Source organism: Oryza glaberrima, chromosome 2, assembly GCF_000147395.1.
Source record: "Oryza glaberrima chromosome 2, OglaRS2, whole genome shotgun sequence".
Classification (NCBI taxonomy): Eukaryota; Viridiplantae; Streptophyta; class Magnoliopsida; order Poales; family Poaceae; genus Oryza; species Oryza glaberrima.
In genome coordinates this window covers 21,320,387-21,392,475 of record NC_068327.1, presented here as the reverse complement: position 1 = coordinate 21,392,475, position 72,089 = coordinate 21,320,387, and the positions used below count along the sequence as shown (strand labels likewise).

General features: G+C 45.8%; 3 protein-coding genes and 2 pseudogenes across 3 annotated transcripts; 1 reads left to right on the top strand and 4 right to left on the bottom strand.

Moving 5' to 3' along the window:
• Nucleotides 1-16,013: 16,013 nt before the first annotated feature.
• Nucleotides 16,014-17,810, bottom strand: LOC127763670 (oryzalexin D synthase). The gene has a single exon (XM_052288445.1). The coding sequence runs from the start codon at nt 17,718-17,720 to the stop codon at nt 16,218-16,220; it is 1,503 nt and encodes a 500-aa protein (XP_052144405.1). The 5' UTR covers nt 17,721-17,810; the 3' UTR covers nt 16,014-16,217.
• Nucleotides 17,811-32,223: 14,413 nt separating this feature from the next.
• Nucleotides 32,224-33,123, bottom strand: LOC127764417 (cytochrome P450 76M5-like; annotated as a pseudogene).
• A 1,054-nt stretch (nt 33,124-34,177) lies between these two features.
• On the bottom strand, nt 34,178-34,660 carry LOC127762585 (protein DETOXIFICATION 42-like; annotated as a pseudogene).
• Nucleotides 34,661-55,617: 20,957 nt separating this feature from the next.
• On the bottom strand, nt 55,618-56,421 carry LOC127764300 (uncharacterized). The gene is made up of 2 exons (XM_052289159.1): nt 56,280-56,421; nt 55,618-56,192 (listed from the first exon to the last, which is right to left on the bottom strand). Exons 1-2 carry the CDS (start codon nt 56,384-56,386, stop codon nt 55,751-55,753), a joined length of 549 nt encoding a protein of 182 aa, XP_052145119.1. The 5' UTR covers nt 56,387-56,421; the 3' UTR covers nt 55,618-55,750.
• A 9,935-nt stretch (nt 56,422-66,356) lies between these two features.
• On the top strand, nt 66,357-71,474 carry LOC127761556 (coleoptile phototropism protein 1). Its single transcript, XM_052285870.1, has 6 exons — nt 66,357-66,691; nt 66,764-66,950; nt 67,051-67,120; nt 67,395-68,073; nt 69,815-70,605; nt 70,676-71,474. The coding sequence occupies exons 2-6, from the start codon at nt 66,823-66,825 to the stop codon at nt 71,294-71,296; spliced, it is 2,289 nt and encodes a 762-aa protein (XP_052141830.1). The 5' UTR covers nt 66,357-66,691; nt 66,764-66,822; the 3' UTR covers nt 71,297-71,474.
• The last annotated feature ends 615 nt before the right edge of the window (nt 71,475-72,089 follow it).

Sequence of the window (72,089 nt, the reverse complement as noted above, 5' to 3'; positions counted from 1 at the left end):
CCATCTGTCCTAAAATAAATACAATTTTACACTGTTTATATCTAATGTTCGATCGTTTGTTTTATTTTAAAAAAAATGTGATTAGTATTTATATTGTTATTAGATGATAAAACATAAATAATACTTTACGTGTGACTATTTTTAAATACTTTTATAATTTTTTAAATAAGACGAACGGTCAAATGTTGGACACGGATTCTCACGGCTGCACTTATTTTGGAACAGAGTCGGTATATATACTTGCATGATGCAAAGAAGAAGCAGCACAAGGACAACTTTTATAAATTTTTCGAATAAGATCGACGGTCAAATGTGAACACGGATTCTCAAGGCTGCACTTATTCTAGAACAGAATCAGTATATATACTTGCATGTAGGGGTGAAAACGGGGCGGGTATTTCCCGCCCGCCCATCTGGCCACATAATTTCGGGACAAAGTCGGGTACCCGGCACTTTTCACGGATATCGGGTCTTTTTTGGCGGATATGAGATCGGGTTCAGAAACGTAGTATCCGATAAAAAAATCCGGGTATACCTGGATAATTAATTATCCGGATATTACACGTATTATATTTTTGTGAGGCACTTTTTGGTACCATGGATTAGTTCTACTATGATGTATTGTTCCCTATTTATTTCTTAAGGTCCTAATAGCCTAATATAATCGTATTATGGATATATAGAATTGTTAAATGGTTATTGACTATGTGATATATAAAATTGTTGCTTCGACTTGATATCCGAATAAATATTCGTAACCGATAGTGTTCATATCTATTTTGGTACGTATTCGTTTCATATTTTTGTCCGATATTATCTGAGTTTATATCCGTGTTCGGCGCTATGCGTGTTCGACCCGATTCCGATTTTAAAATATGGGTTAGCATATGGGAATGGTGAAATCCAACTGAACCCGACCCGTTTTCACCCCTACTTGCATGATGCAAAGAAGAAGCAGTACAAGACAAAATGATCGAGGATGACAGTTGAAAATGACCTTTTTAAAAAACTTATTCCAGCGAGAGATTGTAGCGAACTGCTTTTTTTGCGATGGCACAAGAGGACAAAATTTTCTTTTTGTTGAGAAACTATATACAAATTTCTCGAAGTCAACTATGTTAGCACGATGGAAGGACGCTCATCACACAAAATTACACTTTTATTTTTATCTATTTGGACTGTTCCTCCTATGTATTTAATAGATTTTCTGGCTTTGCACTGATAAGGAAAATGAAGTGATACGGACGGTTATCAAATACCAAACCTGAATAACTTTCAAGGAAATATTTATGTGCATGTTTGGAGGAGATGTTTATACTAGGAGAGCATCTTTAAAAAATCTACCATAAGTTTTTTGAGTGAAAAATTTTCAGATCTAACCATAGTATAATTGAAATGTAATTACGTCACTGGTGGAGAAGTGGTCTTCAGTCTTGGTTTGTAACCCCTCCTCTAATCCGGGACTAAAAATGCCTTTAGTCCTGGTTGCTGTTATCAACCGATAAATGTTTTTTTCTTTTTTTATTGTTTTTTTCTACTTGCATATTGATTTCGAGCCATGCCAGTTGCTCCCAACATCCCAAATCCCCATATCGAATTGACATCCACAAATTCACCAAATCATACTTAACAACAAAATCATCCACAAATTCACAAAAACATCTTAAAAAAAACCTACAAACCATAGATCTACAACTCCATCACAAGAAAATCATCCATTATTCTGCAACAGCGCCGTCCAGCCCACCACCACTACCGCCGGTGGCGGAAGCCGAGCCGAGCTCCGCCCTGGTAGGATGGCGACGCCGGCACCTAGGTTGGTTTTCATATATCAAAATCATGAAAAAAATATAAAATTATTTTATGCACACAAACTTTACGTGCACACCAACTAACAAATACCGCGAAAAATTCTAAAAAAACTGGACATTTGCTCCTACACATATCCGCAAATTCTCATATTCAAATTCATTATATTTTAGCCGTGACAAAAAAGTGAAAAATCTGACAGTTTTAAGGGTAAAAATATGTCAAAATTATGTCTTTTTTTGTTATGGCTAAAATATAATGAATTTGAAAATAAGATTTCACACGTAGGTGTAATGTTATTGAAAGTATGTGTCCAAATTTTTTATAGAATTTTCTATGATATTAGCTAGTTGGTGTGCACAGAAAGATTAGGTACATAGAATGCGTTCCCGCAAAAATATAAGTATTTTTTAATAAAAAAACACTTTATAGGTTACGTATGTGAATGATATTAAAAAGTTCAGAAGTTAGATGTATGGTTTTAATGTTTAAGGTGCTAGAGAATAAGTTACATGCAAAATATAAGTAAATATGGACATTTTTCATAAACTCAAAAATATTCAAAATTTAAATAAATTCTGCATGCACCGCGTGCATGCCGCTCGCTGTCGTAGTGTCCCGCCCAAAAACCAGCGCGCACGACATTTCTTCTCTCCCAGTCTCTGCTATCTAGATAAGCTAGTTGATCTCTATTTTTTTGGCGAGTAGTGCACGAGTAATGACCATTGAATCAACATATATAGGGCGATCATCCTAATTTCCTGCGGGAAAAACACGAGGGAGGACAATGGACTTCATCGTATATAGTACTCCCTCCGTATTTTAATGTATGACGCCGTTACTTTTCGATCAACGTTGACCATTTGTTTTATTCAAATTTTTTGTGCAAATATGAAATATTTATGTCATGCTTAAAGAACATTTGATGATGAATCAAATCACAATAAAATAAATAATAATTACATAAATTTTTTGAATAAGACGAATAGTCAAACGTTGAATAAAAAGTCAACGACGTCATACATTAATATAGAGATATTACCTAACTAATAATTTCCTAGGTGAACAAACGAGCGATGCATGCATGGCCACTTTTGTTCTTTTTATATTGAACTAGAAATCCCAGCTACTTTGTCTTTTTAGATATGGTCATTTCGTGTGTGCTATGACTTCGATATACACTGCTGAAGCTGGATAAATATTTCCACACATTGAAGGGATTGTCCCAACGAACACAGTACAAAAATTTGACAATAATTAATGATCCAATAAGCATATATATATATATAGCGCTTTACAAAAATTTGATATCGAACTCGATCTACACACTAAAGAAGAAAATTTCAAATATGGCGGTGAATTTTGTGGTGTAAATTAAATTAAGGACTTAGGATTTTTTTTTAGAGGCACATGCAAACACAGATGGTCAGATACACGCAGGCATACTCCCCCTATTCAAACACCGACACACGTACACCTTATACTATAAACACCTCTAAAACCATGCTGATATATCACATCTGAAAAAATAATTAGTCATAAGTACGAGCACCAGTGTCAAGGCTAGACTTAAATCCGAGTGTGGACTGGTTCTACTGAAGAAACATAACCAGTTGAATTGAACAGTAACAGCTTATGTCATGATTCCCACCAAGGCCGGCCCTGTGGCAAGGCGAGCACTGCAATCACACGGCATCACGACCTCAGGGGCCCCCGGCCGTGTAGACAATACATCTGCCTAGCCTGCACGGTCATTACACGTAAAGCTCTGATTACGTACGTACAAGCGCATTAACGTTAGCAAAAACCAGGAAACCGGTACATCAGTACTTGCGCAGTTGCGCCGCTGCTCAGGAAATTAATATAATCGCCCGGCGTTGAAACCATCTCGTTCCTCTCGAAGGCCTGACCTCTCCTCTCAATTGGCAATCCTAAGCAATTGGTCTCTATAAGATGCCATTAATTAATTAAACTCATCCTGAAGCCTATGTTCTATTCTTAATAGTATCTTGAACACAAAATTCAGATAGAACTTCTTCACTAATTTCCTTTTTTTTTCTATAGCTACTATAGTTGACTGGTTGAGATAGGAGCTCTGAGTGAATAGGTTTGGAATTTATTACTTCTCAGTTGTCACGGTATGTTCATAGTTAATTAATATCTCTGCATCACAATCTTCTTGGATGGTTGAGTTATTCCTCTGGTAGCTTTGAATAGTTTGAATATTTGATGAATTTCTTTTATAGCGTTTCTGCTATTCAATTATCACCTAACATTAGTTTGTGCTTAATGATGTCTGAAAGTTCAACATTTTTTCCTATTTAAAATAAAAAAATATTTTACATATATACTCCCCCCGTTTCAAAATGTTTGACACCGTTGACTTTCTAGTATATGTTTGACCATTCATCTTATTCAAAAATTTAATTAATTAATTATTTTTTTATATCATTTGATTTATTGTTAAATGTACTTTCATGTACACATATAGTTTTACATATTTCACAATTTTTTTTAATAAGACGAACGGTCAAACATGTGCTAAAAGCAGCGCGGCAGGGCGCGGGGCGCGAGGCAACGACGCGACGGGCGAGCGACGTGCGGGTGCGGGGCGCGAGGCGGCGACGCGACGGGCAAGCGACGCGCGGGCGCGGGGCGCGAGGCGGCGAGAGGGCGGCGCGCGGCGACGGGACGGCGACGCGACGGCGACGGGACGGGCGCGGCGACGGGACGGGCGCGCGGCGCGGCGACGGGACGGTCGCGGCGACAGGATGGGGCGCAGCACAGCGACGGGATGGTCGCGCGGCGGCAGGCGGGCGCGCGGCGCGGCGACAGCGCGGCAGCGGCGGCGACGGGCGACGGCGCGTGGCAGCACGAGGCTCGGGGCGGCCGGGCGCGTGCGGCAGAAGAGGGTTAGGGCTAGAGACCGCAATCGAACACCTAGGGTGCAATGAAGTGTATTTTCCTATTTATCCCGATTTTAGTTTATTTCCCATATAAATTTGATTCTATAATTTCTAAATCTTGCATAAATGAAGTTTACTCAATATATGTATTATCCCAACCAATGGATCCACTCTAGATTAATTGTACCCATATTTTATTTTTATATAATTTACTTGATTTTAATTAGAGTTAATTCTCATTCCGCCGTATTTAGATTTAATTGATACAAATATGATCGCGATAATATTTTATTCATTTGTATCCTGACCTCAACCTTTATTTTAAATTTAATTATTTCTTTAACCACTCTAATTTTAGGGTTTATTCCTAATTAATTCTTTATTCGCGATCTACAAACTCCGAAATCAAAATGGAATGGGTGAATAAAATCGGCATGATGCAATTTATTTAAAAAGTTTTTGAAGGCCCATATTTTTAGAGTTTAGATTTTTGTCGGTCGAATTTTCAGGGTGTTACAAACGGATGCAATATATGGATGCTGAGAAGACAAAGCAATCTATCGGATATCTGGATCCAACAAGGATATGTCAAGCACAACATACTGTGACGCTATCACCAAAATCCAACCAGCTCAAGGGTAAGACACATGAAGAGATAGTGGAATATAAGTAGGTCTTGCACAAGCAAAAGCTGATTACTGTGGCACAGTACATTGGACGAGCCTTCTTACATTTCCAAAATAAAAGAGTCATCCTAGCCGCGTACTAAGTGCAGTAGGTTTTTTGTACAACTTTAAGTAAGTGCAGTAGGTTTTTTTATCATATCTGTGTTTTGTCATCCGTTACTAACTGCATCTTCCTTACCTTGTAGCGATTATTACATATGTTTCATTATCTACCCGAAGCATGGATCTGAGACAGTCCTCGACCCCCTTGATTATAATCATAGGACGTACAAACAATTTTTAACAATCTTACAATAGTAAGTGATTATGATACTCTTGCATGTATTTTATTAATGTGTTACAATTAAATCTCCTCCTTAATACGAAACGGTAAATAATCCAAACAGTGTGTACAACTACTACAAGAAGAATGGTGGAGAGCAGATTCAAACAAGAGAGAAGCTGCTAATACATACATATTGGCCGGTAATAGTCCACAAAGTTATTGTATTCCAATTTTTTTACAAATTACAAATTTTAACTTTTCCTTCTTTGATATGTCATCAAGTGTCACAAGCAACCACGGTCCTCTGTGGGTATTACACATGCGAATTCCTTAGAGTTATTGGGAGATATAGGGTTAACGCAGAGGATGTAAGTCTCTCGACTCAATTACGTATAAGTGCATTGGAGAACTGCATATCTAAAATGTACTAATATATTTTTTGTGCTTCTTTCATGTATACAGCTGCCTAGAATAAAACATCGAACAAGCTTCAACGATACAGGCATCACAAATGTACAAAAGCCATGGTCCTCTGTGGGTATTACACATGTGAATTCCTTAGAGTTATTGGGAGATATAGGGTTAACGCAGAGGATGTAAGTCTCTCGACTCAATTACATATAAGTGCATTGGAGAACTGCATATCTAAAATGTACTAATATATTTTTTGTGCTTCTTTCATGCATGCAGCTGCCTAGAATAGAACATCGAACAAGCTTCGACGATACAGGCATCACAAATGTGCAGCACGATCTTTGTCACTTCATCCACTGTGAGTGTTGTCATTTCAAAAGACGGTTCTTCGACCCAGAGAGCATCCTGGCTACAAGTGAAAAATACAAACATCTTTGGGAGTGGAACAACATGATGCCATAGTGTAATTAGATAATGTATTCGAAGTGACAATATAACATTTTGATGATACTTTCCACTTATGCAATATATATACATTTCTCAGTATCAAATGTTCTTTAGTTAATAATATTTTTATGCATCAAGTAATTAATTAATTAATTGGAACATTATATATCACAAAATATTATTGTAATTTTTTTTCATATTTTTTACCTATTTTCTGAGGCGGCTCGGGATCTTTTTCCCAAGCGCACTGGTTCTATCTTCGCAGGCGGTCGTCTCCATCTCTAGTCCGCCTGCGATAATGATATTTTCAGGCGGACCAGCCGTCCGCCTGCGAAGATCGTTGATCTTCATAGGCGTTGGGGTGCAGGCGGACCATATCTCCGCCTGGGAAGACCTTTTCCCCCGCCTGCGAAAATGGTTTTTCTAGTAGTGAGAGATAAGGGGTTTACGATCGAACAGAGAATTGCTTACTCTGGTTGTCCTCCGATCCAGTCCACAGCACGCCGTGCGTGTCTCTATGCACCAATGGTGGCCGATTATTTTCGTTTCTCCGGGCATCTTATGGATATATAGTTTTTCTCGGTCATTAATAAACCCTCTTTTAAAACTTTAAAACAAAGCATTATGAAGAAATTTTATAGGATTTTTATCCGATAAAAGGTTGTACTAAATGATCCTTCAAAACGAAGGGTTGTAGGTTTCTAAAACCTACTAAATTCCTTAGGAATAGCTTAATATAGGGAGATTTTGAAAAGAAATTAGAAAATGCTCCAACCTCTTGAAAACTCCTCTCATATGTGTTTTTCTTGTAGTCCATCCAAATGGTTATTTGTATGTTTTTTTTCTGTATTTTGTAATCAACGTTTCTATAAAAATATTGTGAGTTTTCTCTATTCCTATGTACGTATTAGCATTCATATGGGTTTGAATATTTGGTTATACGGCTGGCGCGGGATCTTGTCTTAATAATTCCTTTAAACAAACAAATCATTTCCGTTAATTTTGCATGAGTAACTTATGTTTGTTCGTTCTTAAAAAATTAGACCGTGTTACCCATTAAATTAGCGACACGTCTCACAACACCGATCAGGTGGGAGCACTGCTTCTCTATAATAAACGGAGAAAGAAAAACTTACGGCTTGCGGTCTCGGCTCCAAAATTGGCAATCGATGCATCTTCCATTATTAGTTGTCTGTCCTGATTAAAATTTGCTGCGTTGTGTGAGCTTTGACTAGCTAGCTTGTCCTGATGGCATGGCACCTGATCATGCAACCTCGTTCTATCCAGGGTAGCGCGCGTGCGCGCCGATCCACCCCGGCCGGCCGCGACAGCAGCCTGGTCTCGTACGTGTCTTCTCCAACATGTCGCTGTTTGCGCCGGTCTACGACAGTCGACAGCACGAGTAGCTGACTACTCCCACAGTCAAAAAAAAAAAATTGATAAGGTTTCCGTATTCGACGTTTAACCGTCTATCTTATTTAAAAAAATAATAAAAAAAAATTAAAAAATAAGTCACGCATAAAATATTAATCATGTTTTATCATCTAACAACAATGAAAATACTAATTATAAAAAAATTTCATATAAAACGGACAATCAAACGTTAAAAAAAATCGAGAGTTTATCTTTTTTTTTTTTTTAAGACTGAGGGAGTACTCCGTTGAAAGCACCCCGGCCACTTGGTTTGGCCATATTTGCTCCCTGCCTCCCTTTGTTCGCCTGAACTGGAGGGAATCACATGGCCCGGCGGTCACACACATGTGGTTTTGCCGATCGCGCCGGGCTTGTAACGCGGAAAGACGTGTAATATAAAAGTCTCACCAGGTTAAAGCTTAACAAACTCACAAATAACATCTCACGTAACAAACTTGTAGATATCATAGTTTAATGCGACAAACTTTTACCATCCAACAATATATTGTCCATAGATATACAGCAAAATTTGCTACAGGACACTTAAAAAACGTGTAATTAGCTGTGAGACACTGTAAAAACGAGACACGGCTAATGGACACTAAAAAAATATGTAATTGGCTATAGGACACCGGAGACAATATTTTATAATATCCGGATCAAAAGAGGCAAGAATTTTTTCGAAATGGCAAGATTGCCCCTGGCTCTATCTTCCTCTACCTGAAATCACACACACAAAAAAATAGCAGGGAGCAGACGCCGCCGAGGTTGTCGACGGCGAGGTTGGCGACCGCGCGCCAAGAGCGGCCGACGGCACGGAGGCGGACGCGGTCGGGGAGGGAACGCGAGGCCGGCGGCGTGGAGCGCGAGCAGGAGGTGGCCACTATCGTCCCCGTGGTTTGAGCCGCCGTCGCCGCAGTCCAAAGCGTCGATGCCTTGCCGTGCCATTCCTCCTCCGCCGCCCAACCATACCACGGCCACCACGTGTGAGCGCCGCCGTCATCGACCAATCCATGGACAGAGCTCCACTTTTCTCCACACAAAACCAAGCTCTCTCTCTCTCTCTTCTCATGCCGTGTCAAGCCAGCCACTGGTCGATCTCATTCCTCGGAGCCCCGCTGGCCATAACCTCTCACCATTTGCCTTGCCTCGCCGAGGAGAACCCATTTCATCCATTTCCCCTTTCACTTTTCCACCACTTTGAACCATCCCCCAACCTCTCTCTCCTCCCGGTTAACGGCCTTGCACTCGCCGTTCCGGCCATTTCCCTCACTCCCTCGACCTACTACCACCCTCCCTTGTTGCGCCGCACTCGGGAACATACTCCGCCGCCGGCGTCGTCGTCTCCCAGCCACCGGAGCACCGGCGCCATTCTCTACCTCCTCTCGGTTCCCTGGAAAGAGGAAGAGAAGTAGATGACAGGAGGAAGAAGAAGAGAAAGAAAAATAAAAAGGAGTAGAGAAGGATTGAGAAAAACAAAAAGAAAAAAAATCGAAGGGTAGAACCGTACTTACACAGGTGTTTCTCTCTCCAATTTCTTCGGATATAATAAAATAATCTCACGGGTGTCCAGCAGCTAATTATCAGTTTTTTGTGGTGTCCTATAGCAAATACACGTTTTTGTGGTGTCTCACAGCTAATTACACGTTTTTTGAGTGTCCTGTAGCAAATTTTGCCTAAATATATATACTCGCTCTGTCCTAAAATATACTAACATAGGATCGGATTGGACGTATCCTAGTATTACAAGTCTATATCTAGATTCATAGTATTAATATGATACGGACCATCGGTATTATCAACACACTGATATCTCTCCGTATGCACATAAAGAATTCTGGTGGAAAGACATGTTCAAGTTAATCCCTTTATTCAGGACCTTCACAATGGTGATTATTGGTTCAGCAGATACTACTCTGGTCTGGAAAGACAGTTGGATTGACAGCCTTTTGGAATCAAAATGGAGTACCTTGATATGGATCCGGTAAGGCCATGGACACCGCTCCATCGTTGCGCATATACCCCAGTGCTTCCATGTAGGAGTCGGGCCGAAATGCGTTAAGGAGCGCGCGCCTGCAGGGACGAGCGACTCTTCTGCAAGTGTCACGAACCCTTGCACGAGGGCGAGGCGTGGCATCACGTAGGGGAGGGCGCGTGATCTCCAAGGTAGAGAGCGATCCCCGCGCGTGCGACACAAGGGTAGAATGCAAGTTTGCCCCCTCGCCCATCTCGCCCCATTCACCTAAATCAACCAAAACAACCATCTCGGAGAAGATCAGTGCTCCTAGCTGGTGGTGACTGGTAAGGATGCAGCTCGAGATGGTGGTGGTGTACGAAGAAGAGGAACTTCTTGTTGACAACTTATTTTTTTTATGTCATGCCACACGATTTAGCACCTAACTCTTTGCAGTGATATGGAGTCATCAACCATATCGATCTAAATAAATCCAAACCAAGATAGATTTTGAAGATCAAAACCGGCTAGCAGAACCGATTCAGACAAAATAAAGATAAACACTCGTCGCGTGGGTGGAACGGAAGGTTTTGGGACAAACCTACAAAGGGAATTCGTACTCTCAAGGTGAACGATTTACGGTGCAAATTGATAAAGATAAATAAAATAGGCTAGAAACTAGAAAAAAAGTAGACGCGATATTAAAAGAAAACGATTTAATTGAAAGTGTTGGAAGTAGATTGATCCCTCAATTAAATAAGCCATGGACCTTATAAAAGGTTTGGTCTTGCCTACTACATGACCCTCTTCATGTCTTACTAGGTACAAAAACCAATTAGGACAAAAAAAAACCCTCAGCCTAAGCAAGAAAACCTGGGACTCAATGAAATTGGACTAGGAGTCAAACTCAGCCGGTCTGATCAGCCACATATCGTCGGTCAAACCAGTCCCACACCACCAATCTGACCAGTCCTACGGTGGTGGTTAGACCAGTCTCACGCTGCTAAGCCGGGTCCTTTTCAAATTCGACCATATTTCTCTTTCGTATCTAGTTGTCAAATTTAAGTGATAACACTCCCTTCGGTATTGGAGCATGACAGATGGATGGAGTTCCGTCAAGCAACACAAGGATATTGCATGGCTGCATATATTCGGTTGGATATATAGAGACCGAGTGAAAAAATACCCTTATGAAGAAAAAAGAAACACGACGATGTTGTGCCTTGGAACGGTGTACTTGATCATAGATGAGAGAGTCTTCACTACCCGCTGGTGCGGACGAAGACCTCACCGGCGCGATCGCCCGCGGCGCCGCTGCTACTGCGGATGGCCGCCGGCCTGGGAGGTGGAGCACTCGAGTGGTGTTCCTCGACCAGGTGGCTGATCGAGAGAGGAGGTCCATATCACGCCATCGCCAAGAGGCCAGCCCATGCGGGATAGCCAAGCCGGCGCGCGGCGCGACGCAGCTCAGGCGCAAGACAAGGGTGGTCGCGCGCGTACGGGCGCTCCCGTGCTGGGCGATGGGCCGTTATTTGCTATCCCAGCCCATGTACAGCAGTGCCGTTCGAGTGGGAGGACGAATAGTTGCACAACCGTACATACAAGAGTCAAAGCAGCTTATGCTGTTGTGCTACCATTAACTTCGAAAAACAAAGCATCTATTGATGACTCACACCTGGGGCATTAACTTACAACTAGTACTATACACGCCGATAGGGGTGTTCGGCTCCTTCGGTTTGTGGATGCACAGCCAAAGCGCTACAGCCACGTACATCAGCTTACATCAATCAACCCTGAACACAGAACACCTCTATATATATATGCATATTTAAACTGTGGTTTAACCGGCGGGCCACCAGTCTAAGGCTGTGTTTGCTGGGGGAGGTTGGGAACAAATCTTCTTCGCACAGAAAACGGAGCGGTCCATTAACACGTGATTAATTAGAAATTAGCTAATTTTTTTTTAAAAAATGAATCAATATGATTTTTTTAAGCAATTTTTGTATAGAAACTTTTTAAAAAAAACATACCGTTTAGTAGTTTGAAAAGCATGTACGCGGAAAACAATGGAGAGGTGTTGGGAACCCTTGGGTCCGAACACACCCTAACCGGTGAACCAAGCCACTGACCGGTTTGATGATCGGTTCGACTTTTCATACTATGCACTTTCGTTGTCCGTCTGCAAGATGACTAATCAACGACATCGCACAGCCGCAACTGCAAAGGCCAACTAAGCTCAAATAGAGCTGAAAGAAAAAAACGCTGGGTTACTCGGTTCAAAATTATTCTGAGTGATTTGGTATTTTTCTTTTAACTAGAAAAAATACCGGTGCGTTGCAACAGGTGAAGATTATTTTAATCTTATTATTATTATATGGTTTAGTTAAGATGATATTCACCGTGGGAATTCGCTTGAAAAATCATAAGCTACAATTAGGAGTCCGATCATCTAGATCAAGTTAGCATGCAAGATTTTTAAAGAAATATCTTATACGACACCTTCCGTATTTCCAAAAGTAATTGAACTTAAAACTCGACTCAAATACAAATTTGTATTTCCAAAATCAAACAAACTTAAAAACCGACTCATACATATATGACGTACCAAAGTACTGGCAAAAACATCTCTAATTTTTATAATAGTCGAGAAATGAAAATTATTCAATTTCAGACGAAATTTGTTTTCACTCTGACTTAGCTTGGCTTGTTGGCTAGTTAATAATAACCAGATAGCCTAACTAGTCACACAGGTATGTGTCGTAGGTTATGTTTGAGATATTAGTGTGGAATATAAATCAAAGAATATTTGTCACCCTTCAAAAGTATGATTTCTCCAATTTTTTTCGTCAGCATTGCATATTTAATTAGTCCCCATAAACAATCATTTATAATCTTGTTCATCATCTAAAAATGAGGTATACTTATTTTATATCGTAAGCATGCCTACCAAATTAAGTTTCAGGTAAAAGTAAAGTGTTTTCTTCTTTTAATTGGATAAAAGTATAGGTTGTCAATTTTTACTTATGGATTGGATGGGACATTAGGCTATACGTAATCTAGTGTGAATATGATTGGACGCCTAAAATATAGTTGGACAATATTTTTTTGAAATGTGATGTATTATAACGCTTGAATAAGATACATATGAGAAGAAGGTAGAGGTAGAGGTAGAGGCAGAGGCGGAGGGGGCTTTTCTATTATATATAAGATAGATTTAACGGTTAAAAATAATGGGTCCATAGGTTTAAGTGACGAGGGACGACGAGATATTTTGTTTTGTCTCGAAATCTTTAGGATTTTCACTAATTAATTTGATTGTCACGTAGATCTAGAAGTATTTGTAAGGATAATACATAGTGGCTTTATACTAAAAAAGGAAGAACCATTATCTGACCGAAAATAATAATACATTTCGAGAATAAGAGCAGTACTGCTCGAGCAGCCGTGGGTCTATCTTCCTAGCTAGTTCTACTAAATCCAAGTACTGAATTTTACCGATTAGATAAATCCGAGAGGCGTCTCGCGCAGGTCGAAATTAAAACGCGATTTTTTCTTCCACGCATTTGCATATCCTCGGTGGTTGCAATCTTGCCGTTCTTCCTTGTGGTCTGACTGTCGACACTGGCCAACAAATCTGTGGAAATCGCGTGGCCGGGGAGCATGGCATGCGGTTCAAGGAAGCCCAGCGCGTCACTTACTGGCATGGACAAAACATGATAGGAAATTAAGACCGCTTTAGCCCACGTGAAGACATGAACAAAAGGGAAAAAAATGAAACGAACACAAAGAATATTACTACTCCAATACTATTCTCAACGGGTCGGCCCTCAAATTGGGGATATTTTGTTGTTTTTGAACATTTTAATTTTTTTATTTTACAAATAAACAATTCTAAAACTTATTCCAAAATTAAACCTTTTGGTTACACCAACTCGTCTGGTATAACAAAATAACGTTGTCATGCCATCCGCAATGGGCGTGACCGGTTTTGTCTTACTACACTATTTAGGGTGACATGACAGACAACGTTGTCACGCTAGTCAGACCAACTTGGGCAAACCAGCGTGACAATATTGTTTTGCTAAGCCAACCACGACGTGATAGTGTTGTTTTTGCCACATCAGCCAGAAATATCCAGATCTCGGAAATAAATGTTAGAAAGTTTGTATTTAAAATTAAAAATTTCAAACAAAATAGAAAAATCATGTTCAGAACAATTAAATACATGTTGTGACACTGTAGCTATGCGGCAGGAGCAGATATAGTGGCTGCAAGCAGCCAAGTCCCTAGTGGTACAATTATACATGACCATAAGGCCCAAGGCCCGACGGTCGGCCCAAGCACGGTACGGCCTGACAGTTGGGTCGTGCCTGGGCTAATGCCTTGGCATGGTGGGCCGGCCTGGCACGGCACGGTCGAAGAAAAATGGTAGAGAGGTCCAAAATAGACTTAGTCAATCATATAAGACAAGGCCAAAAAGATGAGGAATACAAATAGACTTATTTCCAGCCATATAAGACGCGGCCCAAAGAGTTTGGAATCTTACTCAAAAAGTGCAGCCCACTACGAGATCGGATCAGATCACTTAGAAGCTCACAAACCACGGTGAATACACGACAGCATCAGCTTAAAAAGCGTGAATGTTTGGTTCAACACCTACAAACTACAAAGTGATCATTTAGAAGCCTTGGGCACTTAAAAAAAACAAAATCTTCGACTGGCTAGTGGTGCAAAATAGAGTGTGGACATCCGATTGGCTAGCATCGTACAGATGTCCGAACCACACATACTCCCCACTCAGCATGCATACCTCGAAGATAGCCTTTCACCTCAGGGGCGAAGCCAGGATAAATTAATGATCGTCAGGGTCTACTAACCAGTGATACTGACAATAGACTATAGCTTGTAGTAATCTAAGACTATGCATAAGATGGAACAAAATCAACAATGGTATATTATGATAAAATAAAGTCTTGTTGCAGTAGTGGTTACCTATTACATGTTACAAATCTTGTGTATGGCTCCGATCCATAACAATTTTCTTGGTCACCAACGGGGGTTTATTTCTTTTCAAGAATTGCTGCATTGTAATTTGCTTTCCTATTAAATAATTATTGAACAAGATTGATCAGTAACACAATTTCACAAATTAGACAACAAATGAACAAGCACCCACTATTATCAAAATCAATAATTTCTTACAATCTATTATACTGGAAGAATAAAATTATGATTCCATCCTCCTCCTTGTTCATGACCATTACTTCATCAGACCTTGTAAAAGAAGTCAGAATAAGTTAAAAGGAATGCATATTTCAGAACCCTAGTTTTTTAATGTTTCAGACATGAGTAACCAAACCAAGGCACTCTAGCCATTTTGTGATGATAATTAAGAAATTGGGAAAGGGTTACCTGATCAAAACCTTACAGCTCGGCTACTTGTGCTCATCTTCGCTGATACTAGTCTTTGCATGTTCCACTGCCCATCCGGTCCGTGCCTATCCTTAGATGCTCGACTCGAGAAGACCTGAAGACGAGAAGTCAAGACTGAGAGACACTATAGTTATTTGTGGAGATTAGTGGGCTGCCAGCCTTGTGGACTCACATCCAAACGTTATCTCATTACGTGGGTTAGGCTGACACATAATGCATACGACCTAGCTTAGCTATTTTTCTATTTTGTTGTGTCATTCTTAGTTGTTAATCACAATTGAGCTTTAACTAATCAAATCCACTAGGGTCTTATGGTTTTCTTCAGTGGGGTCATGGCTGTAAGATAGACGGGGTATACGAAGGTTGTGGAAAATCGTTGGGGTCTACTAACCCCAACGTCTTGCTCTAGCGTCGCCCTTGTTTCACCTCCTAGTGGAATATAGGTATACCGAGAGAATTTGGAGAATGTTGTGCGCTTGGAAAAAATCAAACTGAAAAGTTGGGCCCAGCTGCGACAGCCCACGAATGGTGGACAAGGCTTGCCACCACCAAAGGAGTGAAAAAAAAAAAAAGATTGCGCATACTAATCCTCCTAATGGCTTGGCAAGTTTGAAAGGAATGGAACTATAGAGTCTTTAGGCACAAATAACTTACGGCGGCAAACTTGGCCACCAAGATCAAGGAAGTGGCAAAGAGGCTCAGGCGGAGCAAAAAGATTATATGACATTTTACAATAGCATAGAATTTTTTTTTCTTTCTCCTGTGTAGGCTTATACTTGTATAGTTTTGCTTCTTCTCTATTCAATGTGCACTAGTACAAATTCGTTAAAAATAATATAATTCTGGTGCTGAGTATGGTAATTGATCTGGCCAATAATATAGTCGTCCAACTATTTGATCAGGACAGGCACAGCCTTGAGAGGCACAGCAAGGACATTGGCAGTCTTGAACTTCTCGGACACGTCCAACTCCTCCGCCGTCATGCCGCCGGGGAGCTCCCACTCGAACGTGTGCAGCATCGACGCCAGAATGAACGGCACGACACGCTCGGCCAACGGCAGCCCAGGGCACAGCCGCCTCCCGGACCCGAACGGCATGAACTCCACGTCCTTCCCTCTGAAGTCCAGCTGCGGCGTCCTCTCCACGAACCGCTCCGGCACGAACTCGTCGGGCCTCTCCCACGCCGCCGCGTCGCGCATGATCGCCCACGCGTTGAAGAGCACCGTGGAGCCCTTGGGCACCGCGTAGCCGCCGACCTCCACGCCGTCCTCCATGGCGAAGTGCGGCAGCAGCAGCGCGCCCACCGGGTGCAGTCTCATGGCCTCCTTCAGCACGGCCTGCAGGTAGGGCAGCCTCGCCGCGTCGGCCTCCTCCACGATCTCCTTGTCGCCGAGCACATCCCTCAACTCGGCGCGCGCCTTGGCCATCACGCTCGGGTTTTTGAGCAGCTCGGCCATTACCCACTCCAAGGTAAGAGCCATGGTGTCAGCCCCGGCAACGAAAGCCTCGAACAACATGTTGAGCACGTTGACACGATCGATCTTGCCGGCAGCCATGAGCTCGAGGATTGAGTCGAGGAAGTCGTCGTGCCTCGGCTTGTTGTCGCGGATGTGAGCCAAACGGCGGTCGATGATGTCGCCCATGATGGAGAACACCCTGTTGAACCGCTTCGTCGTCCAGCGGCGCAGGCCCTGCAGGTCCAGCGGCCGGAGGAACGGGTAGAAGTCGGACACGTTGGGCTTCCCGACCACCAAGATGATGTCGTCCACCACCTCCCGCAGCTCGCGGGCCATCTGCGAGCCCATGTCGACGATGTCGACGGAGAAGTAGGAGAAGGACACCATGTTGAGGATGCCCGTGTACATGGCGTGGCCGACGAGCACCTCCTCCCCGGCGTGCGCGCGGAGGTAGGCGATGAGATCGCCCACCTTCCGCTCGCGGATGGGGCGCACCGCGGCGAGCACCCGCGGGGTGAAGACGTGCGAAGCGTGGATCCCCCGCAGGGCCTTCCACTGCGGGTCGGAGCTCGGGATGAACACCATGGAGCGGTCGGCGAAGCCGCAGGCGCGGAAGGTGTCCGGGGTGGCGCGCGCGGCGAGGTGGCGGTCGTACTTGGTGTACGCCTCGATGGCGGCCTCCCGGGAGGAGATGACCACGTTGGTGGCGAGTCCGAGCTTGAGCGTCATGACGGGGCCGTGGACGCGCGCCAGGTCCCTGAGCTTGTGGTGGAACGTGCCGCCGCCGACCAAGTGTAGGTTGCCGATGAGCGGCAGCGGCGTCGGGCCCGGGGGGAGGGGCTTGCCGCCGGCGTAGCGTCGTCGCAGGGTGGAGAAGTAGAAGAAGAGCGCCACGGAGAGGGCTCCCCACAGAAGCCACATCTGGCTATTCTCCATTGTTTGCGACGAACCGTGCAGTAGTAACACACTATCTACTGTTATTGTTACTATCGTTGTATCAGTTTTTTCTCTGGACCTAGCTAGGTAAGCTCGTGCTCTTGTTGCTGCGGACGCAGCTCGTATATATTTATAGATCAGCAGAGCCGATGCCTACTCATTTAATTTAGTGCATGGAATTTATTCAGGCTTCTCGTCTAACGTCAAAGGTAGATATCGTTTTCTGAAACGATCAAAGTCTATCTCCACATGAAAATATACGATGCCATTATCTTGGGAAAACACTCTCTATTGCTGACTTCAACTACAGTTGCATGACAAGGACGCTCGCCACACAATATCGTAATGTTACACTATTTTCCTGTTATCAATTTTGATTGTTCCTCCTCCGTGCTCAAATATATTCGTGGCTCTGTCACTGTCAAGGAAAATGAAGGGATGGGGACAGTTTCAGCACACCTGACGACGAACCTTCATGGCAACATTTTCTATGCATGTGAGCTGCGTACTGACATTTTGACATTTTAACCTTTTGCAAAAATCTATTTTACAAATACACCCTAGAAAAAACTATAACTAAAAGCAGGATCAAAATTCAAAACTCAGCGCCAAAGCGTGTCGGCGAATTGAACCGAAGTCATTAGAGTAGTAAATGCAAGCGCTCACCACCAAGCTAAGGCTTTATTGTTCTATAGGATTAATAGGGATAGCAATTTTGCCTATGGATCTAAGTATCCACGGATACTAGGTCTGATGGGTATGTGTGTGGGTATAATTTGTTATTGAGTGAAGTGCACGGGCGGTCCCTAAATTTATATGGGTGTATCATCTAAATGGTTAAACTCTGAAATTGTATTTCTTTTTGTTTTTCCTCAAACTTATCCAAACGAACTCTAACGCTCTATGAGCTGACGTGGCATGCCACGGTGGCATCTAAATATCAAAGGATCCATATGTCAGTCATATATAGAAAAAGTAAAATTTAAAATGACACGAAAGAGATGAGAAAAAGATGTTTTTAATTTTAAAGATATAAATTAAAAAATAGAGGAGAAAAAATATGTTGTTAATTTTTTTCAATATATGACTGATATGTGAGTAGATACATAATCATACATAGGCACCAACATGGCAAGCCACATCAACACACAAAGTGGGTTGGAATCCATTTGGACCTGAATAACATCCAATACAAGTTTAGGGATCAAAAATGCATTTTGAGAATTTAGGTACCTAGATGACACACATGCATAAGTTTAGGGACCTCTCGTGCACTTTACTCTTATTTTTACCATATGCATGCCTGCTCCAAACCCAGACGATGTAGTTGGCAGCATGTGGATTTTATTTTTTCCCCGTTAGTAACTCATGCCTGACCTAGTATATAGCTATTAGTTGTTTTTGACCCATCTCTCACTGAGTGTTGGTTGATGCAAGCATTGTAGTAATACTTTATACTGAATATTTTGCCTGGATGATTGTACTTGTACCTTTAACTGTTGAATGCTTGTGTTGAATACCGTTAATTTGAATTGTTGGAGTGTTGGTGAATGCCCAAATTAATGGAGATTATTTGTGATGCTAGCTAGTGATAACTTGTGATAAAATTTGAATTATTGTTGATAATCGATAATTTGGTTGACTATTGATTTGTTGTTCTTGTGTAAATGACCAATCTAATGATATACTATTCATGCCAGACTCACCGGATTCCTGCCGGTCATAGGTACGGACACAGAATTTTGACGGCTAACCCTACCGGGTAAGGTTTGGGGTGGGTGATACCAGGTGGTAGGTCGGGCATGGTTTTGTTTCGCCTGTACCTGAACCAACCCATTTCCAACCCTATATAAGGATCTACAAGCCATTTTATCCAAATAAGTGGACCAACGCAAAGAATATGGGTGCTAAGATGTATGGGCCATAGCAATGAGCTTTGTCCATTGGTAGTTATAGTTTTTGCAAGGGTCCACTTATAAATTAGGTTTTATGAAAAGGTAAATTTTTCAAATTCTCAGGAGCTACGTATATGAGTTTTTTTAAACATAATACGTACACATGCACTCCTATAATCACGCGTGCACTCACTCTTAATTACAAAGGCACACATGTACACATATACCTTCGAATATTGGATCGACATGTCTCAAGATTTAAGAATCACCACATGCGTCTTACTGTCGATAAGTATGTCACCTACCTATTGATTATACTGTTTCAGTGCATATATATTATTACTCATAATATATATGCACTGAAACAGTATAACTAATAAATCAAGAGAAATGATAAATCTATGCCATCGAAACCTATATTAATTAACTTATGGTTTTAATGTGTAGGGTAGCTAGATGGACAAGTTTGATGTGTAAAGCTTATTGAGTATATGGACTTCTTCATAAACTTGCGTGGCGCGCGCGCTGTACGTAGTTTCCAGCAACCACAACGTGCACGGCATTTCTTCTCTCCCAGTCTCTGCTGCCGGCTATTGCTTGTTTGCTGGTGACTGCAGGAGCAATGACCATTGAATCAAGGAGTCATATGTAAAGCGATCATCCTAATTTCCTGCGGGAAAGAACACGAGGGAGGACAATGGAATCCATCGTATCATCCAAATTTCCTTGGTGAAGAATCGAGTGATGGGCACTTTTGTTCTTAATGTTTATAACGAACAAGAAATCTCAGCAGGTCCCTATCGATTGGCCATATGCTGATTATGATCAGTACAACTTATAAGCAAAAGATAAATAATTTATAGGTAACACCTTTACAAATATATATGTCCTTAACAATTTGAAAGTCAATGCTCGAAAATAAACTGTGATGAGAAAACTTTGAATTTTAGTTTTAAAATTCAAATTTTGCAGCGGCTTATAAGATTATCTTTTACTTGTCATTTCTGTGCTATATATGACTTTGATATACCATGTAGGCACTGTGCCAACACGTTTCACACTGCTTAAATGATTTTCAACTGCTTATGCAAAAAGTTGATAGTAATGGTCTAATAATCATATAGCGTTTTACAAAATTTAAAGTCCAAACTAGACCTACACACTAAGAGAAAAATATCAAATATGTATATTTTGTGGTGTAGATGGACTTTCGATTTTGTATTGAGTTCAACAATGATTGCAAACTTTCATATATCGTGCTTCTTTCTCTAAACCACAACCTGCAAAGTAAGTATGATATATCCCGATCGAAGCGGAGGCCACTGATTCATCTATTTGTCCACAACTACATGTAGTCAAACTATATATCAAAGCACATGTTTGAAAGGGCAATAAAAACTACATCTAGTTGAGTCGTTGTCACTAGCCAGCAGAATTGGTGCCCATGGGTCTAGAGAGAGGGAGCTGCAGGGTGCACTTCTATGTTTGAAACCCTCTGTCTCATTTACATATGGCCGGGTCACTAAGTCAAAGTGCATCATTTATCAACAATACTTGTACTTAGTTCAATTTTTTAAAAAAAAACTTAAAGAGTGCTCTAAAGTGAAACTATAATATATATAGTCGAAAGTATTATATTTACTCATATTTATCAATGATCGTTGCACATGAATGGACCACGTAGCAAAAATGCATGCAGTTCTACTTTCCGGCGAAGACTATTCAACACGTGATGCAGACAAATTAAATTTCATGTCCATGCTACGGGACCCCTAATAAGATATGTAGGGATAATATTTTTTTTTTGTCTCACGGAGAAGAAAATCTGTAAATGTATGCATGTATTGAAATTTAATTCACTACAGGAGAACTAAAAAGATTTTTAGTCCCGGTTAAAAAGCCCACTGGAACTTTTTAATCTTTAGTCCAGGTTGATAATATCAGCCGGCGGGACTAAAGATCCTTTTTAAGTCCCGGTTCAAAAACATGGCAGACTCCTATTTATTTTTAGTCCCGGTTGGTAACACCACTCGGAACAAAAAAAATTGCGCAGCAACCCCGAGCCGGCCACGTGCCTCGACCTTATCTCCTAAAGACCATCGATCTCCTCGTCAATATTTTTAATCAATCCCCTTCCTCCTCCCCTCTGCCATCCATCTCCTCCTCCCCTCCGGCCCCTCTCCTTCCCCTTCCTCCGATCCACTTCCCCTCTCCTCTCCCTACCCTCCCCACTCCTCCGGCGACGGTGGGCGGCGGCCTCCCCTCTGCCAGATCTAGCGGGAGGGGAGGCCGGGCGGTGGCCAGGCGAGGCGGTTGCAGACGGGTCGGGCCGTTGCAGGCAGGCGGTGGCGGCTGGGCCGCGGCAGGTGGGCAGCAGCGGCCGGGCGGCATGAAAGCGACTGTGTTAATTTTTTTTTTACATTTTGTGAATGATTTGTAGATTGTAGAGTTTTTTTAGATTGGGATGAATTTGTGGATGATCTGTGAATGATTTGGATTGTGGATGATTTTATTGTGCATGTTTTTTTATGATTTGTTGGATTTGGTCGAAATTAAAAGGTGCAAACTATAAAAACAATGAAAAAAAAGGGAAAAATACTCTAGCCAGGACTACTATCTTTAGTCCCGTTGGTAAACACCAATCGGGACTTAAGGAGGATTTTTAATCCCGGTTATTTCACCCAGGACTAAAGATGCATCTTTAGTCCTGGATTCGTGGTTTCGGTTGCATAACCGGGACTATAGGGGTTATCAACCGGGACTGAAGCCCCTTTCTCCAGCAGTGATTTGGGTGTCTTTATTTTACCCACATTGTTTTGGGTATGTCTTTTTTTTTTTTGTATGTAATGTGTAGGCATAGGCCGAGACTATAAGGGGTTATCAACCGGGACTGAAGCCCCTTTCTCCAGCAGTGATTTGGGTATGTCTTAATTTTACCCATATTGATTTGGTTATGTCTTTTTTTTATTTAATGTGTAGCCATAGGTTGATCAGACCTGGAATTTTTACAGCTAGGTGCACTGCACATAATTATTTGCATATCATTTAAATAATCATAAAATATTTAAAAAAAATCTGGTTAGATTGATTATGATGCGAGAAATATATGTACCAACATGCATGCATAGCTAATTATGATTATACTTTAAGAAAAAATAATAATAAAAGTTGACACTGCAAAATGTAGAGCAAATTTGTTATTTTTATTTCTTCAAGCATAGATCGAACGTGGTCGTTGTATGTTTGTATACTAACTTATATTATCAAAATATATGTTACCAAATTATTTTCAAAAAATTTATTTGATTATTTATACCATATGTATACACTAGGTATAATTGGATCTAGGTGTAACAAATACTTTCTCTAGAGTGATCTCTCACTTTTGTTTCTTCTGAGGAAAATGTTCGCTAGGTTTGACTTGTGATAGAGACAGAAGACCCTGTAACAAGTGGAAATAATGAAACTCTGAATTTACGAGGCTTAGATCTGGAGGGTTTTCGATTTCAGTTCGATATTTCCAAAATTTCAGTAATTTCGCTCTCCACTGGCAACCAAATATCTCAGACAAAAATTCTGGTTTTTTTTTATTTTTTTAATTTGACTAGTAAAAGTGCTCATATTTTGCAACGGGTGAAGGCAATTGCGTAAAGAAGACGACAGCGTATGTGGTTTCAATCTCCCTCTCAATGAGGGTTGTTGTTGAGCAATGTCCATGTGAATCTCTGGCAACCCCCATGCTGATTGCGATGTTGGAGAATCGATCTTTGTTGGGTCGGCCTAAAACCACAATACTCCTGGTTCCTATTGGATCCGGGATTAAAAATCATCTATTGTCCTGGTTAAAAAGCCCACCGCACTTTTATGTTCTTTAGTCCTGGTTGGTGTTATCAACCGGCGCGGCTCCTCACGGCGGGGCGGCGGCGGCCTGCACAGCGGTGGAGGGAGGAGTGCGCGCGGGAGTGGTGTTGTAAAAACACGAGGCCTGGAAGATCTACTTAACTTCAGTGTAGGTCCAAAAATCTTGCCTTTAGGTTCGTGAGCGTGCCAGTTGATTTGATCCTGCAATCAACAAGAAATAAAGACAAAGAAACCGCGGTTAAATTCATAAACGATAGCCGATCGGCTAGTTGCCGATGGCATATCATTTATCTCTGAGCCGATGTCATGTTTGAATCGATCGGCAGATATAAATAAGTAAGAAAGGACTAAATCTACTCGATCGGCTGTAGATATTAACAATATGTAATCCTTATGTCGATATATACTTAAATCAAGTGATTGGGATAGATCGGTCGCTATGCCGAGATAGTATAAATCACTTAGATCGAAATATATATTAACAATATGATTATAAATGTTTATAGCATAGCCGATCAGATAGATCTAGCATGTATCGGCTAATACTCCGATACCACTCTATATTAAGATATTAAAGCAAGTAAAATATATCAAACAAAAGCCTAGTATATCTAAATGCGACAAGATATTAACATAAAGGGCAGATTTAACATGTCAATTAAGCATATAAGATATAAAGTAGTTAAATCGGGTAAGATCGGCTGAAACCCCGATACTACTCTAATCGGCAACCAAAAAGCAGGCTAGAGATTGAGATTCTAATCATGACTTATAAGATCAAACTCAACTGATGCAGCTATTATACAAGTATGAAAAGAAGAACAATATCTAGACAATCAGGCCGCTGATTGTTTCACAGAGTGGTGAATATCCTATATAATCTAAGTCAACGTTGGTATTTTAACCTGATCGTCTGTCTTCCAGCAACAGATGTTGGCTGATTGAAGGTTAGATAACAATATCGCCTAAGATTATATAGAATATATCATAACTCAACGAATTACATAAACAAGATTAGAAACAAGATTAGAGTATCATAAAGATGGAAGCACTAATCCCGAGAACGCAAGCTGCCATAACAAGTTTTACCTCTAGTTGAAGATCGAAACCGATGCAGCTCAACCCGAAAGCAAGAACTCGTTGAAACAAAACGAAAGTAAAGGGTGGCGATGCGCCGAGATTGCATTGAACGTGTGTTATCGTATTACATGGGGCTCAGGTTCTATTTATACCCGAGATTACAAAATATATCCGTGTCGGACACAACTCTCATCTCTAACAAACTCTAAGATACCATAAGTCTTTGCGGCAGACTTTTGCCCAAACATATCTCTAAGGAAATTACATGAAATATCATAATTAATAGATACAATTGTCTTCTCAGGACTCAATCCGTGCACGGCAATCCTCATGAAGCACATCAACTCAACCCGACAACGTGTACCACGTCATATTGTCGGTATCGGCTGAATCGGCTAACCTAGTCTGCCGACCTTAGTCATAGCCGATTCGGACTCCAGCCGATCCTCATTCTGTTTCCGAAATGATTTCCATCTTGAATTCCGCTTCGATCCTATCTTCATCTCCGATACTTAGATTACCAAATTTGGTTGTTAACAAGTGGGCGGCGGTAGAGGGCGGCGGTGGCTTCGCGCGGCAGCTGAGGGAGTAGTGCATGCGGGAGCAGGCGGCGGCGGCCTGTGCGGCGGTGGAGGGAGGCGGCGGCGGCCCCACGCGGCGACAGCACAGCGGTGGAGGCGGCCGGCGGATGGAGGGCGATGACTTTGTGATGATTCTAGGATAATTTTGGGATGTAAATTTGTGGGTGATTTTTAGATGTTTTTGTGAATTTGTGGATAATTTTGTGATGTAAATTTGTGGATGATTTTTAGATGTTTCTATGAAGTTGCAAATGAATATGTGATATCAATTTGTGAATAATTTTGTATGCGTGGATGATTTTGTTGTTGAGTTCGGTGTGAAATCAATATAGTGCAAGCTCAAGCGATGTGGGAGAAATTTTTTTGTTATAACATATAGCCCAAGTTATACATTCTATATATTTACTGTCTCATCGACCCTATTCTCCACATTAAGTTCATGTGAGTTAGCATGTTAATACCAGTGCATTAGTCTAAACGGGACTAAATGTTATTGCCAAAAGATTGTACTTCAAATTTAGTAACCTTCTTTTACTATATTATCATGCATATCATCCTTCCAAACCTCTAGGGAGCTGCAGACAGTACGTGGTAACCTCGTCTAATTTCAGTAGAGTCAATCATTCCAATTAGGAGACAGTTAAGTATGCATCATCAGTTTTGTCCTATTTTTTATCTTTTATCTGTTGTAACGTCTAAAATGTGTACGGCGTAGGGTCAGTACTGGAGAAGTGATCTTTACCGGGTGTCCAAAAACCACAATAGTCCTGGTTCATCCAAAAACCGGGAGTAAAAATTATTTTTAGTCCCGGTTTATAAGTAAAACGATCTTTAGCCCTGGTTGATAACACCAACCGGGACTAAAAATGATTTTTACTCCCTGTTTTAAAAATTATCGGACCAAGTCAGGACCTAACCATCTTTAGTACCGGTTGATGTTACCAAACGGAACTAAATATAGATATTTAGTCCCAGTTGGTAACACCAACCGGGAGCCGACCGACAGGAGAGAGATCGACGATCAAGGAGAGCCGCGTGCGTGATACTTATCTCTCCTCGACAACTGCTACCTCCTTCAATCCTCCACACTTAACCATTTCTCCACCTCCCCACCTCTCCTCCCATCCTCTCTCCTCCCATCCTCCTCCTCCCGGTCTGCGCGTGGCGGCGGTGGCCCGTGAGGCGGCACGCCAGGCCGTGGCGGGGGTAGGCGGCAGCGGGCGGCCGGCAAAGGGCGGCGCTGGCGCCCTCCCCTCTGCCGGAGGGGAGGCCGGAGCCGGCAGCGCGTGGCATCATTGTTTTTTCTTTTTTTTAAGATAAGAATTTGTGATTTAGATCTGAGATGGATATTTGTGATTCAGTTCTGAGATGGATATGGTATTTTTTTTAGAATTTGTGATGTATTTTTTGTGAGAATTTGTGATTTGAATCTCTGATTTGTTTGTGATGTATTTTTTTGTGAGAATTTATGATGTGAGTATATGATATGATTTGTGACGTTAATTTGATTTGGAGCAACTCGCAGCAGAGAAACAATGTAAAAATAAAAAAGAAAAAAAGGTGACAACCCTACACTGTCGCTACCGATCTTTAGTCCCGGTTGGTATATTACCATCGGGACTAAAAGATCTATTTTTAGTCTAAGATCAGATTGCAGTCTAAGATGAAGCAAGCACTTGCAGTATCGGATGAGAAAGAAGCATGAGGCGGACGGTCACCACTCACCAGCGCGTCCGGGCAGGTCAAGCTGCCGCACGAGCGACGTACGGCTTGGCGACATCAACCGCCTCCGACGACGGGCCGTCACCGCGCTCGCGGCCTGCGGCTCGCATCAAACGCGATCTAAACACGTACTCTCTCCGTTTCGTTTTATTTGTCGTTTCTGACAAGCTTCGGCGAAATTAAGGTTCACGTGCATTTACCCTTTTATCATTCCTCTTCCCCGATTTGTTCCCCTTCTACGCGTGACGACGGCGGCGGCCCATCCCAATCCCGAGCGCCGCGGCAGGGCCAACGGCAGGGATGGCGGCACTCTTCCCCACCTCCCTTGCCGCGGCTTCCCCGTTCCGATCTTCTCCCTCGACTGATCCCCATCACCGGCCTCCCCTGCCGCTCTCGCTGCAATACCTTCCCCACCGCCGGCCTCCCCTGCACCTCGTCCCTGGCGACCGCCTTGCCAACCGCTCCAGCATGACCTCCCCTACCACAAGAGCGGCCGACAACACCGCTGCCGCCGGTGGCGACATCTGTGAGGATAACAAGCTGCCCACTGCCACCACCTGCTGCTATCATTGCCGTTGCGCGTGGGTCAAGAACATCGACGGCTTTGCGTATTTGCTTAGGTAATCAGCAATACTCCCTCCATTCCTAAATGTTTAACGCTGTTGACTTTTTTAAACATATTTGACCATTCGTCTTATTCAAAAAATTTAAGTAATTATTAATTCTTTTTCTAACATCTGATTTATTGTTAAATATACTTTTATGTATACATATAGTTTTACATATTTCATAAAATATTTTGAATAAGACGAATAGTCAAACATGTTTAAAAAAGTCAATGGCGTCAAATATTTAGGGAAGGAGGGAAGTATTTGCTTAGGTTCTTTGCTGCAGGAATACACTGGCATTAAGTAAATCAACTGCATATCTGAAAGTATTAAAAAGGCAAAGACAAAAATTTGTACAATTATGTGATTAGAATCCTCAAAAGGTCTGCCAATTTCACAAGGTAAACATTGCATTATGAGTGGATAAACATTATATGCCAAGTCTGAAGCATCTTAGCTTATTCCATAGCACAGGGGACTGGCCAGAAGTAACACAGATTTGTTGTACTCCAGCACAACTGGGAAAAGTTTAAACTCTGGTTCAAAGAATGGACTCAAGAACTGGGAAAAGTTTAAACTCGGTGTGTTTAGTTCACGCTAAAATTAGAAGTTTGGTTGAAATTAGAACGATGTGACAGAAAAGTTAGAAGTTTATGTGTGTAGGAAAGTTTTGATGTGATGAAAAAGTTAAAAGTTTGAAGAAAAAGTTTGGAACTAAACTCGGCTAGATTGATTTCAGCAGGGTCGATTGACATCATGCCCAAATGATTGAGCAAATCAGACAACTGTAGGTTGGGATTATTGTGACTTCATAGCACTGAATTGCAGTTGCAGTTATCCATGTGACCTAAAATGAACTGCAATCAGAAATCAAGAACATGTTCTTGGAAAAAGAAGAGAAAAGAATGGGTTAATTAGATCTTGCCACTGCAAATATGGCATATTAGAAAAATATCACTACTATTCGAGATATTGGCTACGTGTGCCACTGAAATTTAGGGAAATCGGAACCATGCCACTCCCGTCCATTTTCTGTTAACCTCCGTCTAATCCACCTGTGAAATGTCACTTTTGCCCCTTCCCCTTCAATCTCTCTTGTTCCTCTCTTCCACCGGCACTCTTCCTGTCTTCTACCGCCGTCGTCGTCATACCCTGGCTCCGGAGGAGATCTTCGACCACGGTTCACTGGCGAGGTCGATTTGCTTGCAAAGAATGGCGGTGAAGATGGCGTTCTCCGACTCGGCCCAGAATGGCGGCATGCCGGTGAGGAAGATGAGTTGTAGAGCATGACGCGCAGATGCTCCAGATGTCAGCCTCGGGGCCATACTTCCCCTTGAGCACCTCCAGCGCGATGTGCGACGGAATCAGCTCTTGCAGGTTCCTGAAGACCGGCGCCAAGCAGGAGCCGGATTTGCGGTAAATTGTGCACGGCGACGACGCGGTCGCCGCTCCTCGCCGCCTGGTTGAGCGCCCACTGGAGCAGCTCCTTGCCGACGCCGTCCATGTGAAGCCCCACCAGGATGCGCCGGCCGACGCTGTCCCCGTGCTCCGCTGCCATCCCTCCTCCCGCAAACCAAATCAGCTGCATGCCGGCGACACCCAGCTCGCCGCGGCAGCGGCGGCTCACGGTGAATCACCAGGTGACGCGCTTGCCCAATGCCCATACGGTGACGACCTCACGCTGGCCTCAGTTAGCTCAACCACTACTACTCTGCCATGGACTTTCCCCTGCACACGCCGTGGCAGTTTCCGGCACTGCTGTTGTCGTTCGGGCTCAAGCAAAGTTTGCAGAGCACGGTGCTGCCTATTTAACTCGCTCTTACTAGAGAGAGGGCCGCGCGCCGCCGCGGAGCCGGGAGCGTTTAAGTCGACGCCGCCGGTTGCCGTGCTCTCCGCCAAGGTGGAGGAGAAGCGAAGAAAGGATGAGGGGGAGAGCTAACAGAGGTTTTGACAGAAAACTAGACGGCAGTGACATGGATCCAATTTTCACAAATTCCAATGGTACGTAGCCGATATCATTAATAGTAGTGATATTTTTCTAATATATTATATTTATAGTGGCATGGATCCCATTAACAAAAAAAATTGTCTGAAAAGTATTTGGGTGAAGTTGACAATTTGTTGACGAACAACAAAGAACAGAAATCCGCGTTAGCACGGGTGCGCGCAGACAGGCAAGCAGCGCCTGCAGCATCCGCATCAGCACGACCTCCTCGGCGGCGGCCTCGGCCCAAGCCTCGAACCTGCAGCTGGCGATGGCGTCCGTGACCTCCCGCAGCGCGGCGCCCGTGAGGGACAGGCCCATGAGCGCCATCACCTCATGGAGCGCGTCCAGCGATGCCGAGGTGATCGCGGCGCTGGCGTCCTCGGAGCGGACCGCGTCGAGGAAGGGCTGCAACACGGCTACGGGGAGCACCGCCGCGGGCGCGGCAGCAGTGGCGGCAGGGGAGAAGACGAGGCGGCGCAGCGCCTCGAGGGAGGAGACGAGCGGGTGGTCTGCCGCGGCGTCGTCGGCTGTGGCGCGCGGGTGGCAGAGGCTGCGGCACATGACGGCCAGCACGGCGCTGGCCTCGGCGAAGATCGTGCAGGTGAGACCGGCATCCCTCACGGCGGCGGCGGCGGCGGGGGAGGGGGGGTGAGGAATGAGGGCGAGGAGGAGGGCAAAGATGGAAACCAATAATATGACTAAACTACAGCGTCAAATAAAAAGGACGATTCGAGATTAACTTGCGATGTCAAATAAAATGAAACGGAGGGAGTACTTTCTTGTCACGCCGTGCAAATAGCTAGAACGATGGCCGAATGGGCCGCCCAGCCCGACACGGTCCGGGACCAAGATCAGTTGGGCTAGTATAGCCCTACCTACACACTGGACCAGGCTGTATCCGCCCACTTGGTGCAACGACGGCCCAGGCATGGCCGAATAAAATTCGAGCCCCGAAGACATGAAAGCCCACGGTGGTCTTCCTTGGAGAAAAAAAATCTATTCTGTGTCTCTCGTCTCTTTGGGCCGTCTGCTATAGGAATAAGTCTATGTTACCTCCTTTAACTCTTGCTCTTGTTAGAATCGTCTCCCTCAATTATAATATCGGTTATAACGACTCCTTTAACTATTGAAACTGGTGCAAAATAAATCTATAGGTGGTTCGGGTGGTCGAACGTCGGCTGCAAGCGTCGCGGCACGCAGTCGATGACATCGCCGTGGGGGCTCTGCATGCACAACACGACAGCCAACCATCAGCTTAGCTCCGGCGAGACCTCGAGTTTTTCTTCTTCTCACGACTGCAAGAGGACAAGCAGCTAGGTACTCCTAGCGCTGATGGTGTTGGAGTAAGTGAGAGAAAAGAAGAAAAATAATTGCATGGACAGAAGCCTTCCTCAACCTGGCCACCTACGCCATGATCTTTCTGTACCTCCGCAGCTCATCCTTGCCATGGAACAGCAGCGTCATTGACGGACCTGTGCTTCGCGGATGCCAAGCAACAAGAAGTCAGCAGCAGCTAGAAGAACTTTGTTAAGTTCTGTCAAAACTCAAAAATTGTTAAATTATCAAATAGTTTCGAGCAAAAAAATTCTAAAATTCCTGAAAATATGGTGAAAACGAAATTGGAACTGCCTATCTATTTGTCGGGTGATTTCTAACAAAAAAAAAAAAACCTAGATTTTTTCTACCCTTATATTTACATCCAACGAACTACAAAAGAAAATAACAAATACATATTTACTTACCCAATATTTTTATCAAAATTACAGTGCACTTACATATCATATCAACTGAATTTACAAATATAATTTTAGTTATATAATACTGTACTTTTATATTTTTTTAAATAAAATAACTAATACATATTTTACTTACACAACATTTTTATCAACATTATAGTACACTTACATGTCATATCAATAAATAAAAGGATAGAAATTCTCACGGTGATTCGAAAAACATTTTTAGTTTGTTAATGAGGAGATGGATTTTCACCCTACGAGTGGATGTCCTCACGTTTTCTACATGCATGACACCTATATAATCATAATTTTTTAATATATATATATATATACACGATAAATAAATATAGGGCATGTTCGGCTGCTTGTCTGCGGTGGTGGCGGCTCCAGCTACGCCATGTGTGTGTGGCACTGTTGGTGCCGGCTACGCCGCAGCCGTAGCACAGACAGCCGAAAAGGCCAATAAGATATACCACTACATAATAATGCAAGGTCAAATCCAATTTCTATAATTATAGAAAAGAATAAATTAAGCTTTAACTAGCATATATACATTCACGATTATATACGTTATTTTTTTACAACTTATAGAAATCGAATTTGAACTTTCAATTTTTTCATTTTTTAAAGTGATATATAATGTATTAATTTATGTTGTTTCGAAGATTAAAAAATATAGTTAGGTAAAATATGTAAGAAATGAGGAGACATCGCCTCGACGGAAATAAACATTTTCCCTCATAACGATCCTTAATGTAAATACATGCATGAGAGGGAAAGGAGAGGTGGACGCATATGCATACATGTGAGCACATGTGCCACCTGTTTACTCCCTCCGATTCCATAAGTCTTTATGTTTTGGACATTGACACGGTATCTAAATATACTTTGACTATATTTTTTTATTATAATATATACAATAAATAATATTTTTTTACTTTTATTAACAAATGTTTTAATTAAATATGTTGTTTTAGTGTCTATATTTTTAAAGTTATTGATAATCAAAGTTATAAAAGTTTGACTCCAATCATATACAAAACATCAAGAATTACATCTCTTGCGTTTTCTCCTAAAGCACTCTCTTGAACAGGAGTGTTTCAAAATTATTTTGATACTATATGGAAGGTGTGACTAGTTGACGTTCACAGGCAGTGGCACGACCTTGAGAGGCACAGCGAGCACATTGGCGGTGTTAAACCTCTCGCTGACGTCCAGCTCGTCGGCGGACACGCCATCGGGGAGGCGCCACTCGAACGCGCGCAGCAGCGAGGCCAGCACGAACGGCACGACGCGCTCCGCCAGCGGCAGCCCCGGGCACAGCCTCCTCCCGGACCCGAGCGGCAGGTACTCGTACTCCTTCCCGCGGAAATCGATCGTCGTCTCCATGAAGCGCTCCGGCACGAACTCGTCGGGCCTCTCCCGCGCCGCCGCGTCGCGCATGATCGCCCACGCGTTGAAGATCACCATGGCGCCCCTGGGCACCGCGTAGCCGCCGATCTCCACGCCGTCCTCCACGGCGCGGTGGGGGAGCAGGATCGGGCCCACGGGGTGCAGCCGCATGGCCTCCTTCACCACGGCCTGGAGGTAAGGGAGCCTCGCCGCGTCGGCCTCCTAGACGACGGCGGCGGCGGCGTCCTCCAGCTCCGCGCGCGCCTTGCGCATGGCGCGCGGGTTGCGGAGCAGCTCGGCCATCGCCCACTCCAGGCTGACGGACATGGTGTCGCTGCCGGCGCCGAAGACCTCGAAGAGCATGATCGTGACGTAGTGCCGGGCCATCTTGTCCTCGGAGACGAGGTCGAGGAGCGCGTCGAGGAAGTCGCCGTGCCGGTCGCCGTGAGTGCGGTTCGCCGAACGGCGATCGATTATGCCGTCTATGTTGGATTAAGTCTTGTGCTCAGCATTTTATTTTCTGTTAGCTTTTATGTGAGTCACGGTGGTGGAGTTAGTACATGGCAACAGCAGGAAGTTATTCATTCCTGATCAAAAGCAAGGATGTGATTTCCTGCCGCGAGAATAGGTCCTGAGGAGTGGAATCTTGCATGGCATCTACACGTTGTGCATGCTGCGAGAAGTGGCGGCAGACTCGCTTGCCGTGGCTGTTAGTTAAGCATGTGATTAGTTTACTTGCATGGTAATTAACTTGAGTTTCGGCCTAGTGATTGGCTGGGTGTAATTCCTTGCATGTATCTGATCTCTATATATAAATGAAAACCTGGCAGCAGCCGGAGTGTGGCTTGTGTCAACCAAAACTATCTGCTGTTGTATTCTTGCGTGTGTGCGTGCGCGGCACTAGCTAGAGAATTTCAGTGTTTGTGATAAACACCTAGAGAGTGAGAGGAGAGATTCCCACCTTATCCAATCCTCCTTGGTATCTTGGGTAAAGTACCGAGGTGGTACCTGATACACTGGTACCGCGTCCACCGCTCCCTGACCGTAGGAGGCGCCAGCGCCGCCGAGGAGGAGGAGGGCGGCAGCGGCGAGGAAGCTACCGACAAGAACGACAAAGAGGAGGGGCGCCTTGAGGAGCTTGATGGGGAGGCTTCTCGACGGCGGCCATCGCCCGTGGTGGTCGGGAGCTCTGCCGGCTGTCGTCCAGGTCGTCCGCGGGGGCTGGTGGTGACGCCACCGCCGTCGTTGTCGTCGCCGTCGTTGCCGCCACCGTCGTCGCCGTCGCCGTCGTTGCCGCCACCGTCGTCGCCGTCGCCGTCGTCCTCGCCGCCGTCGTCGTTGCAGCCTCCGTGCTCATGGGTGGTAGTCACAGAGAGAGGGATCGAGTGGAGGGGGAGAGAGAGAGAGAGTGAGTGAGTGGAGGGGAAGAGACACAGAAAGAGGGGAAGAGGAGATAAGGCAGTAGTACTATTCCGTCTCCACGGAATACCGTAGGATAGATTTTCTTTTGTCCAGAGATAATAATTCGTTTAGGGGTATTATTGTAATCTGTCATTATCTAACTGTTCACCCTCTCCCTATCCTATCCTAATCTACGCCATTCCCCTCCATTCGCCGTCGAAGATGAAGGCCAGCGTGTTTATCGTCTGCGTGCCAGTGATGAACTGATCGATTTGGAGACAATCATAATCTCTAAAGATTAATCTGTTCTTGCTTATGATGACCATCGTACCGGAACGCCTCTGTGGATGGTGCTGATGACGACAGCGTCGCTGGTGAAAACGCCGCCGCCGAACCACATGTCCGACGCCAAGGACGACGGCAAGCTGCAGCACGCGGGCGGTGGTCACCGCCACCTTGTAGTGATCCTTCTTTGCAAACGCGCTGGCAAGCAAGGCCTGAGGTTGATTGATCAATTTAAGCAAAGTTAATTAAGCAGCCATATATCATCGGAATGTATAGGCTAAGCTAGTTAGGTAGGTAGGTAGCTAGCTCAGCTGGCCGGCGACGGTGAGGCCGTCGGCGAGGAGCGACGTGGTGAGCCAGACCTGGGCGCAGATCTGAAACGCCGCCATGGCCATCGCGCCGTGGCGCGCCGCCAGCGTCACGCAAAACGTCACGGCCAGCACTCTCATCGGGCTATTAGGAGATTACTTACCTGCCTTTTAAAATAAACGGTCCAGATTAATTCTACTTGGAGTAGAATACTTCAAGTATATTGCACCGGAGCATCTCTGAAAAATAAACTTCGATGAAAAAACCTCAAAATCAACATAAACAGAAGCGGAATTATAAGGCCGGAATCATTTCACTCATGCCGTTCGTACGGTGTGTTCTTCGAACCCTAGAATGAAACGGAATAAAAATAAGCACGCTTCCCGATGATTTAATTTTCAAAAACAAATTGTGAATGTCTTAGGAAACTGTTTTAATTAAATTTGTCTTTTAGCTCCCCAATATTCAATTAATTCGTCGGTATTCTTAATAGTAATTAAGAAAAAGAATGCATAAGCATACGTCAAAAGCTACTCCCTCCATTTTATCGTGTGTATAGGTTTATTAACATCTATATGAATATAAGCAATGCTAGAAAATCTTATACAATATTAAGAAACAGAGGGAGTAATAGTTAGTGTCTTTTTTTTTATTTCAGAAAACAACTTCTAAATCCCGATTTAATATCTTGCTTGCGAGCCAAATAGTTCTATGAAGAAATGTTGTGTTTCAAATCCCCTAGCTCCATGTAGAAGTTCAAATTCAAGTTACACATTGATTAAAAAAATTACACTACGGAATCTACGGTTGGATTTTCTTTTCTGTGTATAGATCGATTTGATCTTGCAAATTCGCGGAGGTTTTTAAAGTAAATAATCTATATTTTGTAAACTTATAAAAAATAATTAGTATCTAATAACATGTACAATAATATGTTGAGGGTATATTAGTTGCCACCATAGATATGATTTGTGCTAAGTTGAAAAAGAGAGAAGAGGAGATAGAGAATGGAAGTGGGCTGTAAGGGGTTGTTTGGTTGATGTCTAAGCTTGCCATAACTAAGCTTAGGCAAGTTGTGGCATGTGGCAAAAGTACGGCCAAGAAATAGTTAGCCACAAGTGTGGCAATGTTAGCTTTAGTTATCTGAGTACGACATGTGGGACCTGAGGGTAGAAAAGTGTGGCATGACACAACTGTGGCATTGAAACAAACACATGACTAAAAACTGTGGTATGACTGAAGTGTGGCGTGGCAAAATGAAGCAATCAACCAAACACCCCCTAAATCTGTAATCGGCTATGGCACTAACTCTAACAAGTTTTGTGAGAGAATAAGGTGGACCAAAGTACTAGGAGAATACTCAGGGTCGCCAGCCCGATTTGAAGAAAAAAAACGGGCCTATGCTACTACCGTATACTTGCGAGATGAGTACTAGCTAGTTTATTCTTCTTCCTCCCTCTCACTTTGGATAAATTTTCTCCTAAACTACTTGTCCGATTTACGATACGATTATACCGTTGTATTTGTTGTAATTAAATCTTTACAACAAGATTTTGCATGATTATATTATTCTGATAAAAGAAAAAATATATATTTCAAACTATTAAAACTCAATGTTTCCTACATGGTACTGGCCGTGTTTGGTTGCATGTCTAAATTTTTTTAAGTATACGGACACACATTTAAAGTATTAAATATAGACTAATAACAAAACAAATTACAGATTTGGACTGTAAACTGTGAGACAAATCTTTAGAGCCTAATTAATCCGTCATTAGCACATGTGGGCTACTGTAGCACTTATGGCTAATCATGACGTAATTAGGCCCAAAAGATTCGTTTCGCGATCTACAGTCAGACTGTGCAATTAGTTTTTCTTTTTGTCCACATTTGATACTCTATACAAGTGTCGAAATATTTGATGTGACGGAAAAGTTGAGAGTTTGAAGAAAAAAGTTGGAATCGAAACACAGCCACTGATATGTTTCGATATGTGCTTCACTGCGTTTTACAAAATTCATTTAACTACTTGTCCCTACTCTCTCTTCACTCCTTGTATGCATGCATTTAGCGATCTTCTAAATGATTTTTGTCCTAAACTACTTATCTGATCTATGATTCGATCACACATATTCGTTGTAATTAAATCTTTAAAACAAGGTATCACATGATTATTTTCTGATGAAAGAAAAAACATATGTCTCAATCCACTGATACTCAATGTTTCAACGTATGTTTTCACCGTCATTTACAAAATTTTTAAATGTTTTATTGGCTGATATATTTTTTCATTATGTATAACTTAATGTTTCACTTGTGGTCAACTAAAAAATTTGACTGTCCGGTTCTTTTAGAGATCGGGCGCCAAATTTGAAGTTTCTTCCAAAGTATTAATGATGTAAATAGTATTTATAGCTAACTGTTGTCTCATGTTGTTGTCAAGGAAAATAAAGGGAAGCCTACAAATCACTAGGATAATGGATTAGTTGCACATTTTTGTATACATAATTGTTTCCATATATTTCATAATTTCTAATATGTGTTAAATAGAAATAAGGTATTTGATAGATTTTAGGGGCCTAAATATTTGTAAATTTTCAATCACATAAAATTACGCATTGCTAAGCTTAAATTTGTGGTGCTGTGCATTGTGCAAATGTAGTTTGTTTTAACTTCAATTTTGTTGTTATACTTGTTTTTGAATGGTAAGTTTATCTCGTGTGTATGTTAGAATATTTATTGTTAAACAGAAAAGAAGGGACTTTGTTTAAATAGCTGATGAGGATGGTGAGGAAATCCGTGGAGGCGCACGGATGAGGCAGCTTGCCAAGGCGGTGACAAATCCACTCTCACGATGATCATGCAACAGCTCCGGCATCTTAGGCAGTCGAAGGTTGTCGCTAGACATGGGAAGGTGGCATTGGCGAGGTCATGCTAACGCAGGAGAGGTGATATGAGCAAGCGCGCTTTTCCCTTCATCCTGTTGGTAGAGGGAGTGGTGAGTCATGGAGGTGGCAGTGGGCGCTATTGGAACTGGGCTCCGGCATGCGGCAGCAGGCCATGGGCAGCGGTGGTGTAGGCAACAACAAAGAGAAGTGGCATAGGTGACTGCGCCTCTCACGTCCACCATCTGCCCCCACCGCGCGCCTCACGGTGGCAATGCTAGCTCCAGCAAGTGCCTCACTCCCCCCTCCCCCTTCCGTCCACACAAACTCTCTCCAGCGACAACATAGTTCCATCTATAGGTGGAACAAATCAGGGACCACGATGTCTATGGGCACCACATACCTTATTTGTACCTCGAGATTAATTTTTACGGTGAAAATCTAGTTCTGTATATCAAGAATAACGATGACGACATCCTTGATGTCACGACCTTTTTGGCGTCTCGTTGAAGGATTCCCATTGGTGTGGCATATAGCTACCGGATCAACTTCAATGGTTATGGCCATGGCTTGATCTCGGTGGACGAGTGATCTCCGACATTATTTTTCACATTTGTTCGACATTAGTTGGCAGTGGTGAAGTGAACAAAATTTGATCAGTGTAATGATGAGACTTGTTTTTAGATATTCTGGTTTCTAATTTGATGAAGATAAGAACTACATGCAACTCATAAATCACTAAAGAAACAACGGTTATGCAGTTTCTCGTCAACTATAAATGATGTTTTAATAATATGTGTTATCTCTGTCTTTAGGTCAGTATTTTAAATAATTTCCTTGTTTTTAATCATGCTTTCAATTTTTTTTAATTCACAGTCGTTTAATTTGCAATGTTTCTACGGTCAAAATAAATTTGATTATTAAAAAATCGCTCTTGTACTTGTATATGTAATATATCTTTAATTTTTGCCTACAAACTAATCAGACGATGTTGTGTACGAAATCAATTGGCACCAAAAAGCCCATTGGTCATCCCACGTGTGTTCAGCTAGTATGTGTTTTCCACACTGACGAGGGAAAAACCCACCTCGTGCAAAACTTTCATGTCCCCAGGAAAAAGAAAACCGCATGGCGGCATAAGTTACAGCTTCCTGTGAAGTCACAACGTGCAAAATTATCCTGGCAGAAGCCTTCTCGTCAGATACTTCACGCGAACATTAACGTTACAGAGACTAGTCAACCGCGCACAGCTGCAAATTAACGGAATGACGGCATGTTCCGAGATTTTAACAAAATGACAAAGGAGAGGCCTATACGTACTAAAATTTTCTTACAGAATGCAAAATGCTTGCAAATTCTGATGTGGCATACTGTGAGTAATTGATAATTATTAGACATATTTGAAGAATAAATATTTTGCTCAGCACCAATCTCAATGATATTGGGCTATATAACGTCTCAACACCAAAAATATTACAGCTGACAGCTGACCTCTTCAAAGGTCAGCGGTGTAGTTGTCGATGAAGGATCCAGGGTTGATTCCCCATTCCTCCTCGTACTATTTCAGTAATTTTTTTATTTTAATTCTGTTTTTTTAAAAAAATATGAAGTTTGTAAATTTGTCTTATATTTATTTTTTCAAAAAAAATACTCCCTCCGTTTTTAATATATGACGCCGTTAACTTTTTAACACTTGTTTTTTTAATAAGACGAATAGTCAAATATGTGGTTGGTTTATACGACTTGCCATATCTTTGATAAGTGGAGTTATGGCGAGCCATCAATCAAATCATCTCTTACTATAAAGTTATAACCTACTAAGTCCTAAAGCTTAACATGCAAAGATACAACATCATCATCCACTAACAATTATTACATTTAAGCATCATTCAAGTATGCTATATTATCTATAATTTAATGATTTATTAATTTTATAGATTTAGAATGTAAGCATGTTAAATCATCCCACAATTCACATAATATTTTAATATATTTCTCCATCATATTTTATAATATCCTATATACCTATATAATTCATCCTTACATAGTTCATTTTATTTTTCTTTTCTTTCATTAAGTCATATTATCTGGATTTTTTTAGCCCATATATATCTTCTTTCTTTTGTTCTCTCATAAAGCCACATCATCTCATTTTTATTTTAAATCATCATTCTACATACTATTTAAATTTAAATCACATCAACTTATGTAAACTTATGTTTATGTAAACTTATGTTGTTTAAGCTATCTTACACATTATTTCTACTTATTGTTATCACAGTAAATTCCTACAGCAACGTGCGGGGTTTCACCTAGTTATTCCTTAACTGAGGACTCCTAGTTCGCGCACGCACGCAAGGAACGCAAACTGCGCAAGCAGTGCTCCTAAGGCCTTCATGCTGTACTCACATTGTAGCGAGTCATATTCTCAATGGAAATACATAGAAATGATACAAAATATTCAATTTGTGGCTCAAACTCTCATCTCAAGAATCACAAACTTTCATCTTATATCATAAAGCATTCAATTGAAGCACTAAAACTTTCACCTCAAAATTATGAAAACTTTCAAGTCAAATCTGAATTTTTCATCTTAAAATTACAAAACTTTGAAATGAAGGTGTGAAACTTTCATCTCAACATCACCAAAACTTTTACTTCAACCTTAAAACTTTCATCTCAAGAAGCACAAAACTTCGAATTTAGAAACTTTCATCTAAATACTCAAAATCCCTTCCTCACAGCCGCCTTCACCATCTGCAGGTGTTCTGCTGCAGCTCCAAGGCAGCCACATCTCCATCTTCCCGTTGGCGAGGCTAGTGCCAGCAAGATAGATTGTGCCGCGGGCTCGGCACGGCCAGAACACGGTGTGGACCCGGGGTGCAAGCTCTGAGCCACAGAAGTAAATCGCTCATGGGTGGATGAGATTCAATCATACTTGCTGCGAACTCATCTACCTGAGGATGACTCAGAAGCAGAGAGAATTGCGAATATCGCTAAGCAATATGTCATGGTAGGTGGAGACCTCTATCGACGTGGTGCTAGCGAAGTGCTTCTCAAATGTGTTAACCAAGAGGTTGGCATTGGGATTCTCTTTGATATACATGAAGGAGAGTGTGGCAGTCATGCCGCCTCTCGAACCTTAGTTGGAAAACTACTGCTGCCACAATCTCGAGGATTAGGGTAGCTAGGGGGAGGGGAGGGGAGGGGAGGGTAATGGTGCGCATGGCTGAAGGACATGAGGGCGGATGGGATAGAGAGGAGTTGAGGAAAAAGGAGTGGAGAGCGGCCAGGGACAAAGATGAAGTTAGGACTATGGATTGGCGCCAACGGTGTAGAGCACATCAAGGAGACAAGAAGGCAAACTCGGGTGGGAGGAGATAAGGGAACGAGATTACGAGAATAGACTAGAGGGATTCGGTCTCCACCTCACATGTCTAATATGGGTTGGGTCTTATGGGTCAGGTTTGCTCTCCCAGCGTATTCAAGCCTATATGTGCTAATTAGCATTCCTGCTCTTAATTTCCAGTGACATCTCAACTTGCCAATATCTAGGATCTCCTAAGTTATGAGATTTGCTAGATAACACTCAATTATTATTTTTGAAACAACGATCAAACACTACTACAGAAAGGCAAATAGGTGTTGGCACTATATGTGCCGGAATAACTAAAACCGGCACCTATGATGCTTTTCCCGCCCAAAACACGCATCCACGGGACACCATTAGCTAGAACCGGCACCTTTATGAAGAGATAGGCATCGGTTTTGAATAAAAACCAACACTTATTGTATTAATGTCTTTTTTTTGGAAGAATCGACACCCATATTTATATTATATAGGTATCGGTTTTATAAAAGAAACGACACTTATTCAGAGAACCGGCCTTAGCCGACAGAGCCCGAGCCAACTATTGGTACGTTTAAATAGTACCTGGCTTACACCACCACCACAAACCCCTCCCTCTCTCTCTCTTCTTTATCCTCTCAGCCTCCTCTCTCAGCTCTCTCTCTCTCTCTTTCTCTCTCGCTCGCTCCCTCTCTCTCCGCCACACAGCTGTGGCCGGTGGCTTGGTGGCGGCGGCCCGGCGGCGGAAGGGGATGCGGCGGCGGTGGCTCGGCGGTAGGAGGGGAGGCAGTGGTAGTCCGATGGCCTGGGAGGTGGCGGCGACGCCATCCCCTCCGCCAGATCTGGTAGGGGGTGGCGGCGGCGGCAACCCGGTTGCGGAAGGGGATGCGGCGGTGGCTCGGTGGCAAGAGGGGAGGCGGCGGTGGTCCGACAGCCCGGGAGGTGGCGGCGGCGCCCTCCCCTCCGCTCCATCCAGTGGGAGGGGACACGACGGTGGCCTGGCGACTCCGGCGGCATCGTGTCCTCTGCCAGATCTGGCGGGAGGGGAGGGGATGCGGTGGCGACCCGGCGACGAGAGGGGCGGCGGTGAGAGGGGAGTCTCGCCCCTCCTCTCCATCAGGCGATGGCGGCTACCCGCTGCAGTGGCAGCGGTGGTGGTGAAGACAGCGGCGCCCTCCTCTTTATCCGACGACGGCAACCATGGTGGAGACGTTCTTGATGTGTTCGTTCTTGTTGTCTTCTTGATGAATGTGATGCTGATGTGTTCTAGATTAATGATGTTCTAGATGAATGTGATGTTGATGTGTTCTTGATAAATGATGTTCTTGATATGCTTGGGTCGGCTTGATTCGAGCCGAGCCAATTTTTTTTTTTTGCTCGTTCATCTTTATAGGTGCCAGTTCTAAACCGACACAGGAACCGACACCTATTAGATTTTCACATCAGTGCCGCCTTCGTGATGCCGGTTGGGAAAACCGACACCTTTCTGGGGTTCCCAACCGGCACCGATATCTGTTTCTGTGGTAGTGAGATTCTTGATCATTTGATATGTACAAAGATCCATGCTCCGACATTTTTTATGAGCTTCTCAATTTTGGCGATGCGAAACTAATGTTCAGAGACACCAGGCGGGCAAAGTATAAAGTTAATTTATATGTATAAATGTGATGCCCAAGCATAATTAGAGAAAGAGGAAAAAAATAGAGCAGGCAGGGATGAAGTAAGCTAGCATGCAGCAGTTGGCTCGGTTGGGTCTTGGGCGCTTGACCATGACGAGCAGTAGCAGTTGGGCCAAGAAAGTTAGCTACTCCACTAGCTAAAGTGGTGGATCCAGAAAATTAATTCATTGATGTCATAACGTATTTATTGGTACAGTGGTGGATCCAGAAAATTAATTCATTGATGTCATAACGTATTTATTGGTGCCATAGTATGTTAATTATACTTATATCATAGTATTATAATATATAGATAAACAGTTTAACTATAGTATTTATTGAAAATTATAGGTGTCATCTGACACCGACCGTTACATTATAGATCCGCCCCTGACTAGCTAGCTATCAGCTTGCACGCAGCACTGCAGCAGCAGTAGCTTGCAGTTGCAGTGCATGCAGTAGCTAGCGAGCATGCAAAGTAACAGCAGCAAGTAAGCCAGTAGCTAGCTGGGTCGTTTGGATAACAAGCTGGCTTGAGCCAAAAGTCTGGTTCGGCTCGGCTCGTTCCTGCCACAGGCTAGCTCGTTTAGCTCGCGAGTCACGAGCCAACACATCAAAACAAAAATATCTGCAAATAGCCAAATTTCAAAGTTCAAGTTTACAAATATTTGCATATAATCGAACTACCAAGCCCAAAAAATAAAAACACAAGTTCAACAAATGCATCAACATCAACAACTCAACAAGTTGAATGAACAAATCAGGGTCCTCAAGCACGGTCATCAATTCGGAACATGGCGGGTGTCGGAGGAATGGATGGGAGAGCGGAGATGGCCGGTGGGAAGTAGGGCGGCGATTGCCGTGAGGCCGCAACCTCGATGCCCGCTTGTGGTGGCCGACTAGCGGCGACGCTACAAGACTGCGACGATGACTGGGGCCTAGAGGGTGGGTGGTATGTTAGAGTGCGCAGCCCGGCTCACCAACCGTGGGCCACCCAAGTCACATTAGGCCTGCTCCACCACAGGCCCAACCAAAGCAACAACTTTAGGTCCTGGGACTACACAACCCAAAAGACTAGTCTGATGGGTGAGGACCGCCCCCCACCTTTTAAGTCGTACTCCCCCATCATCAATTACCAATGTGGTACTAAACCCAACAATCTCCCCTGTCACAAATCGGGCCCAACAATCTTCCCCATCACATCAACCCATGTGACCCGGAAGACTTGTTACCTAGGCCTCGGGCCTAACAATCTCCCCTGTCAGATCAACCCATGTGACCCCGAAGACTTGTTACCTGGCCTCCCCACCATGTGACCCATGGAAATTGTTCCGGGTTCCAAACCTTGGGCTCTGATACCACTTGTTATGAAAATAGATGCACAACGGAGACACAAATTTTTACGTGGAAAACCCTTGTGGGAAAAAACCACGTGCGCCGACCGGCAATAATCACTATAGAGAAATTTGATACAAACGCAGGGGATATATTGGGGCTATCGCACCCTTCCCATGCAGTTTACAAGGGATATATATAGAAGAAATCTAGCAGTCCTAATAGGAAACTAATCCTATAAAATAGAGTCCTATTAGATAACTAATCCGAATATATTGTGGGCCCGAAATTTGGATCACATATTTAACAATCTCCACGTTGAGACGAATTTCCCTTGTAGCATAAAAATCTTCAATCTCCAAAGAACCTCATGATGATAAAATCAATGTGCGCCAAATAGTCACTTGGACTATAATCCATAACACCCTTGATCCAGAAGAGTTAGATCATACTTCAAACTCGCCATTGAGAACAAATCCTGAATCTACTGGTATGACATTGTGGAACCCAGTAGAGACGTGAAAACTGATGCACAAATCTCAAACTCGCCATGGGAATAAAATCCTGAATCTGCTGGCATGAATTTCTATAATCCTAGCACAAACGCGAAACTCTTGTGCTCAAAACGAAGTACTTAGATCTCCTTATTAAACTTCTGATACACTGGGCAAACGGATGTAGCAATTCTTCTGGACAGGAACCTTCTGGCTCCCTCTCGACGACTTCGCTTGTGTGTCCTGAAATATGTATGCGCAACTAATAAACTGGTGCACGATAGTATTTACTTCTCCTTCATGATAGATGTGCCAATTTGCAACCTCACTTGCCATAACGAGAATATTACATCTCAATCTAGGAGCGGTAGATCGATCTGATGGATGGCCACAAACCCAACAACGAAGCGACGATAGATCGAATCCAATGCTCTGATACCACTTGTTAGAGTGCGTAGCCTGGCTCACCAACTGTGGGCCACCCATCACATTGGGCCTGCTCCACCACAGGCCCAACTAAAGCCACAACTTTAAGTCCTGGGCCTACACAACCCAAAAGACTATAGGTTCGGGGGTATGCAAAGTGAGGGGAATTTACCTTCCCATCCAGCCACGTGGCCCTACAGCCTGGCCCTACTCCCGCACCTCGCGAGACGCAGAAGCGGCCGGAGGGGGGGCCTCGGGGTGCCACGTCATGCCCCTCGGACTCTCACGCTGCCTTGCCTCGAGGCCCTCGTCCAACTGCCATGTGGCAGGGGGAGCGAGCGGGGAGGGGACCCAGGCTGAACCGCTATCAATGCGCGCGGCGCCCCAACTGCCCCTCACCGCATTTAATGCGGTAGGGGCAGACATGCGGTGCCGCCCGACTGACGCACGTCAATCAGGACTGACCAAGTCTGTGACCGGCCTGCCGCCGGTCAAGACCGATTGGACAGGCGGCCGTGCCCCCCGTCGCCTCTATGTCCGGCGGAGTGGACGTAGGTATGACCCGTCCCATCGGAGCGTCATTCGGAGCTCCCTCCACGAGAGGAGGACCACCACAAGTCTTCACCCAATTATGAGGGAATGACAGGGTTGTCCCCCGTGTCAGGCAGGGGGCGGCGCTGGGTCGCGCTCAAGGATGGGCTGCTGCTTAGCTTCCGGGCGAAGGCGCGGATCGTGGCCCGGACAAGGTGAAGTGGGTCCCCCTCCCATGAAAAAGTAGGTAGAAACGGTGCATGTGGTATCCCCTTGAGCTATAAAAGAAGGACCTTGACCACCGAGAAAATGGACGACTCTCAGCAAGCCTGAACTCTAGGAAAAGAAGAGCGAGAGCCCTCTCCGGAGTTTAGGAGCCCTTGTAACACTCAACCTTAATCCCACACACAGGAGTAGGGTATTACGCTCCATAGCGACCCGAACCTGTATAATCTTGTCGCCCATACGTGACTTAGTAGCATTCAGGGCGGATACGCGATCTCTAGAGGCGAGCTCTTTCCCCCGGCTGAACTCACAAAAGGGGGATCTCACGATCTCCCGCTAGAGAGGATCACTCCTCAACAGCTGGCGCGCCAAGTAGGGAGAATCCGCGCGCTTCAAAGAGAAGTCGTTTCCTTCCGCCCCAAGTTTTCCTCTGCCTTCGACGATCATGGTTGAGGTCGTGGAGGAAGAGGTGGGAGTCGCGGCCCCCGTCACCGTCACCGCAACTCTCGGACTCCACCCTGCCGCGACCCCTTGCGGAGGAAGGATCCCACCCGGTCGGGTGGCTCAGCTCTCTCCCCGCCTCCGGGCGGGGGGAAGCCATGACGCATCGAGGCGCGACGCCGCCTGACTTACGGCGACGGCAGCTTGCCCCGAGGCACGCTTCAGGCGACGGGAGCCCTTCTACGGCATCCTCCGGTGAACGCGGAGCCGGAGGCCCCCAACGATGGTTGGACGACGTCGCCAACCTGGTCACCACTGCCCAGCGGCAGCTGGCTGCGGGTGGCCGTTCCACCACCACTGGTACGTCACGCACCCCTACCGCCCTCTCCTCATCAGTGAGGAGGAGGGCCCGTCAGTCAGCCACAGCCTCGAGACGGTCCACGGCCCCAACATCGACGGGGGCCTCGGGAAGTCGGAGGCATCACGATGGCCTCTACGGAGAACAGGACGCTCGAATCAACATCGAGCGACGCCGGGACGAGCGTCACGCTGCCCGTATGGGAGAAGGCGCCTCCTCTTCTGGAGTGTCGCGTTCCTCCTCGCGAGGCGGCCCGCCCCCCATGCTCACCCCCGGAGGGACTGGTTGTAGGACCTTCATTACGAGTCTCCGGAATGTCCGATGGCCCCCGAAGTTTCGCCCCAACCTCACGGAGAAGTATGATGGCAGCATCAATCCCTCCGAGTTCCTCCAGATCTATACCACGATCATCGTGGCGGCCGGGGGGGGGGGGACGACCGGGTCATGGCGAATTATTTCCCCATGGCTCTTAAGGGGCAGGCGCGCGGCTGGCTCATGACCCAGCCCCCCGACTCCATCCACTCCTGGGAGGACCTTCATTACGAACTTCCAGGGCACGTACCCCCGACCAGGAGAAGAGGCGGACCTGCACGCTGTGCAGCGGAAGGACGATGAGTCCTCCTCTCATATATACAGTGCTTCTGCCAGGTCCGCAACACTATTCCGTGCATTCTGGCCCACGCGGTCGTTTATGCGTTCCGGAATGGCGTGCGGCACAATCGCATGCTGGAGAAGATCGCCTCCAAGGAGCCCAAGACCACCGCCGAGCTTTTCGAGCTGGCGGACAAGGTGGCTCGGAAGGAGGAGGCGTGGGCCTGGAACTTCCACAGCATCGGCGCGGTGGCTACGACCGCCCCCGAGTCAGTTCCCCGCTCTAAGCGGCGAGATAGGAGGGGCAAAAGGAAGCCAGCCCGCTCCGATGACGAGGGTCACGTCCTTGCGGCCGATGGGCCCTCACGGGCCCCACGCAAGGAAAAAGCCACCGGCAATAAGCCGAGCTCCACCGCTCCCTCCGGTGAGGGTCGGTCGGCAGACAAGTGGTGCTCGGTGCACAACACTTATCGGCACAGCATTGCCGACTGCCGCTCGGTCAAGAACTTGGCCGAGCGGTTCCGGAAAGCCGATGAGGAGAAGCGGCAGGGTCGACGGGAGGGCAAAGCCCCCATGACCCCCGCCAATGACCGGCGAAGGGAGGCCAAGAAGAAGGCCCGGATCTAGAGTTCCAGATACCTCAGGGAACCATTGCCACTCTCGACGGGGGTGGGGGGGTTTGCGCTCACACCTCCCGCCGCGGTTTCAAGGCCATGAGGCGTGAGCTTCTGGCCGCCGTCCCAACTCACGAGGCGGCATGGAAGGCGCGCTAGTCAGAGGTGATCTCACCTTCGACCGGAGCAACCATCCGACAGTGCTCGCTCGGGGAGGGAAGTTGGCCCTCGTGGTCTCCCCGACCATCCACAACGTCAAGATGAAGCGTGTCCTGGTCGACGGGGGGGGGGGCCAGCCTGAGCATCATCTCTCCGGCTGCTTTTGACGCGCTCAAAGCCCCGAGGATGAAGCTTCAACCTTCACTGCCGATCATCGGCGTGACCCCGGGACACACGTGGCCTCTGGGTCACGTTGAGCTCCCGGTAACCTTCGGCGACTCCACCAACTTCCGCACCGAGCGGATCGACTTCGATGTGGCGGATCTCAATCTGCCCTACGACGCGGTCCTGGGCAGACCCGCGTTGGTGAAGTTCATGGCCACCACCCACTACGCCTACCTCCAGATGAAGATGCCGGGCCCCAACGGCCCCATCACCGTCTTTGGCGATGTCAAGGTCGCCCTCGCCTATGCGGAGCAGCGTGCCGACAACCTGGCGGCAACCACGGAGCCGCAGGCCCCGGAAGCCTCCGTGTCCCGCGCCTCCAAGAAGCGCCTCACCTCGGCCGACGAGATGCCCGTCAAGGAGATTCCCCTTGGCGATGATCCGTCCAAGACCGCCAAGATTGGCGGTACCTTGGATGCTAAATAGAAAAGCGCGCTCGTCTCCTTCCTGCGGGCGAACTCCGACGTCTTCGCGTGGAAGCCGTCGGATATGCCCGGGGTCCCCATGGAGGTGATCGAGCACCGCCTCGCCGTGCGGCCGGATGCGCGACCCATCCGGCAGAAAGTACGGCGCCAAGCCCCGGAGCGGCAAGCCTTTATCCGAGCGGAGGTGACGCGGCTCCTAGAGGCTGGCTTCATCCGAGAGGTCATCCATCCAGAGTGGCTGGCAAACCCGGTGGTTGTCCCGAAGGCCAACGGCAAGCTCCAGATGTGCATCGACTACACGGACCTCAACAAGGCATGCCCTAAGGATCCCTTCCCTTTACCTCGCATAGATCAGATAGTAGACTCCACTGCGGGGTGCGACCTTTTGTGTTTTTTAGATGCCTACTCTGGGTATCACCAGATCCGCATGGCTAGGGAAGATGAGGAAAAAACCGCTTTCATTACTCCTGTAGGCACCTTTTGTTATACAACTATGCCTTTTGGTCTCAAGAACGCAGGCCCTACTTTTCAGCGCATGACTCGCATTACTTTGAGTAATCAAATAGGGTGCAATGTAGAGGCGTATGTCGATGACCTGGTGGTAAAGCCGCGCCACCAAGACACGTTGTTGCAGGACTTGGCCGAGACTTTCGACAGTCTTAGGTCCACGCGCATGAAACTGAACCCCGAAAAGTGCGTGTTCGGTGTGCCGGCGGGCAAACTCCTCGGTTTTCTATTCTCCTCCCGAGGCATAGAAGCTAATCCCAAGAAAATACGCGCGATAGAGAGGATGCGCACCCCCCAGTAAACTTAGGGATGTGCAGTGCGCCACGGGATGCATGGCCACCCTAAGTCGATTCATATCGAGGCTGGAAGAGAGGGCGCTGCCCCTATTTAAACTCTTCAGACGCCCCGGGCCGTTTGTGTGGACGGAGGAAGTGGAGCAAGCTCTCAATCAGCTGAAAGCTTACCTCACCTTCCCCCCATCCTGGTAACCCCGGGGCCAGAGGAACCATTGCTGCTCTACTTGGCCGCGACCCCCCACGCGGTGAGTGCCGCCCTTGTAGTTGAGCGCGACGAGGGTGACCCGCATCGCGAACCCGGCCATGAGAAGGGACCGGGGGCCACCTTGACTGGTGATGGCCCCTCGTCCCCCGACGGCCAGTGCCCGAAGCCCCCAACCCCTGGGAGGGCCCCGAGGCCCCCGTGGGAGGAAGAGAGGCTCTGGCGAGCGGTCCCGAGGCCTATAATCCCGACATGGCCCGAGGTCCTCCCGAGGCCCCTGAGCACGGGCGCCCCGGACCAGCTGCCCCTGACAATAAGGACCGGTCCCACCAAAAGGTGCACGGCCCGTCTACTTTGTCAGCGAGGCACTCCGAGACGTGAAAACCCGATACCCACAGGCGCAGAAGATGTTTTACACAGTCTTAATAGCCTCAAGGAAATTGCGCCACTACTTCCAAGTGCATCGGGTTTCCGTCGTTACGTCTTACCCTCTCGGCCAAATCTTGTACAACCAAGAGGGCACCGGTCGGGTCGTAAAGTGGGCCATCGAGCTTGCTGAGTTCGACCTGCACTTCGAACCACGACACGCAATCAAAAGCCAAGTTCTGGCTGACTTCATCGCGGAGTGGACCCCGATGGACGACCCTGTTCCGTCCGATGTTCCCTCCCTTCCCGGAGACAGAGGAGACCCAAACGCCGATATTCGCGCCGTGCACTGGATTATGCATTTCGACGGCTCCCTCAACCTTCAAGGTGCAGGGGCCGGAGTCACGCTGACTTCGCCAAGCGGGGATGTCCTCAAGTACGTCGTTCGGCTCGATTTCCGAGCCACGAACAATATGGCGGAATACGAAGGACTCCTAGCGGGATTGAGGGCGGCGGCCGGAATGGGCATCCGCCGCCTCCTAGTCCTAGGCGATTCCCAGCTGGTCGTGAACCAGGTCTCCAAGGAGTACCAGTGTACCGACCCACAAATGGATGCATACGTCCGCGAAGTGCGACGCATGGAACGCCACTTCGACGGACTCGAGCCCCGGCACGTGCCCCGACACGACAACGCAATCACTGACGAGTTGTCGCGCATCGCGTCGGCACAAGCCCCACTCCCTCCGGGGACCTTTGAGGAATGGCTCGCGCAGCCGTCAGCGCGGTTGGACCCCCAGAGGGACCCCGGCGCCACGGCCTCCATCCCAACCCCTGACGACCCGCGGGCCTCGGGGCCCGAGGGGCCCGACCCTGACTCCCCTCGTCAGGTCATTTGGATGACTGACATCCGGAGTATCGCATAGAAGCTGAGAAGCTCGCGCGCATCTCTAAGCGGTACGTGCTCGTAGAAGGGACCCTCTACCGGCGTGCCGCTAACGGGATACTCTTGAAGTGTATTTCTCGGGAACAAGGCGTCGAGCTCATTGCCGACGTCCATTCGGCCTCACACACATTGGTCGGTAAAGCCATCCGATAATGTTTTTACTGGCCGACCACGTTGCAAGACGCACAAGAATGGGTCCCGCGATGCAAGGCGTGCCAGTTCCACGCCAAGCAAACCCACCAGCCGGCCCAAGCCTTACAGGTCATCCCGCTCTCTTGGCCTTTCGCGGTCTGGGGGCTAGACATCCTCGGACCCTTCAAAGCGGCCCGAGGCGGGTATCAGCACATGTACGTCGCCGTCGACAAGTTCACCAAGTGGCCCGAGTCTTACCTAGTCGTCAAAATCGACAAGCATTCCGCCCTCAAGTTCATTAGGGGCGTCACGTCCTGGTTCGGGTGCCCAACCGTATCATTACGGATAATGGAAGAGCCACCGATGGTTGGTGGGTCTTCTAGAAATTAAAAAATGAATTTCAATGATAGTTATGTTCGATTTTTACAATCCCAATGACAATAAAGAGTATGTTGTGGATGGGTCGTAGAGGAGTATAGTGGCAGCGTTTGACGGGATTTCTAAAAATTATAAAAGACATGAAACCCAATGAGACAATAAACTCTAAAAACTATAAGGTCGAATTCTTAAAGGTTCGAGTTTCTAAAAAGTAAAAATAAACCCCAATGATAATCTTGTTTGATTTTAAAATCTCAATGACAATAAAGAAGAACAGCAGCGGGGAACCGTAGAGGAGTACGGTGACAAAGTCGCTGACGTTTTGGCGAAACTTCTAGAAAGTAGAAAAATGAACCTAAATGATAATTATGTTTGATTTTTAAAATAACAATGACAAAAAAGAGAAGATGCAGTGGACGGTCATAGAGGAGTATAATAGCAGCGTTTGACGGGATTTCTAGAAATTATACAAAAGAAGCCCAACAGGACAATAAACTATAAAAAACTATAAGTCTTAACATCCAATTTTTAAATGTTCTAAGAAGAATGAATAGAAACAGTGATAGATCGAGCAAGCTACTAAAGAATAATATAACAGAAGTAAGGGGTAGCAACCGGTGTGACTTTTAAAAACTATAAAATTAGAAACACGAGGATGATAAGGTTTGGTCTTTTAAAATCTTAAGACAACGAAATAACTATTTAATAAATTTTAAGTAAAATCATATTAAAAAATATATAATTTTATATGGGTGCTAACCGCGCAATTATGCGGGTCACCCAACTAGTTGTAACTATAGTGTAGTTACAAAATGTAACTTTGAGTAGATTTGTTTGTAATTTTTATTTTCAATTTTCAAATGGCAAATAAATTAGGTTATATTTTCCAGTAAGCTTGTTTGACATAGTAATTTGCAAGTTAATGGTTTTTATGATTAATAATACTTTTTTTTGTTAATCCTACCATCTGAAAATTGATTGATTTTGGTAAAGTAGAATAACAGTACGCAGTTGCTTAGGTAATCATTTAATCGGGCTGCACAATTCAAAAATAGCACGTGCATAGAGACCTGCTGATCCTGGCCGTTGTCCATGTATCCTGCGGCGGGAAAAAAAACTGACAATTTTTAGCTCCAATTTCTGTCGAAAGATGTGTAGATAGTCCAAAAAAAAAAATAGAGTTGCTGACTTGCTGTGGTGACCCGTTCTTGCTCGCGCCGTGCTGCCGTGCTAGCGCGCTAGGCGGCGAGATGGGGGATCCCGATAGATGGTATGGAGATGGGGGTAGCGATTAATTCCCTCCCCCCTCCCTCCTTCCATCTGGTTTTCTTTTTTAGCACCGTATTACTTTCTTTTTTTAGTAAATTTATGCATCTAAAGTTTATACACCTCAAGTTTATACATCTAAAGTTTAGAGACCCAAAGTTTATAAGTTAAAAGTTTATATATCCGATTCTAATTTGAATTTGAATTCAAATTTTTTTATATATAGTATTTCTATACATCTAAAGTTTATACACCTAAAGTTTATAGACCCAAAGTTTATAAGTCAAAAGTTTACATACTCGTTTCAAATTTGAATTTGAATTATATCTTATTCAAATTTGAATTTGAATTCAAATATTTTCTATATATAGTATTTTTATACATCTAAAGCTTATAGACCTAAAGTTTATAAGTCAAAAGTTTACATACCCGATTCAAATTTTAATTTGAATTATATCTGATTCAAATTTGAATTTGAATTCAAATATTTTCTATATATAGTATTTCTATACATCTAAAGTTTATACACCTAAAGTTTATAGACCCAAAGTTTATATACCCATTTTAAATTTGAATTTGAATTCAAATTTTTTATATATAGTATTTCTATACATAAATTTTTCTAACTTTTTGTTTTTTTAAAAAAATATTTGTGGTGTACTGCAATAGGAAAAGAAAAAAGGGAGGAGGAAGGGGGAGATGAGGGAGGAGTGTATCGAGTATAGGGGAGGGGGTGGGCGGGTGATCGCTGGACGGACGGGGGAGCAATCACTTGCCCATTAGCATTTCCGGGTGAGATGTGCAAATCCGTTTTCCACTTTCTTCCTCGTGGTCGACGCGTTCCTCACGTAATTCCACAAAGTTGTTGGGCCGCCACCGCGAAGGAGGCAGCCCAGCGTTTCCTGGCCGGCCTGCGTGAAATATGGGCCTCACGAACGACCATTAGCCCACATGAAGAAGGAAAAAGTACACCGAAGGTCCCTTAACTTGTAATCGAGTTACAAAACCGTCCCCTAACCACAAAACCAGATATATGACATCCCTCATCTTACAAAACCGTTCATTTTAGGTCCCACGGTGGTTTTCACCCCGGTTTTGTCCGACATGGTGGCTGAGTCAGCGTGGGACCCACATGGGCCCCACATGTCGGGTTGTCCACGTCATCACTTTCTTTTTCCCCTCTTCTCTCCCTTCCTCCTTTCTCTCTCACTTTTTCTTCTCAATTTGAGCAAACCGGCCGGCGGGGCGAGGGCGCCAAGCAGGAGAGGAGGATGTCGGGAGGCCGGCGACCGGTGGCGGCCGCGACGATGTGGGAGTAGGAAGGCCTCCCCCCATGCCGCCGCCACCGCCGCCGCCGACGGCACGGGCGCCATATCTGCGGCGACGTCCTCGCGCTCCCCATCGGCGCCATCCGCGTCCGTCTCGTCCTCCCGCGCCCGCCCTCCCACGCCGCCGGCCTCCGTCGCCTTTCCACGTGCCACCATGGATGACGACGGCGGCGACTTCCCTCTCCTCGTCGGCGCCATCCGCCTCCGCCTCGTCCACCCACGCTTGCCCTCCCACGCCGCCGGCCTCCATCGTTTCTCCACGTGCGGCCATGGATGACGACGGCGCCTCGTCCTCCTGCGCTTGCCCTTCCACGCCGCCGGAGCAGGAGGGCCTCCCCAACGCCGCCGCCGCCGAGGCACGGGTGGCGTCCAGCAGGGGAGCAACTGCACGGCTTCCTCATGTTGGTCGGGTCCCGGAAGGCCGTGCGGACGAGCGTCCTGTTGCGTGCGGGGGCGAGGGTGTGGCGGTGGTGGGCTGCAATGGCTTCGAGGACTTCGCCGACGAACCGCCTCGCCTCGCAGGCCTCCTCCCCACCAGCCAGCCAGCCTCTGCAGAGCTCGCGTGCGCTGACCTCGTCGATCAGGGGGACTTCGATGGGGCACATCGCGTCGCGGATGCCGTGCTCGCCGCCGCTGGCCCTCGGGGCGAGGTTAGTGATCACCTCGCGCATCACTTCGCCCGCGCGCTCCTCGCTCTACGCAATGAAGACAAGGGAGGCCATAGTGGTGATGAAGGCGCGTCAGAGACAAGGGAGGCCATGGCGGCGCTCGACCGCGACGTGCTCCTCTGTTGCACTGACAACCACGCCCGTCGCACCGTCCTGCCGCGCCCATCACACTGTCCTGCCGCGCCCTGGCTGCTCTCCACCGGCCATCGACGTGGAGAGGAGAGGAGAGAGGAAGTGAGTTGAGAGGGAGGGTAAGAAGTGGCTGACGTGGACTGTCTGACATGTGGGTTCCACGTGGGTCCCACGCTGACTCAGCCGCCACGTCGGACAAAACCGGGGTCAAAACCACTGAGGGATCTAAATTGAACGGTTTGTAAGATGAGGGATGTCATATATCTGGTTTTATGGTTGGGGGACGATTTTGTAACTCGATTACAAGTTGAGGGACCTTCGGTGTACTTTTTCCCATGAAGAAAGGAACAGAAGCAAGAGCTGATTGGGACCAAGTCAAGCATGGACGTTGAATGCCGTGGTTAGTTTTGACTTTTATCTACACGCACCACAAACCACACTTACCACGCTCGCACACTAAGGGCCTGTTTGGCACAACTTCAGCTCCAACTCCACCCCTCCTAGAGCTGGAGCTTAGCCAAACAATTTCAGCTCCACCAAAACTGGGATTGGAGTTGGGTGGAGCTCTCTCACAAAATATACTAGAGTTGTGGAACTGGGTTTAGGCAGCTCCACAACTCCACTCCAGACTTAACTCCTGGAGTTATATTTAGGAGTTGGAGCTGTACCAAACAGGCCCTAATTAGTTCAATAGTAAGAGATATCCCTCTATCCCAAAAAAAATCAATCTAAATGTGAATAAAATACCACGTAATTTAGCGAATTTGGATATAAGCATATCCAGATTTATTGTAGTAGGTATCTCATCCGGTTAGTTTCTTCTTGGATGGATCATCGAGGGAATACTCCACTCCAGCAATAGTAGTAGCCTGTAGTTATTGTATTGTAGTTTACTACTCGCTCCATTTTTAAATGTTTTACACCGTTGATTTTTAGCACATGTTGGACCGTTCGTTTTATTAAAAAAATTTGTGAAATATATAAAACTATATGTATACATGAAAGTATATTTAACAATGAATCAAATGATAGAAAAAGAAGTAATAATTACTTAATTTTTTAATAAGACAAATGGTCAAACATATTTAAAAAAATCAACCGCGTCAAATATTTAGATACGAAGGGAGTATATATTTATCTACAGATTGCGTTGACTAGATTATAATATAGTAACACTGTAGCTTAATTCATGAGAGGCCCTGTAACACCGTTCACCGGCTCGTGGGTGCAATAATATTAGCAGCTGAGCACCTCGGCCAAGAGCTTGTACCGTCTCACTTTCACCCTGAACCGCGCCTTCCTCGCCTGCGGCTTCCTCTCCAACGCCGTCGCCGTCGCCACCGTCGTTGCGGTCGCCGTCTCCTCCACCGGCATCACCACCACCCGGCCGTCGTCGTCGTCGCCGGCGGCCTTGGGCTTCTTCACCGGCTTGCCAGGCTCCGCGCAGAAGGCCGACCTCGAGCAACCGCCGCCACCACACGAGCGCCTACTACTCTTGTCCACCTTATTAGAATCATCGGTCCACGTCTCCAACGCCGCAGACATCCTCCTTTTCGCCGCCGCCGCCGCCGCCGCCGTCACGGGGGTGCCCCCTCCGCCGCCTCTCCTTCGTCCCTCCCTCAGGCACCAGTTGCACCGCCGGTACGCCGCCACCCTCGGGTACAGCTCGCTGCAGTATCTACACGTACATGCAGCACAGAAGATCGATCAAAGATGCTTTGTCGATCAGGGGAGAGATCGAGATCGATCAGTAGTAGTTCGGTACCTGTGTTGGAGGCGGTGGTGGCAGTGGCCGCAGCGGAACAGCTCCCGCGGGAGGCCGTGGTCGCCGCACATGCAGCAGACGGCGGCGCCGGAGACGAGAGACTCCATGGGCCGGCGATCGATCGAGAGAATTGGCTACCTACAACTAGCTAGGGAGACTGGATTGAGGAGGAGCCAAGTATATATATTCAGCAACAGGTGAACCGGAGGGCAAGCAACAGATGAGAGCAAGGCAGTAGTGTGTGAGGTCAGCGAGGGAGAAAAACGGGGGCCGATCGACTGGCTGCGTGCGTGCGAGTAGACTATCGCGCGCGCTACACGGCACGGCACGTACGCCCCGGTGGCTATAGCTTGGTCAAGGGAGGAAAAAAATTGTCACGGCGCGTGACTCACACACTATAGCTCTCGTAGTCGTGGGCACACATCGAGCACGTAAGGACGACCGCGCCGACCAGACCCCAGCCCACCAGGGTCATTTCATCGGTGTATGTTGGGCGGCGAGTGTGCGTGCAACTGTGAAAGTGTATTTTATACCTCTATATATGTTACTTGCTTCGTCTCAAAATATAGTAATTTTATGCTGGATTAGACACAATATATTCTTTTTAGATTCGTAGTATTAGATTATGTCTGATCGGATATAAGATTGCTATGAAGATAGATGAAGTATGTTATTGATCCCTCCTATAAATATTTTATTAAAGTTTCTTTAAAAATTTTGCTTATTAAAGATAATCTAATAAATTTATGATGATTTTATAATACTTTTTTAAAAGCAATATGCAAACATTTGTTGAAAACTAAATACTTCTGAACTTTTTCCAAAATACAACATGAACATGACGCTCAAATTAATACACATACACACACTTACTATATGAATACACACTCACAACCTACTATTCCTATGAAACCGTTATATCTTAATATACTTTTTTCAATGAATCAGTACTAGGTATGCCAATTTCATTGAGTATAAGAGTAAAGGGTATTTACATGTACAGAGGATATCACAATTACACAAGGGATTAGCGGGGAAGATCCAAGGTAGAGCTCCGCAAACCGCTATGCACCTGTAAGGGCCCAGGTTTTTTCTTCCTCCTTAACTTTTTGCTAGCACCATCGAGAGTTCTATTTGTAGAAAGACTCTTTGGTTACTCTCTTTCCATGTCTCCCATGTTATTAGTAACAGAGTTCATGTTTCCTTCTTAGGTGCTCCTTGGCATCAGGCTAGGGCCTCTCACCACTTGTGAAATGTGCTCGGTACCTTTCAAGAAGCCGGTTTTAGTGGTTCACATGTAACCCAATCCGCAATCATGTCCCATATCTTTTTCGTTTATCTGTATTCCAAATGAAGGTGGAAAGGATATTTCGAAGGCATATTGTCACAACGGACAATATGTGTTGTTTGGCTAGCCACGGGCTGCCAGTCTGTCTATGGTCCAAATTATATTTCACATAGCCAACCAAAAGGACTTGCATTTGCATGGGCCCTAAGGCTTCCATATCAAATTGTCATAATTTGACTTGACTAAACCAAAGAACTGTACTTTATATGCTGGAGCGGCTGTTTATACTCCATGGTTTGTAAGCCTCGAGTGATTTTGTTTGTCTCTTCGGTTACTCTCTTGCAGCCCATATATATCTTAGAGTTATCCTATTCACTTACCACTAAAATAGTGAATAGCTATAAATATGAACGCACGTGTCAATTCTAATATTTGAAGCGCGATAGGCAGGTTCTATTATTAAAAACATAACAAGATGAGCTAGTCAAGTAATATTACCCGAAAGGCTAAATCTTTATAACCACAAGAAATACGTTCTTTAGTCAGATGAAAAACAGATATTTACTGTGGTTATGTGGCTGAAAAAAATCGTGATTATAATTGTTTCAAGGATTTGATAGAGAAACATATTGTATTTGATTTCAAGTCAACTAACCTCTTGACAGGTCAAAGTCAAGAGAGGAGATTCATCCGGTCAAGAAATTAAACGACGAGAGGGACGGCGCTTAGAAGTCCCATCATGCATGTAATGAGATACGCCAGTTTTTTTTATATAATGAAATATAATTATGGCTTTTGCTTATAGAGTTACAACCAATTATTACACCAATTTATAAAAACACACACCTTAATAAACAAAAGCACACACAAACTAATAAAAAACTCACACGGTATAACAAGATCATAAAAGTTATTGAGTTATATTTCTGAATATTCATTCAAAAGTTAGCGAACAGCTTAGATACGCCAGTTGAATGGTGAGACTTAATTGAAATCAGCCAGGAGAAGATTAATTTTCTGTTTCTTTAATTTCCCCCGTAGCGTAATTGGAGATCGATTTGGAGCTGCGCGCATCCACACACACAAGACAAAGACAAGACTCAGAAAGTCCTAGCCAGACCAGGTCGTAGTCGTACGCTGTGCTTCGAGTAGTTTGTACTGTATACTAGCTACTCCTCCCTATCTCCGGCCAGAGTGCAAGAGTTGGTTCCAACATTGCGGCCACAGATACGATTTCCCACTATCTTTTTTTTTTTTGAGAAGGGCATTTTCCCTATCTCCGACTAGAGTGCAAGACTTGTTTCCAACCTTGCGGCTACAGATACGATTTGTCACTATTTTTTTTACTTTTTGTTAGTGAAGGGTATTTTTACCCGGCCTTTATATCCAATCGGATATGTGCAGCCTTTTTTTTCAATTAGGAACTTAGTCTATCAAACAGAGAACTAGCATCTTGGGTGTTACTATAACCACTAGGCTACATGCCCTTTCACAAGATTATATTTCACACGATTTCCCACTATTAACAAATCAAAGCAAGCAGTGAATTCATTTTAAATGGTTTACACATCTCCAATCTTATTTTAAATATTTTTATGGAAAAGCAACGATGCTTTCCTCCATTTTTTTAGCAAGCTTATATTTTGTTATCATTACTTTTTTTTAAAAAAAGACCTTTTAGTGGTATATTTAGCTTACATAAGATCTTGCAGATCCTCACATTAGAGTTCATGATCGCATTATACATGAATTTCACCAGGTTCCAACAATTACCCACCTAAAAGAGATATTCGATTCAATGGTGTTGTACTTATAATAACCTCTGGCAAAGATGATTTTTTTTTTCAAATTGTACAGAGAAGGGTATTGCTCTTTGAGAGGATGTATCCCTAACCATGTATTCTCTCGAAATCTTATCTTCATCCCATTAGTTCACTTAAAAAACTCATATTGAAAAAAAAAAGATCTTTTGCATCGAGGATTATCGGGTTTGTGTGACATCTAGGAGTATGTGTTTATAGATTACCAGCCCATCAAGACATTCATCACAGTATGGAATAAGTTCATTTGAGGGCCCTTAACTTGATAGCGAGTTAGATTTTTATCCCTGAACCGCAATACCCGATACAACAGATCCCTCAACTATCAAAACCGGTTCAGACGAGATCCCTCGGTGGTTTAGATGGCGGTTTTGACTAACGTGGTGCCTCCGTGGATCCTTTTGACTAGGTCTAGTCAAAAGGATCGGGGCAGGGCGGCCGGAGCAGGTGACGGGCAGGGCAAGGCGAACGGCAGCCAAAGCAGGGCAGCGGCGGCTGGAGCAAGTCGGCACAGGCGAGGGGCAAGGCGGCGGAGGACAACGACAACAACACTAACGCTGCAGGCGACGTCGAGTCGGGGCTCATCTACCTGGATAAAGTGGAGAAGGTGACCTCGTTGTTGCCGTCGAGGCCGTGCCGGGTGAGGCCATCGTCCGTTGTACTCCTACCGCGCCGTTGCCACCGCCCAGGGAGCAGTCCTTGGCCATGTGGCCCTCCTCACCACACTTGTAGCACGCACGGTCGCCTTCTCCGCCGCCGTACCTACTGCCGCCTCCGTGGCCGTGGTCCCCGCAACCGCTGGGACGGGATCCGCCGGTGAGTGTGACACCGCCTCACACGGTGACGTCCACGGCCTTGATGCGGCTAAGCCTCTAAGGTCATCATCACCAACAGAGGCGACTTGTCAGCATTGTACGACTAGATGGACTACGCACCGATGTTGTGGTTTCGCCCGACGCTGACCGCAACTTTGCACGCCACCGCTGCTATCTCGTCGTTGCTACCAAGCAACCGCCGCTTTCTTCCGTCTCAAGCCGTTGTGGTCGTATCCTCATCGGTGACTTCCACCGCAACTGCCTCTCACCGCTACGGACCGCCGCGGCCCCCTCCTCGCCGGCCATCCCGCTCGAACATGACGGTGGCTGCTGTCTTCTTGCTTCCCCAACGGCCGCTGCTGCCGAGGTCATTAAGGTAGGAGGCTGAAGAGGATGGCGCCGCTCCTGGCCCTGCCGTCCGCTGCAACATTGCGCAAGGAGGATATGGGGCCCCGCCAGCTGCCATAGCATTGCGCAAGGAGGATATGGGGCGCCGCCCCTGGCCCCGCCATCCGCCTATACTAGAGAAGTGGAGGCCCGAGTGCCGCCCCTGGCCACACCGTCCACCTGCGCTAGAGAAGCGGAAGGTTGAGCGCCACCCCTGGCCCCGCCGTCCGCCCGCACTGAAGAAGCAGAAGGCTGGGCGCCACCCCTGGCCCCGCCGTCTGCCCGCGCTGAAGAAGCAGAAGAGCGAGCGCCGCCCTGGCCCCACCGTCCACTGCTGACATGAGAGAGAGAGAGGAGGAGGCGCTAACTTGTCACCATCTAAAACCACTAAGAGATCTCGCCTAAATCGGTTTTAATAGTTGAGGGACCTGTTGTATCTAGTATTTCGGTTCAGGGACAAAAATCGAACTCTCTGTCAAAGTTAGGAACCTCAAATGGACTTATTCCTCACAGGATCGATATACAAGGCCCAGCACAGGAGCAGCCTGATCCACGATATACTTGGGCGTGATCCTTCACGAACACTGCCCATGAAGCAAATGACCGTACGTGGTATTTCGGGAAGACCGTGTGTGTGTGTGTGGTGGGGGGGGGGGGGGGGGGGGGGGGGCGGCGTACATTTATTTTTTTCGCCGGGCCGGCGACGGAATGTCAGCCATTTTAAACAAAGCAAGGTTATTCGTGGGTGACGATCAAAGTTTTATTAGAGCAAGTGTAATATAGTCAACTACTAGCTCTAATTTATCTATGGACAATCTAATAGCTCATTCATACAATAATTATATACTACACTATTAACACCTGGTCCATCTGTCATACACACTGCATCTTTGAGTCCGTTCTACAGCTGGCTACAAATCTATAACCCGCTGCTCTTCTCTCTCCTCATTTCTCTTCTTAAAATATGTTTGCAGCTAGCTTAGAGCAAGTTTAATAGTATAGCCAACTACTAACTCCAAATCATCTAGAGCCAATGTAATAGTCAATTCATACAATAGTTGCTTACTATACTATTAATACCCAGTCCCACCTGTCATACACTCGTTATGTTTTGGAGCCCGTGCTGCAGCTGGCTACATATCTGTAGCCCGTTGCTATTCTCTCTCTTCCTTTATCTCTTTAAAATATGTTTATAGCTGGCTTATAGCCCGCTATTGTACTTGCTCTTATAGCCTGCTATTGTACCTGCTCTTAGGGCATACAATCACATAGGATACTCTCGAGCAGAGCTAGCTGCTTCTAGCTAACAGGACATTTGGCTGTTAAGACCAGCAGAGCTGATAACTGAAAACGCTCCAAGTTGCGCTCGCCAAACCTGCTTCGACGATGGCGTCCACCAGGGTGACCGGCGATGCGCACTTCGTCTCGTCGCGCGCGCTAGCTGCCGGCGGCAGTTCCCATTTATTTGTATTGTACTGTACTTATTATAAGTGGATTTGTGGGTTTACCGTACCGACGGATCCTTAGCCGGCGGCGAGCGCGCATATCGTCTGGACCCGCCGGCAGGGGTGGCGTCAACCGGGGATCGAGGGGACATGCATGCGTGCACCTCCTTTCGATCGCTCGCTCGCTCGCTCGGCAGTCCAGGCCTGAACAACGCTTTAGGTGCAATGCCGTTACAGAGTAAATACTTGGATAATTTTTGTTGCCTTAGCTCAGTTAGCTTTATCTTCTACGAGGATGGGTCTTTGTATGTTCCATAAGTTCCTTCTTTGGTTATGACGAAGAACTGGGATTCTTCTCCCCTAAACTCTATCTTTAATATATAATAAATTATGAGTTCTTTTTTTTTTAAAAAAAAAATCATGTGTGTGCCCTTAAAGGATGCAAAGTGGTCCATCAGAGCGTGTACGCACGCAGAATATAACTATAATATAATTATATTGTAAACTATAGTGTAATACTCCCTCTGTTTTTTTTATTTGACGTTCTAGTTCAAACCGAAAGTGTTTTTTTTTATTTGACGCTGGCGATTCAGATGCCCATCTTGCGTACCCGAATTTCCATCTTGCCCCTGACTCTTTCTCCGTTGCCACCGACGCGGCGACGCCTCGTCCACCGCCGATGCCTCCTTCTCCTCCTCCACCGCCGCTTCCTCCTTCTCCTCCTCCCCGCCCTCGCGCGCCGCTATCGTTGTTACGTCCCGCACCGCCGCTGTCCCGCACTGCAGTCCGCACCTTCCCCGTGGCTAGGTCTCACGGCGGCGCCACCGCTTCTCGTTCTTCGGCAGCGAGCTCGTGCTCAGCAGCGGCGGCCCGAGGTAGGGTTCCACGGCAGCAGCACCAGATTCTTTCTCGTCCGGTTTGTGAAAGTCGTCGGAGGCGACAAGGAGGCAAAAGAACTAGATTGATCGCTCTCCGCAGTTCTGTCCGTGCAGCAGGTGTGCCATGGAATTGAATTCTGATGTGTGAATGCAGCTCAAACACCACGCTGCTTATGTGTGTTCTGAACCTTCCTTGATCGCAAAGTTCTGAACTTATGTTTTCCTGTATAGGCGATAGAACAGGGGACAAAGAGGCGGCCCGTCACCTTGACACCTTGTAGGTGGAGCAGGACAGGAAGTGGCCGGTGAGATTGCGCTTCTTGAAGATCTCGACGCGACCATGGATGCGTTGTTAGCTGCTACCGTTGGAGAAAGAAGCTATCGTGCTCCCAGAACTCCGGTGGCATATGGCCGGGAGTTGCGCGGCAGCCATTGCGGCACCAACGCTTGGCGCATCAATGGCCTTGCAAATGGCGGTGGTGGCTGAGGCGGGGGAGTTGGAGAGGGTGTTGAGATCGATCTCGAACTCGCTGGTCGCTCGGCGTTGAGGCGCAGGCTTGCCTGCCATTGCGCGGTGGCCGACGGGGACGGCGCGGCTACGTCGGAAGGAAGAAGGAATGGAGGGCAGAAAGGACATTTCACCCGTTCCTTAATTTGATCGAACTTGTCTCAGACGTCAAATAAAAAAAATGGAGGGAGTAGTTACTAAATATATCGATGTATTAAATTTTGTAGTATAAAGTTTAGGTGTCCCAAGATATTTTTCTCAATAACTATAAAATTTCTCACATAACCATTTAGAATAATACAAAGTGAGCACTGATAGTGGTGGAGGCATATGCGTATGAACTGTATGGCACACGGGTTCGATTCGCCCTTGCATGATCTCGGAGTAAATCCACCGGTTTCAAATTTAAAAGTTCTCTCCCTAAAATCGGTCGATAGAAAAACAGCAATTCTTTTTTTCCCCTTTCAGTTACTTACAAACAGGGGGCTGATGCGCATAACAATGGATGGATCGATCGGTCACTTGCACGATTATGGAGAGGACCACACAAAAACCTATCCCCACCTTGGCCATCTTCTTTCCCATGATAAGGAGTGGCCGGCTGATGACCATACATGGCGTCGGCATGTGGAACACGATCATTAAGCTAGCCATACCATACCATACCAAATCAACAATAAGGCAATAACTATATATGAACTGCGATGCATCAGCATATATGTATGTGTACGTACGTATTGCACAGGCATATGCAGCACACGTACAGCTTCTTTCGCCATATCTCGGATTCTCGATCGATCATGTCGTTGTATGAGAGCTTTCTTTCTCTGAAGAAGAGCAGAGGCCAAGAGGGGTAAAGGAAAAATAATATGTTGTCGCTGTACTCATGTTAGCGATATTACGGAGAGGATAGCATCGGCAGATGGGCTCCCGCAAAAGGAGGAATGGCGATGCAGCGAGCTACGTAGTACTACGTCTGCCATCTACTATAACACTAGCTAACTGTACCCTGCTCAGGCACCTATGCATGTGAGTTTTTGTAAGAAACAAGACCATTTCTAATTAAATAAAGGACCGTACTATCAATATGGTGTAGGATCCTAAAGGGCATTTTCCACCCCAAAAGCTAGCCATTAAGGTGAGGGGCTCCCCCACCTATATTTTAGGTCATTTGCCCTTCCATAACCAATGTGGGACTATTCAATAATCTCTCCCTTCACACATTGATGTCCCTCAGCCCCTTCACCGCCCCTTCACCGTATCCGGGCCCCACCGACCCACGGTCCATCAGGTATACGGGCCCCGCAGGCACCCACGGTCCATCAGGCCTTCACACACTGTGTCTATCGGGCCAGAGATGTTAACCTAGACAGGCTCTGATACCAATTGTAGGACCGTAAAGGGTCTTTCCCACCCCAAAAGCTAGCCATTGAGGTGAGGGGCTCCCCCACTTCTTAGGTCTTTTGCCCTTCCACAACCAATGTGGGACTATTCAACATATGGGGAGGTTAATTTGCGACTACCAACCTGTGGACTAATCTCTAATTAATCAGGATATTACTGTTTGAGTTATCACTGTGCGATGTACTCCCTCCATTATAAAATGTAAGATGTCATTCGTTTTTCGCGCTGATTAATAATTAAACTAGTAGTATCATGCATGTAAAATCAGTATATTCATATTTAAAAATATTTTCATATGATATTAATTTTGATAATACATTACAAATAAATAAAATTAAACGATTAAAGTGTAATGTCGGAGGACCATATAAAAAGCTAATACGTCTTGTAGGAGTGAAAACGGTCGGAAACGATCGGAGTCGGTGGCATCTCTTCGGAAATGATGATCGATTGACCGGTAATTGACCATATTTATCATTTAAACTACTCAATATCGACATTAATATGATGCAGAAAGAATTATGAAAAAATAAAATTTAAAAATAGCCAAAAAGGGTATGGTCGGAAACGGTACCCCATATACGGAAACAACGCTCAGTCGATCGGGAATTTCCATGACCGTTTTCACCTCTAACGTCTTGTATTTTGAAAGAAAAGAAATAGATGGCATTAATTACATGCTTGCGACAACACATAGGGCTTAAATTGCGATGTAGATGGAAGAGACAAAATAAATAGAAAGCCCCCACACGAGCTAGCGAATGGTGCTCATTTCAAGCTGCTAAATCTCTCATTCTCCCTGCACGAGGCAGGGGGAGACAGTGAAAGCGAAGGGATTGGCCTCGGTCTCGGGAGGAGATAAAGAAAGGCCAGCGATCGATCGAGCAGATCAATCAACCAACGGGTCGAGAGGATTTAGTAGTAAAACTTGGTACTTAGTGGAGAGTTTTATTTACCAAAAGTACCATACCATCTAAAGAGAGTTTTGAATTGATAAAGAAAATAATAAAACCTCCAATGTACTCCCTAAGATGTTTTAACTTTGGTCAAATTCAAAGTGCTTTTAGTTTAACCAAATTTATAGAAAAAAAGGTAATATTTTCGACCCAAGATAAATTTATTATAAAAATATATTTAATCATTAATTTAATGAAACTAATTTAGTAATATAAATATTATTATATTTGTCTATAAACTTAGTCAAACTTGAAACAATTTGACTTTAATAAAAGTTAAAACATCTTGTAACCTAAAACAGAGGACGTATAATTTTATTTCGCGATTTTATAGGTTGGTCATAACGTCTAATAACGATGCATGTGATTGGATGAAATGAAACTAGCTAGCCCCCAAACTGCACAATTGTACAAACATGATGTATGTGAATGTTATATTGCCATGTCACCAAATTTAACTTACATGCATGATATCTTTATTTATTATTGAATGAAACTCCGATGAAATTACCATTGGGATTGGTCTTTAAGGACGACGGGAGAGAAGAGAGATCGAAACCAAAGCTTGTGCTATATCTTGCAGTGCATAGCCAGTACTGTCACTCAGCCTGCAGTTTATTGTACAACTGTGCAGTTCCGAAACAAACAAGCCAACAGCCCATGTGGTCGTCTCCTTCCCATAACCTCATCGATCACAAGGACCAATGGATATTCCCCCCTTTCATATCATTTATCATATGCCCTTCAATTCCCGAGCTCTCTCACTAACCAGCTACTACTAGTTTCCCACCAATCAGTGCTCACTGCTCACCTCAGTCAATCAGTAGTTCAGTACAGGCAGCAGCATCAGCAGCAGCTTCTTCTTCTTCTTCGATTGGGTTCTTGATCGTCGTCGTCGTTGATCTGTGCCTGTATGTACAAGCTCGCTTGTTTCATGATTCATGGTGTTGATTTATTCATGGCGACCTATGGCGTATCTGCAGGAGGAGAAGGACGAGAAGTACGTGGAAATTAAGTGAAGGTCTCAGAGACGGCGAGAAGTATGTGGGAGTCGGAGAGCGAGAGCCACGGCGGCGAGCGGGGGCTCGTCCCCGTCGGCGGCGGCGGCGGCTCAGGCCGGCACGAGGCGGCGCTAAAGAACGACGGCTTCGTCCGCAGAGACCGGTCTTGGTACGTACTTAATTAGTAACACTAATTACTAGTGGTTAATTAATTAAGCTGAATCTCGCGTTCGTACATGTTCCAAATTTGTTGCTTCGTTTTTGAGCAGGTATGTCAACAGTGACATCCCCAGCGATCTGCTCGTCAAAGTGGGAGACGTGAACTTCTACCTTCACAAGGTATACAAGTTGGGTCGCAAATAAAATCCTGAGAGTTTCTTGATTGGTACTCATGATGCAACTAGCTAGTAATTATCTTAAACATACTAGTTTTGGTTAATAATGAATAATGAATTAATAATTAATAATGAATTAAATGATAGAATTAACAATTACTTAAAGCTTTTAATAAAACGAACAGTCAAATATTTTTTAAAAAGTTAACCGCGTTAAATATTTAGACACTGAGAGAGTACTAATTAGCTTGTTAATTTGGTTGATCACGATGGATCAGTATCCGATGATCTCCCGGAGCGGGCGGATGAGCCGCGCCGTGTACGAGTCGTCGGCGGCAGATGAGGCAGAGGCGGACGCGGCGGCGGCGGTGGCGGTGGTGGAGATGGGCGACCTGCCGGGTGGCGCGGGGTCGTTCGAGCTGGCGGCGCGGTTCAGCTACGGGATGGCGGTGGACCTGACGGCGGCGAACATCTCCGGGCTTCGCTGCGCCGCCGAGTACCTGGAGATGACGGAGGAGATGGAGGAAGGGAACCTCATCTTCAAGACGGAGGCGTTCCTCAGCTACGTGGTGCTGTCGTCGTGGCGCGATTCCATCGCCGTGCTCAAGAGCTGCGAGGCGCTCTCGCCGTGGGCGGAGAACCTGCAGATCGTGCGGCGGTGCAGCGAGTCCATCGCCTGGAAGGCGTGCGCCAACCCGCGCGGCGTGCGCTGGGCGTACACCGGCGCCGGCGCCGGCAGCGGAGGAGCGCGCGGGGGCCCGGCGGCGATCAGGGGAGGTGGCGGCTCTGGCGGCACGGCGAGCCCGCGGTGGAACGTCGGTGGCGGCGGAGGGGGGGAGTCGAAGGAGTCGAGCCCGAGCAGGCAGGCGGTGCCGCCGGCGGACTGGTGGTTCGAGGACGTGTCCGTGCTCAGGATCGACCACTTCGTGCGCGTCGTCACCGCCATCAAGGTCAAAGGTAATTAACACAACACGATTACAAACAATGTTTATGCTTTTTTTGAGCCTGCATTTCTCTACAATTTCAGCCAGTGGGATTTCCGAAAATTTTCAAAACGAACTTCTTGAATTTTGAAATGATTTCCACTGAATTTGAACCTTTTTTTTTACCGGGGGCACATCCCAGGTGAGCCTAATATTTTCTGGAAATAAAATGTTTTGTAAATTTTGGTGAGGATTTTTTATACCCAAACTTGAGTGGATTCAAGACGATCTGTCTTCTTACCGGAGTTCTATTCTGGACGTACATATCTAGAGATTTTTGCTAAATCTAAATCAGTTTACGACAAACTTCAATTAATTGAAAAAAATCAAGTGATCTAAAATTTTATCTGGTTCAAAAAATTGTCAAGGGTATCGAAGATTGCAAAATTTCTTGAGATACCTTCAAATTATTAGCATGCTTCTGCTTCTTCGACCTCCACTTAATTGATGCGGCTCTCGCAAGGACGTGGGTTCGAACAATACCGAGCCTTTTTAGCTGTAAATCATGTGTAATCGACGGATAAGATATGATACCGCAGTACCGTCTCCTTATAGCAATGGCTTCTCTTTTTGCTATCTCTCAATTGCCGTCAGATATAACGAGGTAAATTAATGGGGGTGAGGCTTCTCTAACGTACGTAAGAGGGATATGCTTCAATAACTTGTGGGCCTATGACGGTGGGGGTGCACCTATTATGGGTACATGTCCCTCTGACTTTACTTTAGAGAAGCCATATCCAGATTACTGGTAGGGGCCAACCTTGTCCACTCCAGCTAACACATCATTTTGAGTGGGCAAAAGATCAAGTATATATAATTTTGGGTGACTACATGGCAAATCATATATTTTCCATTATATATACCATACAACATGATTAATTTGTCTTGCACTAAAAGATTCTCCGGTAGGGAAAATAGACTTTGATGGCAACTCAAACTATATCTACAAGTGTTCTTGAATAGTGAAACAGTGAGGCATCATATGATTTGCTTAAGCAGCAATCTAAGGGGTTCCCACAAAGTTCCTTTATAGCCTTCCCCATCAAAATTAATCCTGATGCAATTTATCCCTACCAAAATAAATTGGATTAATTAGGATTCGACAAGCATCCTTGCAAGCACAGGCCCCATGAAAGCTCAGGATAAATATGTGAACCTCACTAAATTTCAAATTTCGATTGGAAGTATACAAGTGAGCATTTCTGCTATTAGAGGATGCAAAAACATCTACTACTAAAAGAACATTTCTACGGGCACCTAAAATGGCCTTTGCACAGGCAGAAACTGCCTATGGAAATGTAGGGTGTATTTGGTTACCGGTGACACTTTACTACAACTAAAAAGGTAGTGACAGCCACAATAAATTGCTAGCCACAAAATGTAGCAAAGTTGACAAAAAAAATTGAGCGTATAACGTGTAGAACATACTATTAAAAAAAATATGTCAAACCATAACATGAACCTAATAAACTATGGCTGTCAAAAGTGTGGCTATGAACTAAACAAACCATTAGTTTGAAAATATGGTGTATCCACGATAAAACTATAATGGCTACAGTTAATTATTTTGAAAAAAAAAACTGCACAAGATAAGTGCATGCTAACAATTGTAAAAGATTTACCCCAGACATTAACAAATTTGCACGGTGCATATACAGTAGCTGAACTGTTTCAAGAATTCCATCAACTAAAAACGTAAGTTTTTTTTTTGACAGGCATGCGGTTCGACCTGATCGGCGCGGCGATCACCCACTACGCGTCGAAATGGCTCCCCGGCCTCACCAAGGACGCCCCGCTCGGCGCCACCCACGACGAGCCGTGGGCGCAGGCCTCCGCCGCCGGCGTCCGCGGCGGCGGCCTCCACATGATGATCATCTCCGGCGCCGGCGGCGGCAAGGACGACGTCCTCGCCGCCTGCAGCGCGCCGTCGCGCGAGCAGCGAATGGTGGTGGAGAGCATCATCAGCATCACCCCGCCGCAGCGGGACAGCGTCTCCTGCGGCTTCCTCCTCCGCCTCCTCCGCCTCGCCATCATGCTCAGGGCCGCCCCGGCGCTGGTCACCGAGCTCGAGAAGCGCGTCGGGATGCAGCTCGAGCAGGCGGCGCTCGCCGACCTCCTCATCCCCTCCTACGGCGGCCGCGCCGCCGACACCGCCTACGACGTCGACCTCATGCAGCGCCTCGTCGAGCACTTCCTGGTTCAGGAGCAGACGGAGATGGCGGTGGCGTCCAGCCCCGGCCGCGGCGACCCTCCGCCGCCGCCGCAGCCGGAGTACTACAGCGGGAGGATGCCGCCGTCGTCCGCGGCCGCGGCGTCGGCATCGGCGTCGACGGGCGGGCTGAACGCCAAGGCGCGCGTCGCCCGGCTGCTCGACAGCTACCTCTCCGAGGTCTCCCGCGACCGCAACCTCTCCCTCACCAAGTTCCAGGTCCTCGCCGAGTCGCTGCCGGAGTCGGCGCGCGCCTGCGACGACGGCCTGTACCGCGCCGTCGACTCCTACCTCAAGGTAACTAGCACATTACAGCTAGCTAGTTTCCGGTGATCGCCGGAGTTAATGGCGATCGATCGATTTGCAGGCGCACCCGACGCTGACGGAGCACGAGAGGAAGAGGCTGTGCAGGGTGATGGACTGCCAGAAGCTGTCGTTCGACGCGTGCATGCACGCGGCGCAGAACGAGAGGCTGCCGCTGCGGGTGGTGGTGCAGGTGCTCTTCTCCGAGCAGGTCAAGATCAGCAACGCGCTAGCGAGCTCCTCCGCGGCGCTCAGGTCGTCGTCTTCGGCGCCGGGGGCGGACGCCGCGCCGGCGATGCCGACGACGCGGCGGCAGCTGCTGGACGGGACGCCGCAGTCGTTCCAGGAGGGGTGGGCGGCGGCGAAGAAGGACATCAACACGCTCAAGTTCGAGCTGGAGAGCATGAAGGCCAAGTACCTGGAGCTCCAGCACGAGATGGACGCGCTCCAGAAGCAGGTGGACGGCCGCGGCGGCGGCGCGCCGTCGCCGGCGGCCGCCAAGATCGGCAAGCAGCAGCAGCAGGGCACGTCGGCGTCGGCGTGGAGCAGCGGGTGGAAGAAGCTGGGCAGGCTGGCCAAGATGTCCGGCGCCGACGCGGCGGCCGGTGGTGGCGTGGCGCCGCCCGGCGGCGGCGAGGCCGCGGCGAGGAAGGGCCCGAGAAGGTGGAGGAACTCCATCTCGTAAATGGAGTAGCTGCCTAGCTAGATGCTGTATGGTTGATTGGTTTCAACTTTCAAGTAATTTCATGGGTCTTCTGTATTTTGAGAGAGTCCATTTTGCTCAGTTTGATGTAGTGGCGTTTTCAGACAGAATTAATCCATTTTATGCAAAGTCGGAGGACTACTCAAGCAGATGATTTTAGCCGTTGTCTCCTATTTGTCTTGAGAAACAATCGGTCTTCTTTCAACTTAAATTTGAATTTTAAAACTGAATTTTAGAGTTGATTTAGGTTTTTTTTGAACCGTAGTTTATTTTTCAATTTTTACTTTTAAATCGTTAAGGACATGTACGCACGCACGCACATTATTTTTTGATTGCTCATAAGCCATTACGGCTTATAATCAGCGTATGCTAAACGATGGGCTAAGTTTGTTGGAAGATCAATGTATTAGTTCTAGAACTTTGAAATGATTCTTGCATATATAGAAAGAAATTTGTTTAATTATTTGTCTTTGTAGCTAAAGTGGTTTAATTTTTAAGCCGGCCGTTTACAGATGGAACTAATCGAGCGCGACGAACTGTGTTAAGCCTCCCCCTGCACATGCCCGCTTGATTATTTTTTTTTTCGTGTGTCTGTGCATGAGCCTGCCAAGCACCATCACTACACAACGCACCGGTAAGGAGGCAATATACTGCTGTGGGAAAAAAAACTGTTGCATGGGTAGGGTTTTGTGCCTATAGAACTGTAGCTTCTAGCAAGTACTTCCTCCATAAAAAAAAAAAAGGGAAAAGTCCATTTTACACCCTCGAACTCTTA

Coding starts and splice junctions, on each gene's coding strand:
- LOC127763670 (XM_052288445.1), bottom strand. CDS start 17,720: ATGGAGAATAGCCAGATGTGGCTTCTGTGGGGAGCCCTCTCCGTGGCG.
- LOC127764300 (XM_052289159.1), bottom strand. CDS start 56,386: ATGGAGTCTCTCGTCTCCGGCGCCGCCGTCTGCTGCATGTGCGGCGAC. Junction 56,193..56,279: donor CACCACCGCCTCCAACACAG/GTACCGAACTAC, acceptor ATGTACGTGTAG/ATACTGCAGCGAGCTGTACC.
- LOC127761556 (XM_052285870.1), top strand. CDS start 66,823: ATGTGGGAGTCGGAGAGCGAGAGCCACGGCGGCGAGCGGGGGCTCGTC. Junction 67,121..67,394: donor TGAACTTCTACCTTCACAAG/GTATACAAGTTG, acceptor ACGATGGATCAG/TATCCGATGATCTCCCGGAG. Junction 70,606..70,675: donor CCGTCGACTCCTACCTCAAG/GTAACTAGCACA, acceptor ATCGATTTGCAG/GCGCACCCGACGCTGACGGA.